Consider the following 72,089-nt stretch of genomic DNA (forward strand, 5'->3'; position numbering starts at 1 on the left):
CTAAGATTTTCAATCATTACTATCATTAGTCTAAATTTCTTTTTCAGGCAGGTTGCCTATTTCCTCTTCATGCATTTAGTCTTACAGATTTTTACCTTGGTCTTTCGTCTGTAACATAATTTTTTGTCATGTCATTGTTTTTTTTTTTTGATAGGTTCCTGTCTTCTGGTTGCTTGGCCTGAAGTTTCTCGCACTGGAAATTCCAGGCAATTGGGTAGAGCGGGGTCTCAGTGTTGAGCCGTGGCCCTCCAGGAGACCTTACTTTGATTAATATCCCCTGGGTTCTGATGTTCTCTGTTAGTCCAGTAGTTTGGACTTGGCACTCCCAGTACAAGAACTCAGGCCTGACCTCTGACCTGTGAACCAAGATCCTGCAAGCTGTGCAGTGTGGCAAAAAAAATAAAATAACAACAGTAACAAAGAATACCAAATAAATTGAGAAGATTAACATATATTAGAGAATATATATATGAAACAACTGGAAGGTGAAACAGAACCCAATAACAAAAACAAAAAAGCGCCTCTCTCCGTGGAGTATCAAACTTGGGGCCTCCACAGGCTGCCCCGGGCTGGATGCTTGGGGGACTGCCAGTGACTTCTGATATCTGTTCCCCAAGGGTCCCACCCCATTCAGCTTGTCTCTTCCTCCTCGCCCCCCTCCTATGCCCCCCAGGACCCCTGTGAGCAGAGGGAGCCTTGGAAGGTGGAGGACCAGGCGCAGGGCCTCAGCAGGCCCCCCAGGCTGAGTCGGTGGGGGGATGTGAGCCACGTTCCCCTCTGATCCTCCGAACCCCAGGTCCCTTCCTGCCCCCGCTGGCCCCTCAAGGTCAGTGTGCCTCTTCCGGTGTATGGATACCCCCCCTCCTCCAGCTGCCCCCGGGGCGCTGACCACCTTTGGCTTCCGCTTCTTCCCCCTCCCTCCCCGCAAAGCCCTGCCCTATTGCCCAGGGGTTCAACCCATCTGCCTGGGTGTTGAGGTCCGCACAAGCATCTGGCAGGGTCTTGGTGGTGCAGAAATGTGGACTCCACGTGCTCCCTCTCCTCCACCTGGACTCTGCCCCTTCAACCCCTTCATTTTATAAACAGAACTGAAGCTCAAGGAAGTTAGGACTTTACCAAGGTCATATGATTAAGTTAAGCTTATGTTTCCTGCTCAGTTGGACCAGGTTCTTGGGATCATCATTTAAACCAGGAGACAACAGTAAGGTCTTTATGAGATACAGTTCTATTAGAAAAGCCTTGAAAAGAAAAAGGCCCATTAACTTTTCAGGGCGGGGATGGGTTCTTGATCAATTTTATTTTGTTGTAACTGAACATAAAAATGTTTTTTGTATTTTCATAAATTCATTCACAGCCTCAATCCCTTTAGCTTCAACTTCCTTCCAAGGTCTTGCAGTTCTCAAGTGTACAGTAAAATAATCCTTGGGTCTGGAGACAGCAAACATGGTGCTTAATACAAAAATCTCAACTGCTTACGCTGGTAGAGGTGATCTTGCCTCCTCTATGTTATACACCCTCTCCCCTCACCCAGGCTCCCAGCAGCTTTCTTTCTATTCCTCAGAATTATTTGGCTTAGGGCCTTTGCACTAGCAGTTTATTCATCCTATGAATGTGCTTTCCCTTATCTTTATACAGCTGGCTTTTTCAGGGAGGCTTTGGACACCATTAATTTTTCAAAAATAATTTTAAGTGACCTATGATTCCCTGGTGGCTCAGATGGTAAAAAACCTGCCTGCAGTGCAGGAGACCTGGGTTCAATCCCTGGGTTGGGAAGATGCCCTGGAGAAGGGAAAGGCTACCCACTCCAATATTCTGGCCTGGAGAATTCCATGGACTGTATAGTCCATGGGGTCACAAACAGTCAGACACGGCTGAGTGACTTTCACTTCACTTCACTATGATTGCTAAAAATACTCAAATCATGAATTTTCACAAAGAGAATTTGGTTGTATAACCACTAAGCAGGTAAGAAACAAAATATCACCAGGAGTTTAGAAGCCTTGCTTACGTTCCCCACTGCGACTCCATTTTCCTCCCTAAAACTGACCGGTATTTCAACTTCTAACACCTAAGTTAGGCTGCTTTTGAAGTTGTTATTTAGAATTATAGAACAGGTGTTCTTATATTTTTGGATTTTCTCTATATGGAAATTGCTTTGTCATGTTCAGTTGCTAAAGTTATGCCCAACTCTCTGCGACCCCATCAACTACAGCACGCCAGGCTCCCCTGTCCTTCACCAGCTCCCTGAGTTTGCTCAAACTCATGTCCATTGAGTCGGTGATGCCATCCAACCATCTCATCCTCTGTCACTCTTTTCTCCTCTTGCCCTCTGTCTTTCCCAGCATCAGGGTCTTTTCCAATGAGTCAGCTCTTCCTATCAGGTGGCCAAAGTATTGGAGTTTCAGCTTCAGCATCAGTCCTTCCAATGAACACCCAGGACTGATCTCCTTTAGGATGGACTGGTTGGATCTCCTTGTGGTCCAAAAGACTCTCAACAGTCTTCTCCAACACCACAGTTCAAAAACATCAATTCTTCAGTGCTCAGCTTTCTTTATGGTCCAACTCTCACATCCATACATGACCACTGGAAAAACCACAGCCTTGACTAGATGGATTCTGTTCGCAAAGGAATGTCTCTGCTTTTTAGTAGGCTCTCTAGGTTTCTCATAACTTTTCTTCCAAGGAGCAAGTGACTTTTAATTTCATGGCTGAAGTCACCATCTGAAGTGAATTTGGAGCCCCCCAAAATAAAGTCTGACACTGTTGCCACTGTTTCCTATTTCCCATGAAGTGATGGGACCAGATGCCATGATCTTCATTTTTTGAATGTTGAGTTAAAACTTTTCACTCTCCTCTTTCACCTTCATCAAGAGGCTCTTTAGTTCTTCTTCACCTTCTGCCATAAGGGTGGTGTCATCTGCATATCTATGTTATTGATATGTCTCCAGGTAATCTTGATCCTGCTTGGGCTTCCTCCAGCCCAGCATTTCCCATGATGTACTCTGCATATAAGTTAAACAAGCAGGGTGACAATATACAGCCTTGACGTTCCTTTCCCAGTTTAGAACCAGTCAGTTGTTCCATGTCCAGTTCTAACTGTTGCCTCCTGACCTGCATACAGATTTCTCATGAGGCAGGTAAGGTGGTCTGATATTCCCATCTCTTTTAAGAATTTTCCACAGCTTGTTGTGATTCACACAGTCAAAAGCTTTGGCATAGCCAATGAAGCAGAAGTAGATGTTTTTCTGGAACTCTCTTGCTTTTTCTGTAATCCAGTGGATGTTAACAATTTGATCTCTGGTTCCTCTGCCTTTCCTAAATCCAGCTTGAATATCTGGAGGTTCTCGGTTCATGTACTGTTGAAGCTTCACTTGGAGAATTTTAAGCATTACTTTACTAGGGTGTGAGATGAGTGCAATTGTGCAGTAGTTTGAACACTCTTTGGCATTGCCCTTCTTTGGGAAGGAAACTGACTTTTCCATCCCGTGTCCACTGCTGAGTTTTCCAAATTTGCTGACATATTGAGTGCAGCACTTCAACAGTATCATCTTTTAGGATTCGAAATACCTCAGCTAGAATTCCATAACCTCCACCAGCTTTGTTCGTAGTGATGCTTCCTAAGGCCCACTTGACTTCACACCCCTGGATGTCTGACTCTAGGTGAGTGATTGAACCATCATGGTTATCTGGGTCATTAAGATCTTTTTTGTATAGATCTTCTGTGTATTCTTGCCACCTTTTCTTAATACCTTTTACTTCTGTTAAGTCCATACCATTTCTGTCCTTTATTGAGCCCATCTTTGCATGAAATGTTCCCTTGGTATCTCTAATTTTCTTGAAGAGATCTCTAGTCTTTCCCATTCTATTGTTTTCCTCTATTTCTTTGTACTGATCACTGAGAAAGGCTTTTTTATCTCTCCTTGCTATTCTCCGGAACACTGCATTCATATGGGTGTATCCTTCCTTTTCTTCTTTGCCTTTCATTTCTCATCTTTTCTCAGCTATTTGTAAGACCTCCTCAGACAACCACTTTGGCTTCTTATATTTCTTTTTCTTGAGAATGGTTTTGGACACCACCTCCTGTATAATGTTGTGAACCCCTGTCCATAGTTCTTCAGGCACTCTGTCAGATCTAATCCCTTGAATCTATTTCTCACTTCCACTGTATGGTCATGAGGGATTTGATTTAGGTCATACCTGGATGGCTTAGTGTTTTTCTCTACTTTCTTCAATTTGAGCCTGAATTTTGCAATAATGAGCTCATGGTGGGAGCCACAGTCAGTTCTCGGTCTTGTTTTTGCTGACTCTATAGAGCTTCTCCATCTTTGGCTGCAAAGAATGTAATCAGTTTGATTTCAGTGTTGACTATCTGGTGATGTCCATGTATAGGCTTGTCCCCTGTGCTCATTCTCATTGGTCTCTAACATTTCACCATAGGAATATACCAGTTTATTTGTTCTGCTGTTGGTAGACATTGGATTGTTTCTAGTTTGGGTTGTGTCAAATATGATGCTGCTTGCTTTAAGCATCCTTTTTTTTTTTTTTTTTTTTTGAAGACACACACACCTTTCTCTGTTAGGTTGCTGAGCCTAAAAGTGACATTTCTGGATTGTGAAGTGTGTGTGTACTTTGTCACTCGGTCGTGTCTCTGCAACCCAATAAAGTGTAACCCGCCAGGCTCTGTTCGTGAAATTCTCCAGGCAAGAATACTGGAGCTAGAGCAGGTTGCCATGCCCTCCTCCAGGGGATCTTCCTGACCCAGGGATCAAACCTGCATCTCTTGTGTCTCTTGCATCATCAGGCAGATTCTTTACCACTGAGCCACCTGGGAAGCCCATGAAGTATAAGTGCATTCAAATTTAGTAGATACTGCCAAATGGCTTTTCAAGGTCTTCACAACTTAACTTCCCCCCAAGCAGTGTGTAAACATGTTCACTGTGCCACAACCTCACCAATACTTGGCATTCAAAAACCTCTTTAACTTTAGCCTCTCTGGTGAGTGCATGGTATTCCACTTATTTTAATTTGATTTTTCCTGACAACTAATAAAGCTGATTATTTTATGTTTATTTTGGATAGTTAGATATCTTTTTATTTGTGAAATGCCTGTTCGGCTTTCTTACACATTTTTATGTTGTGTTAAATATAAACATTATCTTTTGGAAACAATGTTTATATATTTGTACCTTTGTCAGTGTTACAAATTGTTGAAGGAAGTCATCAGGTGGACTTGACTGCAGGTTGACCCAGGAGCTGAGTCCAGGCTCCTCACTCCCTCCTTCCTGGAATGTCCAGTTGACATTCCTGCACCAGAGCTATTTCAGCCACGACTAAGGTACTGTGAGACCACCGGGCTTGAATGCATGACCGAACCCAGGGTCAAGGCTCTATGGAAACTCTCAGATTCGGGTGGGTGAGTGTGGAGGTCTACTCACTTAATATCCCAGCCAAGACTTGTATGTCAATTTCCTTCCTTACTAAACTGCCACCTACCAGCCTGGAGTGGTCTGCCTCTTTCTGAGGTTCCTTCATGCCCTCTGAGTATTGGAGCCAGTTTGGGGTTTCACCTGGGAAACTCTCAAGACTGTGAGCCAACATGAATACCTTTTCACACGCTGGTGTTTGGTTTTTCAAGCTACAAACAACTTTGCTCTCTTAATAGTATATTTTTGGGAACAGAGTTCTTAATTTTAATAGAGTTCAATTTTTCAGTCTGCTTTTTCATAATTGGTTAAGGAATTTTTCCATGCTTAAAGTATTAGAGATATTCTCTTGCTGTCTGCATACACTTCCCATTTAGACTGGTAACATACTTGGAATGGATTTCGTGATATGAGGAAGGTGTTATACAAGCTATCTTACATTTGTTCTTTCAGATTCATTTTCCATTCTTGGTTCTGTTCTCTGTTCCGGGAGGCTGGCCTGTCACCTATATGTAATTGTGACTAATTTAGCCGAGTTGTAAGAATTTTCCCTGGGAGTGCAAAGGAGTTAAAGTCCACCCTGATAGGCCTGGTGCTCAATTTGTGGCCCTTATTACTGTCAGCACTCTAAGACATTCCCTCAGACATACTCCCATCAGAATTTTTGTTGTTGCTTTTCTTTCTTTTTCCTTGTTATTATTGTAAGAGTACCAAACTTGGTCTAGTTATGATGTATACTTTACAATGAACAGCTGTTCACCCACAGATGAAATGTAGGGAAATTCTGCATACTCTTCCTACTCCTCTAGAGAACATCTTTCATGAAGAAATATTTGATTATGTTTGTTGAGATTCCTTTGTAAATCTTAATGTCAGAGACACCTATTAATTCAATGAGGCATCCCATAGTTCAATAATAATGAGTCAGGCAGGTGTACATTTATTTAAACGTCTTGTGCTGTGTTTAGTCGCTCAGTCATGTCCGACTCTTTGCACCCCCATGGACTGTATCCCACCAGGCTCTTCTGTTCGTGGGGATTCTCCAGGTAAGAATATTGGAGTGGGGTGCCATTCTTCTCCAGGGGATTTTCCCGACCCAGGGATCAAACCCAGGTCTCCCGCATTGCAGGCAAAAATTTTTACCATCTGAGCCACCACGGAAGCCCATTAGATGTCTTAGGATGTAATAATTTTGGTAACCTACATTTCCCATGGATTGATCATGGGTTACATGTTCACTGACTTTTTTGAGGAAGAAAACAAAAATACAAGAAATTATTAAAGTTATTTTCATTTTTATTTATTCTTAGTAGTTAAATTCAGCCTAAGTCCAGTGCTTCCATTTACACACTAAAAGCAAAGCCAGTCTACCACTGAAATCATATGATAAATTTTATTTTTTGGCAATCTCTTTTCTGTTCATTCTTGGGGGAAAGAAATACCTCACTTTTTGTTATTTATATGAATTGAGAAAATCAGTGATGAATTTATAGACTGGCAACATTCAAAGTGATCCAGAACCATTGACTCTTTGGTAGTGACTATAAATTTCAGAGACACATCTCTCATAGTTCCCTGCTTCACAATCAAAAAATGAGAAATCACCAAGCATGACATGTCAACTATAACCAGTATAGTATGTTCTAGCTACAAATATATGAAACTGTGGCTTGAATGTGTGTCAAGAGAATGTTTTAGAATTACCCTTGCTAAATAAGATAAATGATTGCATTAGCATTTCTTTCCAGATGTTCTTTTTAACTCATTTGAAACTATCTGCAGATAGAAATAGAACTAGTTTGAATGCTGATCAGTATGAAATATAGAATTCACAGAATAGACAAAATTGTTTGTGTAACATTCAATAATCAGGGTGCCATGAATTTTACCTTAAAATTCACTTATGTAGTAAAAATAGGACTGTCGTATTCAGAAAAAAATTATTTTCAGAGGCAACAGTTACCCTTGGTGGAGAAGAACAGTTCTACACAGAAAGAAAATCCAAGAAGTATGCAAAGTAAACACCAGGATACTTGATATATAATTTAATCAGATAGTACATAGACTATGACATAAAACAGCTGTTTCCTAGAATAATTATAGGCTGCAGGACATGAAACCAGTTAGAAAATGGGTTGAGGTCATACTCTTTGACAGCAGACTTATAAATACAAATACAAACGGAGAATTAGGTAGATCTATGCATTGTCTGCCTTTCCTTGTCATCAAATCAACTTGAACCAGTAGATTGATAAGAATTCAAGCAGTAGAAGTATTGCTGATTCACTAAATTCTTGCCCAGTGAAGTGAGACTATTAACCTCATAGAGCCGTGATTAACTCTTGATTGATAGTTTGGTATTTTAGATGCAAAAGCACATTTCTTCCAATTGGAAATACAGCTTAGAACCATTTTGTTGGGCAGACTTCAGATTGTCTGAAATAAGAATGCTTAGCTTGTTATGTATCATCCTTCTATTCAATAGACACACATCAGAGACTAGGATTTTAGAGACGAATCCTGGTGGATTTCTGAGGGAAGTCTTGTCCAACGACATGTACAGAAGGAAGAATTGTTAGGTTATTTTTTTTTCATTGGGTGTATCGACTGGCCTAAGCATAGACATCCTCCTTTTCAGTCATATGGTTACAAAAACTGTACATTACAAAGAGTATAGAAACAATCTGAAAAGAGTGTGCCACAGATCTTGGATAATTGTCTATATGCAGTTAAATTTACAGATACAAAAGAAAAGACAGCCTACATCCTTATGGTGCACAATTATCTTTTAGGGACAATGTGTCACTAATGAGTGGTAATGGCCTCAACCCTAGTTGTCACCAGCAGAGAGAATGAGAGCCAGATCCGTTCGGTACAGCTTCCCTCCATCCGATAAAGCCATTATACTTTTCTTGTATGTTGGAATATTATTAATATCCAGATCCTAAATAGGACATAGACGGTATTATAATCCAATTAAACGTGGAAGTGAATTAACCACTGTCAAGTAATAAAATACAAGACAGAACTGCTTGTTATACCAATCCATTAAGAAGAGTTAGATTAAACTCTTATACAAATGTGAATAAATCACAAGGTAGATTTTCAAATCTATTTATCACAGTTAAACACTGATTCAGACCAGTATGAAATCAAGTTAAGAACTGAAATCTACTTCTTCTCCTCTATAAAGTTTTAAAGTAGATTCTCCAAAGTAGATGTGTGGTTGCATCTGGATGGATCCATCAAGTTTGCTTAAGAAGGAAATGGCAAGGTAACTAGATTACCTGTTTATTTTTCTCACACAGATCCTTCAGTAAAGCATCCAGTTCATTTTCATCTATGTATCCATTGCCATCCTATGGGAGGGGTAATAAAATAATATGTAAGCAACCTCATCCATAAAAAAGGCAAAGGTAGTAAAATGGAAATAATTGAAATCCTCAGAAAATCTGCCTACTGCAAATTTGGCAGATATACTAACCTCGTAGGTCAGAGCCTCAAATTTTTAACTGCTCCAAAGTTCCAAAATGGATACGAATTTCCTCTCATTCAGCACCTTACATTTGTAAAATGCTTTGAAATTTTCAACGCGATTTTACATTTACTATTTCCCTGTATGTTAACAATATCACTACCTCTCGTTGAAGTAAGAAATTAATCACAAGTGTTTCGCTGGAGGGAGGACAGGCGAGGGGAAAGTATATTCCCAGCCAGTAATAGAGGCGGGCCATTATCACCTTATGCAGTGGGAGAGCTGTACTAGGGCCTCCAGGGGACTGGCCTGGTCCAGGAGGAGAGAAACTAGAAGGAACAAAGCGTGTTAACTACTGACGTCATGCACAACCTTTCCTCACACACGTGATCTCACTATACCCTACGTGGGAGAATCCCTGCAGGATATTTCCATCTAGCTCAACCCTCATTCTACCCTGCAGACTATTATTCTCTCTTGGTTACCAATGAGGAAATTAAGGATCAGAGGAGTTTGGTATCTTATTCACAGTTCACAGGAGATAAATTGTAGCATGGGATTTGAATCAAATTCGTCTAATTTGGGATATAACGTAATTCATTTCCTATGACAAGAATAAATTGGCTGAGTAATTTTAATAGTTCATGTTTCTTTAAATATAACCTTGAGTTTGAGGCTTTTTCCCTTTTTGAGCATGTTCCAAATTTTTCTAAAAAATAAAATTACAGATAAGAAACACTTTTTTTTTTTTACCTGATCGTATAACTCAAAAGCTTTATTGAACTCTTTCCCACACATTTTGACTCCCTAGATGATAGAGAAGAGGGCAAAGATTAAAATGCTACAATTATATTTCATTGTGCTTCCCTTGGCAGATATCCCACATTTTAACCTTTTGAGAAATGTTATGTATGGTAGAGAAAAAGAGAAATACCTGAAATTTAAGAAGAAAATTCTCCTGCACTGGTAGTAATCTTTTAAGAGAAAAACATTATATAACTACATTAGATTTTTAGCAAAGGTCAGCTTATAATGATAATATTTGCATAGTTCCTAAACTCACCTGGCCATCTCAGTTAATTCCAGCTTCCCATCATTATTTGAATCAAACAGTTTCAGCTGAAAGACAGAAGGCATTATTTTGTATTAAAAAAAATATTTGTTGCATAGAGAAGGCAATTCAAAATAAAGAAGTTTGAGTAATCAATTACCTATATAGGTGGCAAAATTCTAGAAACTAGCATTTATTAAACTTTCAGTGCAAAATTTCAATTCTATGACTTGTCAATTACCAAAGTTTATCACAGCAATATAAAATAGAGTAAAAGTGATCTTACGCTAGACTTCTGGAACATTATTGTTTATTTTTCTTGCAAATATGTGTTTGTATGTATCAAGATGTGGGAGATATGGTGTCTGGCACTACATAACACATCCCGAAACTTTCCAAATAATAATAGGAAAATGAATATTTACTTTGTTTTCCTCTTTTACAGCATCAAAGAGTATAAACAGAAAATATGAATCAATCCTTACAGAATAAATTTTTGAGTAAGTGATCTTTTGATAGATGAAAATTATGTAACTCCACAAGAAAGGAAACACTCATACAAGAAGCCTTGAAGCTAGCCTTACAAGGTAGAAGCTTCATAGGTATTTCACTTTTCAAGTGAAACGATACATGTATGCATATAATGCCCACACCATGGTTTATTTATTTCATCCTGTGTAGTCTTGGGAATTAGCCAGAACACCGTAATAGTTCATAGGCTCTTGGCTATAATCTTTTCAAGATCAGTCTTACCATTAGGTCTGTATACTCAGCCAGTTTTGTATCATCAACAGTCTTGTTTGCTTTTTCCAGCAAGTCCTTTAGAAAGTTCTGTTAAGACAAAAAACAGATAAAGTTCATCAATAATAATCTGCTTTCTTTACAGCCTGCCTTGGAATGGAACACCCCAAGAATACAAAGAAAGCCTCTTTTTGAGAATAGGACTGGATGAAAGGAGGACATTAGAAGAGAGGTCCTCTTGGCATCCAGCAGTGATGCTGCGTTTGACAGGCATGACATCCGCCTTTTACTGAGGGCTGATGGGTCAGACCATGCTATGGCATGCTATGTGTTTATGATTTCAATTTAAAGAGAAGTTAGATTGTGCACCATGTAGGACTCAGAGTAAAAACTTACAAAGCCAGCTAGCCCAATGGATGCATTTCTTCCTAATGGTATCTTCACAGATTCTCATGTGATTCTTCTCCAAGAAATAAGAAACACTATGCCTGGGTGCATGCCAAGTCATTTCAGTCATGTCCAACTCTTTGTGACCCTATGGACTGTAGCCCGCCCGGCTCCTCTGTCCACGGGGTTGATTCTCCAGGCAAGAGTACTGGAGTGGGTTGCCATGCCCTCCTGCAGGGATTGATCGATCCTGTGTCTCGTATGTCGCCTGCATTGGCAAGCAGGTTCTTTGCTTATGAGCTACTTGGGAAGCCCAAGAAACAGAATGGATCCCCTATACCTTTCTGAGGTATGTGAACGATTATTAGTATACAAGGTGGAGATCTACCCTTAATTTCAAGTGCATTTTCTGCCCTTACAATCTGTATTTCTGTATCAGTGTATAGCCAGTATGAAGCACATTTCACTAGAAGCTGGATTAGCTTTTAGGTTCGATGCAGTCCAAAGCACCTTGGTTAGAATGTTTCACCTGACTGTTCAAACTAAAATAGTTGGCTGCAGGCGTTACCTAATTCTTGAAGGATATGAATCACATCAAAGTAGAAATTAATATGGAAAGGATGGGGAAAAAAAGATGATTATTAATTTGACAGTTGGAGTTTAGGAGTGATTTTAATTTTTTTACCGGAGAAATAAATCAAATAATAGCTTTCAAAAGCTTGCCACATAAATGACAATGTAAGTACTTAAGAATATAATAGTTTTTCACTTTGTCTAGTGCTGTTCATTTGCAATTTCTTTATTTGTTCAGAAAATGAATTACTGCAATTATGGAAAACTGAGCTGATATGTTAAGACATTACTGAAGGATTGGGTTTCTTCAGCTTTGATATTTATCTCCCTCCCAAACTTTCTAGTTCTGCTGGGATGATCTAACTTCATTGTTTTCAAGGAAGGAGACTTTTTTCTTGGTTTCATAAATTTATTTTCACTTCAAACATTCCACTTAAAATTCAAAGTGAAGCATAGACAATTCAAAGTTATCTGTTGGGGATGAATTTTATTTTTGAACCATATGAGGCTTTTGTCAGAGACTAATTGGGTTAAAAATCCTCATCAGAGACTAAAATCGTGGTCACAAAAATAGCCTGGGAGAAACTTCAGGACGCTGAGATTCAAAGTCATGTCTGAGAGCAAGCAGTGTTTTACTCCATTATGAAATCTTAAAATTAGCTTTCTTGAAAGATCCATTAAAAAAGAATGCCGACTTATCTTCACAATTCCCCAGAGAGAAGTACTTCTATTTAGAATCTCTTCTGAGAATAAAATTTAGAACAAAGAAGGTCAGTATTGGAAATGAGCTAAAGTTTCATTAGAAACTTGAAATGATTTTCAAAAGAATTTTTTTGGTCCAGTAGAATAAAAACACAGTAATTTAACTGTCACCTTGTGGGTTGCTGAATTACAAATTTGTGAAAAATATAGTTTTTGGTGATTTCACGTGAAAAATGTTTGCATTTTTAAGTGTTGTTAGTCCTACATGCTTTAGCAATTTTGTGATTACACATGTGCGCTAAGTAGTTTCAGTCTGGGGGACCCCATGGACTGTAGCCCGCCAAGCTTCTCCGTCCACGGGATTCTCCAGGCAAGAACACTGGGGTGGGTTGCCGTGGCCTCCTCCAGGGGATCTTCCCGATCCAAGTATTGAACCCACATCTCTTGAGTCTCCTGCGTTGGCAGGCAGATTCCTTACCACTAGTGCTACCTGGGAAGCCCTCAATTATACAAACACGTGTAACTCAAACAATGTTAAACTATGATCAGGAAACCATGTTTGATTTTCATGTTTCCCTACATACATAACAGCACAAGAGGTAACTCTTGGTGACTAAAGCTGAAAACTTTTGATGTTGTGGGGAAAAAAATTATTACTATTATCAGATATTCTATGTCCAAGGTCAGGTTCTTTTCCCAAGCAGCTGAGTACTCTTGAAAAATTAGCTCATTTCTCTGAATTACAGTTTGTTTGTTTGTATAATGGGAATTATAATACCCCCCCTGCAAATTTTCGTTTGAGGATTAAATGTCAAAATACATTTTAAGCATCTAGTATTATGCCTGCCACATAGCGGGTGCTCAATATTTGTTTCTCTTTTAGTTATTCTATATCCTAAAGATAGAGAAAATAGAGTCTTTCAGACTGAGAAGTATTGAGGTCAATTTAGAGAAATGAGAGAAAGATGGTTTTGTATTTCTGAAAGGCTAGTAAATTATTGAGTTCATGGATAATATAATTTATATTACCTGTATTTCACAAAATCTTTCAGATGTAACATCTTACTTGAGCCTCACAGTAAATTGAGAGGTAGCTGTTACTACCCTCAAATAAAGGATGAAAAAATGAGGCAGAATGATAAAGAGATTTGTCCAGAGACAAGACTTGATTTCAGATCTCCTTACCTTTTCCTTCCTATCTCCCTCCTCTCCTACCAGCTCCTATGTACATTTCTGAGATATGAATTGCTGAATTCATTTTCAAAGTTACAGTTTTTCAGAAGTTTGATTATATGAAGACTTTGTTTTTCTTGTTGTTACTGAGATGCAGTAAGCCAGGGGCCTTGGAAGCAAACTAGTTCACAGATCACAGCTGTATGCCCTGTTCCGTGTAGGCTTCAGTTCATCGCTTAATTTCTCTTCCCTTTTTTCCTTACTGAGGTAACATTAATCCCACAGAACTCACATGAAGATTAAATAAGATATGTATAAAGTGCCTGGCATACAACTGGTGTCCAAGAGTTGTTTCTTTATCTTTAAAGAGACGTCTATATAGTTGTTTAACTTATGAAATAAAATGTCAAATTTTAACGAAAATAATCTGACTTATTTGGCTTAGTGTACCATCATATATTCTTTAAAAAAAAAAACAACTACAAAACTCATAGTTATATTTGAAAGGAAAAATGTGCACATTTTTGTTTGCTTACCTTAAGCTCCTCAGTTTCTATGAAGCCGCTGTGATCAGTATCATATTTTCTCCATGTCTGTAAATAATTTTGGATAAGGAAGAGCAAACACATTAGAAAAGGTCACAGTGTCCCTACTTTCAGATATCTGAAGATATCACTCGGGGGCAGAGGTTTCCCTACCTTCATGAACTCCTCGCAGGACTTCAGCTGCTGGCATCGGAAAAGCAGCAGGAAGTTCTCCTCTGTGGGTAACACGTGAGCCAGCTGGAAAAGATGGACGAAGCTGGTGAAAGGATCTTGAACGCAAGTCTCTCTCATTCCCTGCTCTTAGTTTTGCTTGACCGTAATTTTATTACCCAGAAAACTAGGAGAGGAGCTACATGGCCATCGATTTTCCCCTTCGGATACTTTGTCCCTACAAAGTGCCATGGTGTTTTGCAGCGCTTGCTGCCCTGGAGGGACCGGTTCTCGGGTCAGCGAGGAGGCTGCAGCAGGCATGCCCAGGGAGCTCAAGGAAGCGTGGCTGACACTTCTCATCGCTAGACACACGAGCGGACTCATCCCATGGCTCGACCCCTGCATCTTTCCCGTGCCACAGATCACGTCTTTTCCTGTGAGGACCCAGAGGATGATGTGGGGCCCTACATTTCATAAAAGAAGAAGCTGAGAGATATGAACGTAGCAGAGAGGACACAAGGCCAAAAATGAATTCTGAAGTCGGAGGAGAAAGCTTGTTAAGAGATGCAATGCAATATAAACTCAGGACAATTGTAAAACAATAGAGAGAGATGGGAAAAGACACTTAACAGTGAACAGTGGGAGCTGAATGGTAATAGGGAATATCAGTTCTCAAATGTTTGGCGTCTGCTAAAAGGACATCCGTTGCTTGAGTCCAGGGCTTAAATTTTATTTGATGATCTCCCTTGAGTGACCGGATGACATTTCTCCTAAGATCTCATTTTGTAACTTCAGTGCTCCTTTTTTTTTTTTTTTTTTTTTTTTTGAGACGGGAAGGACTCCAGATCCCATTTGAAGATGAGTACAATCTATCTATTGTGCGCAGGGGGGCTGGGAGCTGGACTGATGGCCTAATGAAGGTGTGTGCTCTATTCCTGGGCAGCTGCTAATTAGCTGTGGTCCCCAGCAACTCCCTCAGCCGTTTCTGGAACTTAGCATGCTCCTCACTTAAAATGAGGAGTTGAAATAGAAACCAGTGTCTCTTAAATGTATTGGGTTCAAAATGACTTTGAGAATCTGTTAGAATCACTGCATCTTCACCATTAAAGAATGAACCTACAACACTATATTTCATCTAATTTCCAGAAGTTGGTGAATCCCCTGAAGTACAGGCATGGACCCTCATCTGTGAATTTTAGACTAAAAAACCTGTGGACTAGATTAACCTTTAGGTCAGTATACATGCCAAAAGTCTACCAAATTATTTAAGACTCTCACACTTGAAAAAAAATTGTCCTTTTAGGTCCATTAAAAAATTTAAAATATAAAATGCATCATTCTATCTCGTATGCAAGTAACCTCAGCTTCTTTATGCTGTATATGTCCTTTAACTTATCTTGTTTTTAGATCTTTGAAATAATATCTCAAATTAGACTCATTCAGGCACTAATAATGGGATGAAAGGAAGGGGCAGAGTCAGATATCTTATTAGGATGTTTGCTATGACTGTCAGAAAACATTTTCTTATTTCCAAACAAAGGTCACTAGTGTGGTTATGTGTTAATGCAAGCATTAATTTAGGAAACAGGAAATAGCCAGTGCCAACTCTTTCCTTATTGGTATGTAAATTGTCAGATACCACTTTGTAAGCTTTTGGTAGACCTACCCATAGACCACCCATTTCAGGAGGGCAAAGACTATTCTTTGTCTGCATCCCCTGAATACTTGGTGTGGTGCTCAGCATGTTAGCTACTTGACATAAATGTTTGGAATTGGTTAATAATTTTACTTCATTAAAAATACCTACTTAACATGATTTGTAGTGAGCAGATTTTTTATCTTCATTGTGATTTTCTATATTGCCTGGATTTTCAAAATTACTGTACATTGTTTTGAACAAAATCATAATTTTTCTTAAAAAGTCTACTTATCAAAACCCATCAAATAGATAAAAAACAGAAAAACTAAAAGACAGAACTAGCAAGCAAGGACCACATGTAAAATTAGGGAAATTTTAACCTCTTTTGTTTCAAAAGTTAAACTTCACATAACTTGCATAAAGTCCAGAGGTCTCTAAGAATGTCAAATATAGAGAAGGTAAAATTGCTCTTCATGTTTAGTATAGATGTATATTTCTTCACCCCTGCTATTTTGGTCCTAGTTGGTTTAATTATAATAAAATAAATATTATATCTACATGCAACATAGTCAATCTTTTAATTTAATTGAGCTGTTAATGTTAAACTCAATACAGTGCCATCATATTTTTTCCTTTATTTTTTATCAGTGCCATCATATTTTATAGACATTAGCAATGAGTCTTAAACACATAAAACACTGTCAAAAGACAAACCAGCCACTAAGAAAGAAGCAATAAGTACGTGTGGATAAGATGTGGCTATGTGCTCAGTTGCTAAGTCATGTCTGATTCTCTGCAGCTACATGGACTGTAGCCCACCAGGCTCCTCTGTCCAAGGGATTCTCCAGGCAAGAATACTGGAGGAGGTTGCCATTTCCTTCTCCAGGGGATCTCCCAACCCAGGGATCGAACCCCATTCTCCCACATTGCAGGCAGACTCTTAACCGACTGAGCTATGAGGGAAGCTCCTTCACAACAAACAAATAACATAACAAATCATCTTTTTGTGTGTGTATTTTTTTTGCCACATCATGTGGTTTGTGGGATCTTAGTTCCTGGACCAGGGATTGAACCCAGACCCTTGGCAGTGAAAGCATCTAGTCCTAATCACTGGACCACTAGGGAAAGCATACGAATCAATATTCAAATTTCAGAGCTGGGGGCAGTAACTCTCCAGCTGTTGACTCTAGACCATGTCTACAAGGTGGCTGAGGTCTTTTATAGACGCTGTCAAGTAGGGCTGTTGTTGCCTCTATTTTGCTAAGTCACTGTTGCCAACAGTAGTATCCTGTATTATTTGTTCCAAGATTATTGAGGATTTCTTAATTTTCAATCTGCCTGCCTGCTTTTTTATAAACTCTCAAAACTTTATTATGGGTTGGAGAAGAGAGTTAAAAGAAGCAAGGAAATGAATGGAAGACATAACTGTGGCTACTAGGAGAATCTTTCAAAGCTTCATTTACAAAAATTGATTCCTTGTCACTGAGAGTGGGAAGGCAAAAATTTCTCTCTACTTGCCTGTCTTCTCTTTCAGTCTATGTACATCTTGAGGAAAGGGTCTGTGACTTAATTAATGTTTCTTTGCCTGGCGCCTGCAAGAATTTCCATAGATATTTTACTCAACCAACGAATGAAGGCAGTTGACCATCCAGGATCAGCAGAGGCTGCGAGAATTCAAATAGCTTGCTGCTAAGCTGTGGATGGGGTTGGGTGGCCACTGTGACCACCATCAGAGTCCTCTTAGGTGCTAGGAGTCTTGTTGTGGTCTCAGCTGGCAGGTCTCTTGGGGAGATTACCTGGGCTGCCGAGAGCTGTGACCCCAAGATGCACATGGGGATATAAAACCTAGCTCTCGCACTCAAAACTTGGGACATCTCTGAAGGGTTGTCCCAGTTCAGAGCTCACTGTGAGGTCAGCCAAAGTTGAGACTGTATCACAGCCCAACATCTCGCTCTGCCCAGCTTTGTTCTTTTATTTCCCTTGGACAGGCACTTCCTAATAAACTTCCTCATTGCTTCTCTTAACTCAGATACGGTCCCCAAAGGAGCCAACCTGTCCCAGAGCAGGGATCTTCACCACCTCTCTTCTATTCCCAGCCCTAATATGGAGCTCTCGACTGTGTTTTGGATTAGGTTGAAATCTCTTGCTGTGGCTCACGTCGCCACGATTCAGAACCTGCAAGGCTCTAGACCGCATGCTGGGGCTTCATAGTCACTGACAGTAAGAACTTTACAGGGAGGCAGATAATGAAAAATCTGGTTTCAGACAATTTCAAAGCAAGAGATAACTACAGTGGTAAAGCTACACGCTAGGTGCTGGGAGAGGGCATGTGAAGGACAACTTTACAAGAAATAGAAATGCCTGAGGTCTATCTTTTAAAGCACTCACAAGGCATAATTTCTGAAGACAATCTTGGTGCATGTTAGATTCTTTCAACACATATTAGTAAAACATTCACTTTCTTGGTTTGGAAGCCAAAGAAATATTTTTCTAGCCAATGAGAAGTGAGTCCAGGAAATTGGGAAATTTAAAAGGCAAATGATCTTTTCACACAAATTAAAGGCTAGTTGAATTTAATAATTTGAATTTGACAAGTTATAAGAGTGGGGAAAAGATTGACATTAAGAAAAATGGCATAAATTTTCTAATGAAATATTTTTATTTTTAATAATAATAGCAAGTATATTTGTTGAGTTTTTATAGTGTACCAGGGCTTATCTATTTTTGACAGGTGTTATCTGATGTTGATATTCATGTCATCCACGTTCACAGCCAAGGAAACAGAGGCTCAGAGAAGGTAAATGACCTGCTATCACAGAGCTTATAGTTGGAGCCAGATTTGAAATCAGTCTCACTTTTTGATTTTGAGAGTCTTGTCCTTTAACTATCACCCTCCATTAAAATCTTCAGTCTTAATAAGCTATTTTAAAAAATCTATCAAGAATGAAGTTCTAAATCAGATTCTATTGTCAGTCATTTCCCCGAACTCTGAGGTAGAAAACTGTGTATGCTTAGTCGCTCAGGCGTGTCCAATTCTTTACAACCTCATGGACTGTAGCCCGCCAGGCTCCTCTGTCCTTGGAATTTTCCAGGCAAGAATCCTGGTGTGGGTTGCCATTTCCTCCTCCAGGGTATACTCCTGACCCAGGGATTGAACCCTCATCTCCTGCAAGCCTCCTGCATTGCAGGTGAATTTTTTACTGCTGAATCACCAGGGAAGCCTGAGGTAGAAAACTAGCTTACTATTTAAAAAATTACATTTATTATGGTTAAACTTACATGCTTAAATCCCACTATCAAGAAAAGAAGGAAAGTCTAGAAAAATGCCTGCTTCCCTGGGAGGGTTATTACAATTTTACAACTGAAATAGCTTTCAGATCTATTTTTCCGGTGGATGCACTGACCTGGACAAATAGACACAGTAAAACTCGAGAGGATGCTATTTTCTCATACCATGCCCTAGCAATCAGGTGAAAAGTTTGCAGATTTGACATCCAGCTAAGGGAAACATCTATACTTAATGTGAGCACCAGAGAAGGAATTTCTATTATCTGCTAAATCATTCAGTCTCCCTCTTTGACTATTTTAATCAATCTTCTCTGCAATAGAGCTATTAGTCTGAATAAATTTAGAACATTTTGACTGTCATGGTATTTGTTAAATTATCTCAGAATTTCAGAGTTCCTGTTTTGAGTTTGTATCAACAATCTCTTTATTATCAAGCTGTATTTATGTGAATTTGAAAATCTATTTAAAAGACATGAAACTTAAAAGTTCATAAGAAAGCATATTCATACATTACCCTTCTTTTTACATGTCTAGGTAGTAAAAGCATGTTGTTGGAAAGTGTCAGTCAACTTCTTTAAAACACAAGTTTGAAAGTTACCCACTCTATTTTCTGATCTTTTGAACAACACATTCAATTAAAGCCAAGTCACTTTGACCTGGAAAGCAGACTACCACATAAATGCCATTTGGTTTACTTTGATTAGATTTTGATGAGCCCCTGAATACGCCTACTAAGCGGGCAATACATAAGCAAATCTAATCTCTTTTCCCTTTGAACATGAAAGTTATGGTGCACTTGATGTGAGCTGATGGGAATCTGTAAACTATTATAAATTTTGGAAAACCTGTTTTTTTTTTTATTCCTTCAAAGCTGGCTGAAATTCGTGTATTTATGTTCCATGTTATATATAGGATTTCTTAGCAAGTGATATGTGTCAGATCGGAAAACAGAAAGGATGAACTTGACTTAACACAACTTACTGGTGACACCAGAGGGCACATTATAAATTCAGGCATTCCCCATTCTCCGTTTCTCCATTTTGCACATGTAATCTGTAGCTCTCAATTCCTTTTCTCCAATGATTTTTCGGAATCTCTCCTTTCCTCTCATCCCTCCTCTGTAACCAGGTTAAGTACGATCAACCTGCATGTCAACTACAGCAGCAATCTCTTCCCTGTTCCCCCATTCTCTCCTTCTCGTTCCTCCAAGTACTGACCCTCCTCATTTCCTTCTGTGTCTTGGCTGATAACTCTGATTAATAAAAAGCATTCTGGAATCAGAGTCAGCTCTAGGCCTGTATAAATGTTCTGTCACCCCTTGCCAGTGGGATCTTAGACACATCATTCAACCTTTCTGAGCTTCGATTTCTTTACCCTTAAAGTGAGAAATCTTGGTTAACTTTTCCTCTGGGTCCCATGCAACAATAAGTTCCATGTCCTGGAATAATTAAACTTTCTAATTAAGTCTTATGTGGGTTCCCTTCTCTTCCTTTAAACTCTTTTTGCTTTCACTGATTGACAGTTCTTCCCAAATCATGTTTCAAGTGATTGGGTCAAATAACTTCTCTATACTTTGTGCATCCCCGTTCAACCTGGCTAAATTTAAGCCTTGCCATAAGTAATCAATGAACAGAAGCTTGAAAATATTTTCTTTTGATGCAGAAAATATGTGGATTATTAATTGCAAAAAAAAAAAAAAAAAGAAAGAAAAGGCTGAGTGGTTTAAAAGAAAGTGGCTGAAATTCTATTTAAGCTACAGTTTTCCTCAACTATAAGTATATTTTATTTTGTTATGAGGATCAAATGAGATCACATGTTTGAAAACACTCCATAATTGTGTGCGTCCTCAGGCCCTTCAGTCATGTCCGACTCTTTGCCCTGGACTATAGCCATCCAGGCTCCTGTATCCATGGGATTCGCCAGGCAAGAGTGCTGGAGTGGGTTCCATAATTGTGTAATGTCATACAAATAAATGAAAATTCTCTTTCTTACTGTTATTGCTATAAAAGTTCCTCAAGTCTTCATTTCAGTCTTCATTAACTTCTTCATTCTCTTCTGTTAACTATCTCTATCTTTCCTCACACAGAAATCCTTTTCTTTCATGTAGCAGTTTCTTTCCCAAGCTTCTATGGAAATTCCCTACATCAAATCTCTAGGAAAATGTATCTGGTAGTAACTCCTAGCTTCTCATTCAAATTAGACCTCAAATAATACTTCATAAATGGTTATTCCATATAACATGCAGTAAAATATAGATTCAAAATAGATTTATTCATCTTATCCTTTTAAAAATATAGAATCTATGTGAATAAGATCCATGCTTTTTGTGCTACTGTTGCAACCTAGGGTCACTGAAGAAATTAAAAATAGCTGAGTCCATTAGAGTCCTTAAAGTGAAATACATTAAATACAAGATGACAGTCTTTCCTGTACTAGAATTATAAAGTATGCCAAACTCTCAAATAGCCACATCTATAATCTCACTGATTTCAGAATTTCTGACTAGTTTTGAATAATTAGATTTATGTCATCTCATTTATGTTCATTTCAATGTTATTTTTTATCTGTGATGATTCATATCTTGATTAGTTGGCCTCTATGTCAATCTATAAGTCCCATTACTATTAATTTATCTATTTATATAGTAATGAGTTATGCATAGGCAAAAGGAAAAGTGTATACTCCAGGGAAATATTTTAATTACAAAGATAATAATAGTATGTCCTTCTTTAACTCTATTTGTAGTAACTGTTTAAAAATAAGTATATTTCACATTGACATCACTGGTGTCCTATAACATCAATTTTTGAAAACCAGGTTAGTTCTCTGAATCAAAGGTAAATTATGACTAAGAATACTTCCCAATCTAATACACTAGGAACATTATATAAAGAACATAATTATGTCTATTATTTGATATATTTTAAACTATGACCTTATTAATTTTTATGGACAAAGTTATCCACTCAATTTCTCTAATGAGTTGCAGAGATAAAGAAAGTAGCTGAGACATTAGATTTTATAAAAGTAAAAGTACTGTTTCACATATCTTCACATATTTGAAGAATGCAAAAGAGTTAATGTATAGTCAAAGTTTTGCTTCCTTGATTCATAGACAAAAAAGTTGTCCTCACTAGGAAAAGATAAGATTTGACACCCAAGTTTCAACTTTTAAAGACTCAAAAGAAAACTATACCTACACATCATAAAATATTCACTCACTTTAAGTTCTTGTATTTTTACACGGCCAACTGGCAATTTAAAATGGAACTTCAGAAAACAAGATGCAATTTTTTGCCATATCATCTTTAGGGACTGCAAATAGTTCATTTTATATTCTAACAGAAAAGTCTGCACTGTTAATAAGAAATACCAGCGAACCATGGTTCTTGGTTAGCGTTTTATTGAACTGAGGCTGGTAACGTAATAGGACGAGTACTCATCCAGAAGTTGGAGACCTGAATCTCTAACTGCACCAGGGCCAGCAGACAATTGCATAGCTAGAGACAAATCATTTGACTTCTTTAGGTCTTAGTTTCGTAATATGTTAAATTTCAGCTTGGATTATGAAAATTCTTAGGTCTGTTTCATTTCTGAGCAGTTTTTGATTTTATATCTCTGAACAAAAGATAGCATGTTACTTAAGTAAAATAAGCCTCTTAGAACAGGTTTTGCCTATCATGTTTGAGCTGAATGCAACTCCAAAAAGCTCCCTTATTAAAACTATATGAGAACAATGCATAAGTTCCTTACCTCTACAATTCCTATTTTTCCATCATCTCTTTGTCCATACTGATCCACAAAAGTTTTCATCTCAGGTGATAACTCCTAAAATTATAACAAGCCAGGTAAGAAGAAGGTTTTTTTAAAAAAGCAAACAGTATACTTGTTATCATGCTAATAACTTGTTACAAAGAAAAACTGGAATTAGGACCACTTAGAATTATGCATATTGATTAACCTTTTCATGAATACTAGGATATAACTAATGCACCAGTTTTACTGGTTTGAAATGAGAGACATAATTTCTGAATCAGTCATTATGATTTATCTTCTATTATTAGTTTTGAGAATACGTTATCTTTTAATAATGTAGTCAGAATTATTCTGTTCATAGCCTTTAGTGAATTTAAATATAGTGATCCTTGTGAATGTACCTTAACACTACTTGCTTCCGGGAAGATTATTTTATATTGCTGTACTAATTATCCTATAACATATTCCTTATTATAACATGCTTTATCCATGGAAGTTAATATTGTGTTTTCAATTTGGACAAGCAAATGTGAATGTTAAAAAGCAACGCATTTGTAAACAAAGATAGTTTCCAGTGTGGAAGAAATGCTTTTACAAATTAAAAATCAGAATTTGTGTCAGATTAACGAAAATGACTCAACCAATCTGTACTTTCATTAGAAACAGGCGACACTGATGACCTTAGTTTGGATTACTGACTGTATGCTGAAGATCTTTGCCTCCAAGGGTAATTTAGGGAGCAGTTCTCCAGTGTTTCCTTGTTTCCATTTTCTACCGAGAGGATGTTCTTGCTCCCATTTAGTTAGTACAGAAGATATATTCAAGAGGGACAAAGTGAAAGCTTTCATCTCGTTTGACTTATCTTTTTCAATCTATTCTATTGCTTACATAACCTCTTCACATATTGACAGAACAGATAGCTCTGAACAGTAAACTAATGACCTGAACATAGATAGAACTAGTATTCAGGAAGTTGGATTTATACCCTTGGGTCCTCAACATAGCCCATTTAAAATAGCCCTATTGCATTAACTGAAGCCGATGCAAAATAGGTCAGCCTTTATGAATGTCCTATTCTGTGTCCTTGGAAAAGTAAATTAAGGTCTTAGTTTTTATCATAACTAACAAGATGGTGATAGCATCTATCACACACATTTGCTCTAGGGATAAATATCTTAATAGAGTGTGAGGACTAAACTGAGGCTGAGTATTATTATTATCAGTGTTACAAAATCCTACTTTGGTTAAAGTAAATATCTTTAATAGAAGGTAACAAATAGTAGCTAAGCAGCTTAAAATAGGCTTAAAAAACCCCTTTCAATATGGATTAATTTCAACTTGCCTTTATTACCTTAAACAGTGCAAAACATAATTACAATGATAATGATAATAAGTTAAAGCTTTATAAAAAAAAATGCAAATTTTAAAAATGCTAGTTCTGAAAGTATATTGAGTTATTATATTTCATTAATGTTATATTCACCTACAGCTAATATTAGTGAAATTTTGAAATTTCACATTATTAATATGCTAAGCCAAATAATTTTTCCATTAATACAGTAAAACCTGTTATCCTATTGCTAGAAATGCAAAGAAACCTGGTTTATAAGTTCAACATTTAAGTTCTAAAAAAAAAGAGAAGAAAAAATAGATAAAAGTTGATTTAATACAGTGAGGCCAGTAGTGAAATATTTGTCTAGTACATGAATGTTTTAACTCATATCTTAATTTAGATTTTAGCTATTCAAACCTATATTATAATAATCAAGCTATTAAGCAACTTGATATAATCCTGAACCTGTGCTCAGACTTGGTATTATTGGATTATAATTCAACAATAACATCTTCCAATATTCTAAGATTGGAAACTTAGCAGTAAAAAAAAATAATTAAGATCTAAAATTTAAAAAACTCTAACAAGTCATTGTTTACAAAAAGTATATGTATTAAAATGGGAAGAGGAAAAGAAATATCTGAAAACATGTATAGAGTTTCTAAATTCCTGAATTTCTAAGCTGAAAATACATATTAAAATTGCTTCTAGGAAAATTAAAATATAATCATTTAGCTGCTGGAAACATCTTTAAAGGTTTTAATTAGAAGTTTTATGGTAAGAAAGATTTCCCAACCAGATATTTTAGATATATGTATTTTAACTGTAGAAGAAAATGTTTTGTATCATTAGTCAAAGATACATAGATCTATAATGATAATATTGCATGAATTTATTTACATGGTAATGTTTAAGATGGTATGGAGAGAGTATATAAAACATTTTCAATTTTATTTGATCTCATCCTATTACACTTTGAAATTTATGTAACATCAAACCTGGTAAAACAATTCCCAGAGTGTCATGTGCGTGCTCAGTTGTGTCCGACTCTTTGTGACCCCGTGGACTGTAGCCCGCCAGGCTCCTCTGTCCCTGGGGTTCTCAGGCAAGAATACTGGAGTGGGTTGCCATTTCCTTCTCCAGGGGATCTTCCTGACCCAGGGTCCCAGAGTGTTCTCTGGTTTTAAATCAATTTGATTTAAATCACTGGATTTTAGCAACTGATAGCTTTTAATGCATTATAAATCATTTCAGTGTTCTCTGGCATTCTTTTGGAGCTTCCCTGATAGCTCAGCTGGTAAAGAATCCGCCTGCAGCAATGCAGAAGACCCCTGTTCAATTCCTGGGTTGGGAAGATCCCCTGGAGAAGGGATAGGCTATTCTTGGGCTTCCCTGGTGGCTCAGAAGGTAAAGAATCCGACTGCAATGCGGGAAACCTGGGTTCAATCCCTGGGCCGGGAAGATCCCCTGGAGGAGGGCATGGCAACCCACTCCAGTATTCTTGCCTGGAGATTCCCATGGACAGAGGAGCCTGGAGGGGTAGGCGTTCTTTTGACATGTTGTACAGAGATGTGTGCCACACAATTTTCAATTTAGATAGAACAAAAAGGTGACTATTAGTGAATGATATGTATAGATATATGTATGTATCACCATACTTCACAGTCTGTCCAACTCTTTGTGATCCCTCGGACCACAGCCCGCCAGGCTCCTCTGTCCAAGGGTTTCTCCAGGCAAGAATACTGGAGTGGGTTGCTACCCGCTTCTCCAGGGGATTTTTCTGACCCAGGGATCGAACCCAGGTCTCCTGCATTGCAGGCAGATTCTTTACCATCTGAGCCACCAGGGAAGCCCATATTTGTGTATACTATTATGTATATAACTCAGTGTTGGAGGTGGTGATTTGCTAAAAGCTCACGCAATTATATTTTCCTCTAAAGATATATCTTTGTATCTTCATATATATTTGTTTATATATAATGTAAAATCTCTATGCTGACAATATCATTTCTTAACAGGCTAATTTATGCCTAAAGGAAGTTATTCATAATTAGTAAAAATTAACTGATAGTTTAAATTACAAATATAGCTTATTTTCAAAATGCCACTAATTGCTTCCCGTTAGAGAATCACTTTGCATGTTTAAAATGTGTGAAGTTCTTAAAATTACTTTTTACATCTCTAACTTTTGATTTTCTTCCTCACAACAGAAATGAATCCCCTTTTTGCTAAATTTCTTGCTCATTATTATGTTGCAAAGTTGTACAAATTAACCCCCAGTGAGGAAGGACATTTTCTCCTCACTCCAACCACATCAACATTACAAGAATAATAATTGGCAATAGAATAAGAGACCATAATCTGCAGATTGGTTTCCTGACCTCCAAGGGGCAGAAATGTATTTCTACTCCTTTACTTTTCAGGCTATTAAAGAGAGGTTAAAAATTACCTAACTGAACTCAATAGAAGAGGTGGTGATATGCTAACAGGTCTCACCCACACTTTCCTTTTAAGTACGATTAAAATACAAGTACACAATCTTTTAAAAGCTCTGATTTCATATTGTAGGGCTTTTTCCCTTTAAGGAATTTCTCTCTCTCTCCCTTGTCTCTGCGTCTCCCCCTCCTCCCTCTCTTTCTCCCTACACAATTTCAAAAGGCACTCTTTCTCCCCTTTTCAGTAAATAAATGTTTACGTTCCCGGAAACCGTTTGATTTCGCTAGTTCTTTATGAGAATGCTAGGATATTTATTCAAGGGCAAAGGTCTCTTTCCTCCCTTGCAAACTTCAACCTACCAAACCAGCCTTCTTCCGCGCCTGCTGGAGCTCGTGAATCAGGTTCTGAAGCTCCTTTCCTTCCAGGTAACCACTTCCTGTAAAGACAAAGAAGCCCCCAATTGTCAGACATTGCAAGCTAAGTTTCTTCCCCGTTCAATTTCCACAACAGCTATTCTCCGGCCACCGGAGAGGTCCTATCTTGGCCTCAATATTGATTAACCCGCAAAAGATACACGACAGGGCAGCGGTCCCCTCCTGGGAGAGACCCACTAGGGCAAAGGAGGATGGTTGGGGTGATGAGTGTAGCCGCAGAAATTTTGCAGGGTAGGGTCTCCCACTCTCGCTCCCCTCCACCCCAGCCCCCCACCTTCTATTAGTATCATCCTTGGAGAGGGAAAGAAAAAAACTTTCAAGGTTTTGGGATAACATAGAAACATCACATAAACTTGAAAGTTCATGGTTGGCAGCCAACTGGAGACAGATTAGGGAGATGGGGGAAGAAGCAAAGAAAAGAAATGAAGGATAATCGGATCAGGAGGCTCAAGGAAAGGAAAAGGGTGGGACAAGGTTCTTCGAACAGTTAAAAAGATGAAAGATAATCACCGTCAGCGTCGAAATGAAGCCAGATCTCAAAAAACTGTGAGGCTGTGATCAGAGATGACTGCAGGTGGGATTCTGCCATCGTAGAGCGGAGTGGGTGGTCTGCGTGGAGTATGTGTGTGTCCGCGCTGAAGTGGGGTGGGAGCCTCAGGGTATAGGTGCGTGTGTGTCTGTGCACGTGCGCGAGCGTGAAAGTGTGTGTGTCTGTGTGTAAGAAGAAATCCCGGGCTGCAGGAGAAGGGAAGGCAGGGCGCCGGCGCCGCCAGTCGCTGTCCTCGGTGCTGCTCGGCTCAGGCGTCCCCGGGAGTCCTCTGTGCGCCCCGGCTCCCGCTCTCGTATTTATCCCGCACTCGGGCCGGGCCACGCCTGCCCCGGCCTCCCATCCCTCAATCCCGCCTCTTGCACGCAGCAACCTTCCACCCCTCCCTTCCCGTCTCCTCCTCTCCTCCCAGGAAAGCGAGCTGGAGCTCTGGTTGTGAAGTGCAGAAAGCAGCAGGTGGTGGGAAATCCTTAGCTTAGAGCCAGGTTGCTGAAAACACTCATTTCCCTCCACATTCTCGGGACCGAAAGGGATCTTTTTCCTGAAGAATATAGTGAAATATCGTGTGTGAAGAGGTTTTGATTTGCAGATGGAAGAGGAAAGCTAATGAAGGGTAGAACCACATAAAGGATGCTTATATTGTGTCTGTGCCTCTGTGTGTGTGTGATTTCTCCAAGACATTTTGATATTTGTTTGAACAGAGTCAGGTGAAAATTTAGCAAATATTAGATTAAGTTGATGAACATATGCAATGAATCTATTGGTATCAATAGCTACTCTATTTTGTGCTTGTTGAAGACCATCACGTGAGTATTTGTTAAGATTGTTTATATAAACAAGACTTGCCAATATGAGAAACCAGGATGATGTTTCTTTCAACTTGAAGCAGAATTATAATTGAAAAGTGACAGAATTTAAACTATAAAATCATAAAATGTAAGGAGAAGGAAATGATCTTTAGAGATACTGTGGTTTACTTCTTTTGGGTGTAGAAAGACTTAGCAAATTAAAGAAAGAGAAACCATACCTAGGTGAGCTAATGAGGCAAGGCCCTGCTCAGTGGCTGGAACACACATATCTCTCCTTTTTGCTATGCCAAGCAAGTTCTGTTAGGGAGATATTCAGAAGTTTTTGGAAGTTACCATGAGAATTGGGGAAAGAAACGTCTAACTGAACATGTTATGTATTTTAATATAATGGTGATTTATTATTTACTTACAGACTGTATGCAGGTCAAAAGCAACCGTTAGAACTGGACATGGAACAACAGACTGGTTCCAAATTGGGAAAGGAGTACGTCAAAGCTGTATATTGTCACCCTGCTTATTTAACTTATATGCAGAGTACATCATGCGAAATGCCGAGCTGGATGATTCACAAGCTGGAATCAAGATTGCTGGGAGAAATATCAATAACCTTCGATATGCAGGTGACACCACCCTTATGGCAGAAAGTGAAGAGGAACTAAAGAGCCTCTTGATAAAAGTGAAAGAGGATAGTGAAAAAGCTGGCTTAAAACTCAACATTCAGAAAACTATGATCATGGCATCTGGTCCCATCACTTCATGACAAATAGATGGGAAACAATGGAAACAGTGACAGACTTTATTTTGGGGGGGGTCCAAAATCACTGCAGATAGTGATTGCAGTCATGAAATTAAAAAACACTTGCTCCTTGGAAGAAAAGTAATGACTAACCTAGACAGCTTATTAAAAAGCAGACATTACTTTGCCAAAAAAGGCCTGTCTAGTCAAAGCTATGGTTTTTCCAGTGGTCATGTATGGATGTGAGAGTTGGACTATAAAGAAAGCTGAGCACTGAAGAATTGATGCTTTTGAACTGTGGTGTTGGAGAAGGCTCTTGAGAGTCCCTTGGACTGCAAGGAGATCCAACCAGTCCATCCTAAAGGAGATCAGTCCTGGGTGTTCATTGGAAGGACTGATACAGAAGCTGAAACTCTGATACTTTGGCCACCTGATGAGAATAACTGACTCTTTTGAAAAGACCCTGATGCTGGGAAAGATTGAAGGTGGGAGGAGAAGGGGACGACAGAGGATGAGAAGGTTGGATGGCATCACCAACTTAATGGACATGAGTTTGGGTGAACTCTGGGAGTTGGTGATGGACAGGGAAGCCTGGCGTGCTGCAGTCCATGGGGTTGCAAAGAGACGGACACAGCTGAGCGACTGAACTGAACTGAACTGAAAGACTTCTAAAGTATTTGGTTTTGAATATTTTAAAAACTGAGGTCCACTGAAGATGTATCTTAAGTGTCTGATTCAGTTCAGTTCAGTTCAGTTCAGTCACTCAGTCATGTCTGACTCTTTGCAACCCCATGGACTACACAGTCCATGGAATTCTCCAGGCCACAATACTGGAGGGGGTAGCCTTTCCTTTCTCCAGGGGATCTTCCCAACCTAGGAATAGAACCCAGGTCTCCTGCACTGCAGGTGGATTCTTTACCAGCTGAGCCACAAGGGAAGTCCAAGAATACTGGAGTGGGTAGCCTATCCCTTCTCCAACAGATCTGCCCAACTGAGGAGTCTAACCGGGGTCTCCTGCATTGCAGGCAGATTCTTTACCAACTGAGCTATCAGGGAAGCCCAAATAGCTGTATTCTTGGAATAAGTAGGCATTCATTAAATGTTCATTTGTTTATACTTTTATGTATCCAGTGAACATTTAATAGTACTTACATCAAGCACTCTGCTAGACACTGGAAAATGATGAAATAAAAGACGTGATGCCTGCCTTATTGAAGCTTACATTTGTGGGGATACAGTCACACGTGCACACACACATGATATAATAGATATGTTGAAATTATTCACAAGATACTTGTATGCATAAACTTCCCGATTTGCTTGCATGAGAGTTAAAGCTTAAATTATGTAACTTTTCTTAGATAATAGGCACAGAGAAAACTTTGTTCCATGGTGGGCACTTTGATTGTAAGGAGAAATGGTCATGGGAATGAAAGACCAATAGCTTGGGCAAATTCATAATTTCTGGAAGACTAATCCTAAATCTAGCTTGCCACTATATTAGTAACAGGTACTTTATAAGAAAAAATATAGTATGTGAATTTGGAAACAAATGCTGGAAGATAAACTTCAAAGAGAAAGTGAAAAAGAATTGACTATAGAATGGTCTAAGGAAGAACTTTGACTGTTTCTCGTCCTAACAGCTAAGAATGTCTAGACTTTGGGTACAGTTCAGAGAGAAGGGAAAAAAATGCTCGGGAAAACAATGAAGGAACATGAACAAACCAATTAAAAGACAACTAACATTTCTATTACTTTTGGTAGTTACAACTGAACACTCCTCCTGAACACTGAACAGTTTCTGCAGAACACTCCTTCCCCGTTTCCCCTGTTCAACACACAGCGGTATAAGTTCCTAATTAGTTCCACCACAACTTTTTTGGAGTATTATTTTAAGTTTTGAAAATATTGCATGGTAACTTAATTTTTTTTTTTTTTTAAAAAAAGATGTATGTGAAAAAGCTGTCTCTTATCCATTTCACTTTGTTGAAGCTAAGAAGACTTCAGAATTTCCATGCAGCATTGTTTAGGTGTAGTGATTTGATTAGGTTCAGAAATTGCAGAGCAAACGGACTGATTTTCTTCAAGTCACACAGATTTGGAGAAGGCAATGGCACCCCACCCCAGTACTCCTGCCTGGAAAATCCCATGGACGGAGGAGCCTGGTGGGCTGCAGTCCGTGGGGTCGCTAAGAGTCGGACACGACTGAGCGACTTCACTTTCACTTTTCACTTTCATGCACTGGAGAAGGGAATGGCAACCCACTCCAGTGTTCTTGCCTGGAGAATCCCATGGGGGGAGCCTGGTGGGCTGCCGTCTATGGGGTCACACAGAGTCGGACTGGACTGAAGCGACTTAGCAGCAGCAGAGAGGAACAGGTGACTTTTCTTGGAGCTGTGTGCAAATAGCAGGAACACTCTTTTCAGTTCTTTTTCTTTTTAATTTTTTTTTTAAATTTTTAATTCTTGACCGCGCTGGGTCTTCATTGCTTCACTGGCTGCCCTCCCGTTGCTGTGCTTGGGGTTCTCGTTGTGGAGGCTTCTCTGTTGAAGAGCATGGGCTCCAGGGCGCCGGGCTTCAGTAGTTGCGGCCTCAGAGCTGCGGCTCTGCAGTCGCGGTGCACAGGCTTAGCTGCTCCGCAGCACGCGGGATCTTCCTGAGTCAGGGCTGGAACCCGTGTCTCTTGCACTGGCAGGCAGATTATTTACCATTGAGCTAACAGGGAAGCACTTTCCTTCTTTTTATGTATATGTAGAGTGGCTTTTGAGGAAGTAATGTAGATTATGGAGCTCTAAAGCTCCCTTTTAAATCACCTCTTAGTACTGCCACTACCTTGGGCAATCAATATTAAAAGCTCCATGCTTTTATAAACACACAAATATGCACATATGATTTTTATTTAAAAATTGATTTCACAGAAAAGAGACTGTATTCTTCATACTACTCCATAACTTTTTATTATTAAATCAAAGGTTTCCTCCAGTATTAAGATCATAACTTAATTTTTTATAGTCAAATAATATTTTTTGATTAACTATAATTATAGACATTCTATTTATTTCTAGTTTTTTTTTCTTTTTTCTTTTCTTTTGCAGCATCAAACAATGCTATAACAATGCAACATATACCTTTATCCATTTATCTTAGGTACATGTATTTTTAATTGTTGTTTTATTTGTATTTTGGCCCTCAGCTTGCAGGTGGCTCAAATGGTAAAAAAAAAAAAAATCTGCCTGCAGTGTGGGATACCTGGGTTCAATTCTTGGGTCAGGAAGATCCCCTGGAGAAGGGAATGGCTACCCATTCCAGTACTCTTGCCTGGAAGATTCCATGGACTGAGGAGCTTGGTAGGCTACAGTCCATGGGGTTGCAAAGAGTCAGACATGACTGAGTGACTACATATATATATATATTTAATGGAAGAAATATCATTCAATAGAAAATATTTTTCCTTGAAACTATTATTGGTCTATTGTCTCAGACTATTACCTCATTGTACATACAGTGTCTTTTTTCAGACTATTTTCAGCCATTTCCTATGGTACCAGCAAAAAAATGTATAGTTTATATAGATTTTAAGTAGATTTAGAAATAATTCTTACCACTGTCTTCAAATACTTTGATTCCTTAATTGAGATAAGAAGGATGTTCTTAAGTTCATGGGAATCCTTTCATTTCCAGGATTCTTAAATAACTAAAAAGCTTTCAATAATGAGAAAGATTTTTCCATAAGATAGGAGTTTCTAAAAACAGCACTGCAAACAAAGCATTTTTATGACTAGCTTTATAGGCCTTATTACCCACCATTAAGGTGAATGGGTTCATGATCCCATATTGTCATAACAACAGAAGCAATTTGTTTGCAAAAAGAAAATGCCTGGGGTAATTAAAATGCATTTCCCAGTTCATGGTACTGAATTACCATATCTCCATTCATATTCAGGATATGCAAATGGGAATGGGAAGACTCTGAACTTCCCACTTTTAATGAAAGCTTGCATGCTTGCTAAATTGCTTCAGTAGTGTCCACCTCTTTGAGATCCTAAGGAGTATAGCCCACCAGGTTCCCCTGTCCATGAGATTCTCCAGGCAAAAATGCTATAGTGGGTTGCCATTCCCTTCTCCAGGGGTTCTTCCCAACCCAGGGATCAAACTCATGTCTCTTATGTCTCCTGCATTGCCAGGCAGATTCTTTTCCACTAGCGCCGCTACTGGATATAGCTGGCACAATTTTTCCCACAAGAACACCCATTTACTTGCTCAAAAATATTTACTGATCACATAAAATTCAGGGGGCTATGATGGTGAAAAAGACAGTCTCGGTCCTCATGGAGGTTACAGTTTAGCAGGAAAGAATGTAGACGTCCAATGGCAGGCTGTGAGAACTGGGGGCATTTTGATTTTATAATTTCTGTGACCCTTCCCAACTCTTCGATTCTGTAATTTTGTGACTCTGCTTGGTCTGGTGTTTTTGTCATAGATAGTATACATTGCTAAATAGACATCTAGTGTATGAGTACAGACTGTGGCCTTGAGCAAATATGATTTTCTTGTTGACTATCTGACCTACTTCAGATAATTCTGAAGTCCCTGACCTCACTAGACGCACCATCTAACCTCCTGAGTTACAAACACCTGTAAATGCTGCAACAAATAATTTGCATTAACTGTGATTTCATTTTTTCAAAGACATAGCATCCCTTTATTAGGTAGTTAGAAAAGAGAAAGGAGTCCAAAATGGCAGTAGCTAAAAGACAAAGGAAGGGAAAAGCCCACAAAAAGGGAATAAAGGATAAATCTGAGGACCAAAGCAAGCACCTCAGGTGAAACAAACATGCCCCCTTCCTGGCTAGCCCCAATTTGCATAGGGCAGGCTCAGGGTAGGAGGGTTGGGGGCAGAGACAAATGTATAAAAAGAAGGATGCAAGATGGGTTGAGCCATCTCCTTTGGGGTCGGCCTCCTGTCATGCCTTGAGGGTGTACTGTCCTCTCTTTACCAAATAAAACTCTGAGCTGTAACCAAGCTATAACACTGGTCCACCATTTCAAATCTTTGCTGCAGAGAGACAGAACCGAGGAAATTACACACTCTCCCAACATACCTGGTGCTGTGACTCAGATCTAACTTGGCCGAAGCTACCCCAGCTTGGCCCCAGCGAGGCAGAGGCCAAGCACAGCAGAGGCCAACTCAGTGAAAGCTGTCAAGGTGGAAGCTGAACGCGACAGAAACCCAGTGCATGGAAGTGACAAGAAGCCCAGCCTGCTAGAAACCGGCACAGCAAAAACAAATGAGACAGAAAAAGCTTACAGGGCTCAGTCTCGGAATCCAGAAAACTTCCATTTAAGGTAGGGGATCCTCGCCCCTGTGGCTGAAAGGACATATGACTAACAAAATGTTAATTCCTTTACAATCTCTCTTTTCTTATTTCCTTGAACACCCTTCAAGCAGGCATGTTGTGGGTGAGGGGCCTGGTGCCATTCTCTGAATTCTGAGACATTTCCTTTCTCTAATTAGCAGACTGCTAGTAGCCATATAGCATCTGGCTAAAGGCTAGCAGGGGGATACTCTTTCTGCCCCCTTCTAATGTCTATGTCAGAAGCTTTCTCTATCTCTTCTATACTTTAATAAAATTTTATTACACAAAAGTTCTGAGCAGCCTCACCACTGGCCCCAGATTGAATTCTTCTCCGAAGGCCAAGAATCCTGGCATCTTTCATGGCTCAGCAACAACCTTCCAGGGAATTGAACCCACGTGGCTGGGACTCAAGCCCAGCCAAAGCCCTTGGTACCCAGTTTCAGGATCTAGTGAAACTCAGGTTCTTGTTGTTTCGTTGCCAAGAGAACTCAGTGAGAGACAAAGTGACAGGTAAGAAGTGGATTTATTCAGATTCAGAGAGACGCACCCTCCACAGAGTGTGGGCTATTGCAGAGGGTGAGTGCAGCGGCTGTGAAATGTGGCATGGTTAGTTTTTATGGGCTGGATAATTTCATACGCTAATGAGTGGGAGGATCATTCCAACTATTTTGGGGGAGGGGTAGAAATTTCCTGAAATTGGGCCACTGCCCACTCCTTGGTCTTTCGACAGTGCTTTGAAACTGTCGTGGAGCCTCTGGGTATGTCATTTAGCTTGCTGATCGCAGATCAAGATCTAGCCAAAGTTGACTTGTCTGCCATCTTCAACACATTTAATTCTAACTGGTTTGTGTTGTGTCCTTGGGCTATGTCACTCTTTCAAGAGTTGTGCCCTGCCCCTTTCCCTCCTGTTACACCACTAACCACTGTGCCCCAGTAGCCGTTGTCCAAGTGGGTGCGGGATCTGTCCTCAATCTCCCTTGTGCCAAGGATCAGGCCAATGAAAACTGTGGGCACAGGTCAGGCATTTATGAAGCAGATTCCTCAGCACGTTCTTCCCGCTGCTTTTCCTCCCGTCCTTCAGCTCCTCCCTCCATCTATGCCTTTGTTTGCAAAGTTTTGGGTAGGTCATCAGCTTTCTATTTCTAGAAAGGATGCTCTTTTCGCAAGCCCCGTCTGGGCGAACAATGTTGCCTCTACAATTTTCTGGTGGGAAAACTAGAAAATGGCTTGCCCTTGGGAAGGAAATACTGTGTAATTTCCAATCCTCTAGAGATTCAGGCCTTCATCTTCTATGTTTCCTACAACATATGTGACAACAGCGCCTCTCAGTTTACCCACTAGGGTGGGTGCCAGGCGCACAACACCTGCTACAAGTCCATCGGTTGGTGGCAAACTTTCAAGGGTGATTGGGCTTCCAGGTATGATGTTTGTTTGCCACTTTGGGGGTTAGCCCTGCAGACCATTTGAGCTCAAACCCTTACCATCCTTCTTCTAAAGCTACAAACATATCCCCTGGGTCAAATCTCCACTCCACTTTATGGAACATCTGGTCTGTTGTCTCATCATTTTGTCCCTAAGCCACTTTGCCTCAACTCCTACAACCAAGAGCCTACCCCCTCTGTAGGCAACATCATTCCACTCAGCCCATTATTTAAATATTCTTATCAGGACCAGATAACCTACTCCTTTATCATTACTTCTGTTATTACCTAGGATGGGTCTATGACAATGAAATGTTTACCCCTGGAGGCACCCTATAATGCTCTTACAGAGGACTAAGGAAGGAAATCAATGACTTAACATTCCCTCAGAGCAATAAGAGGATTAGGCTTGTGACTATTTTACCAGGTTTACGGTTTCAGGGCATAGGCTCGAATTGGTTTACATCATGGTATCAATTTCCTTCCGGTGTGGGCAAACCAGCAATGAGTTATGATTACAACCCCTTAATCCTACCCAGCACTAGTCATGCTGGAGACCTTGGGGACACCCACCTCCAGCCTGGGGATTCCTGGAGGTTGACTTGCCTCGACCTGTCCAGTTATCTGGTCCTTGGGAGGTTGACATGCCTCAGCCTGCTTGGAGATCTGCCAGTCTGGGAATCCTAGGAGGTCAACATGCCTCAACCTGCCCAAGAACCCAATTCCAAGGAGGTAACCAGCCTCGACCTGCCTGGGGATTCAATCTCCAGGTTGACCTGCCTCAACCTGCCTGGAGATCTGCACCCTGACCTAGGGACACCTGGCTCTCAGGTTGCAGTAGTACTGGGTAGGATAAGCTTCCGAGAGGCTCACCCTTAAGGAAGTCCACCCATGGAGATAGGAGGAAGCCGACTAGTCGTGGTGCTGTGCCCAGTCTCAGCAGTAACTCAGGAGTCCAACAAGAATCCCATTGCCTTTCTCAAAAGGCTAAAAAGAGGCCCTCCAAAAGCTTACCAATCTGGACTTAGACTCTTACAAGAGACAGGTGATTTTAAAGGACTAATTCCTGTCCCAGTGTACATCAGACATAATGATAAAGTTACAATAGCTACAGCAGCAGGACCCTGCTGCCTGTAGATAAGATGGTCCAGACAGCCACCAATACCTTTTATAACAGAGAACAGGAGAGGGAGGCCAAGGCCCAGGAGAGGGAGAGAACGAAAGAGACAAGGCATGCCCAGATGCTGGCCGCCCTCCAGGGAAGCCCTGTGGCAAACCTTGAGTCCGTGAAGGACAAGGCACAAGACAAATGCCTAATCTGTAGACAGAAGGGCCATTGCACCAAAGAGTGTCCAAATCACGGGAAGTCTCCTAAAATGGCTTAGTACAAAGGTCATCATTTGGGACATGGGCGGTTCTCTGTCCTCAGGACCCAAGAGCCTCAAGGTCAAGTGCCAAGCCCTCCCTCTTGATGGTTCAACAGGACTGAAGCGGCCCGCTCCATCCAGTCCACCTGTCACAGATAACCATCACGGGGCTGGCAACAAGGGTGCAACTGGATGTGGCGGGGAGGTCTGAGAATCTCATGGTTGACCCAGGGACTACCTACTCTGTCCTGAACTCCTACTCCAGAAACTTCTCCCCTCAGACCTGTAGCATTTGGGGTGCTACAGGAAAAGCAATTATAAAAAGTGCATCTGAACACGTCTTTGTTGCTGGGATGGACAGATATTTTCCCACCAGTTTCTGGTGGTCCCTGAGTGTCCTACTCCCTTATTGGGAAGAGATATACTCACTAAGCTGGGGACCACCCTTGTGATGGGAAGCTTCTCAGCCCCTAGAGCCCTACAGCTCCTGGTTACTACTGAAAAGCCCATTATGACCTCTCCAATAGGAAGGGACCAAAACCTATGGGAGGGTCCAGGAGAAAAACACCAACAAATGACTTGGACAGTATTACCTGAGGGGTTCATAGATAGCCCCCACCTGTTTGGACAGGCTCTTAGTCGGGATCTCCTAGATCTGGACCTGGGACCTAATGGGAAAATATTGCAATATATAAATGACCTACTAATCTGCTCTCCAGATGAGAAAAATGCTCATCAACACGCAATTCAGGTTCTAAACTTTTTTGGCTGAGAGGAGATATAAAGTCTCCTTGCTAAGGAACAGATGGTCCAATCAAAGGTCACTTACCTGGGAGTTCAGATTACACACAGGTCCAGGAGGCTGTCCTCCGGCCAAGTACAAGGAACCCTCCAGTTGCCCTCCCTCACTACTTGAAAACAATTGTAAGTATTCCCGGTGCTAACCAGGTATTATAGAATCTGGATACCCAACTATGGCCCAAACGTCCAACCCTTATATTGCTTAAAGGGACAAGATGATTCCTCAAAAAGAGGCAGAGACTACACTAAAACAGGCCTTAATCCGGGCACCCGCCTTGATGTTGCCAGACTCAGTGAAAGCAATCCATCTACATGTCCACGAAAAAGAAATAGCCTTGGAATGTCAACTCAAAGGTTGGGACATGAGCCCCAACCAGAAGCTTCCTTATCCAAGAGGTTCGACTCAACCTCCTGAGGCTGGCCTCCCTGTCTTTGAAACATTGCAGCTATTGCAGACCTGATAGAAGATGCTGTAAAACTTTCTCTTGGAGGTAAACTAACTATTTTTACTAGCCACCAAGTGAAACAATTTCTGAACAGGAGAGGCCATTTATAGATGTCTGATCAAAGGATCCTCAGATATCAAGTAGCGCTGATGGAAAATCCAGGCCTCACTACACCCCCTTGTGAGGTGCTTAAACCAGCCACCCTCCTGCCTACCCCTGGAGGGCTCTCTCCCCTTTCACTCTTGCCTAGAGACCTTGGACCCCTGGACAAAACCCTGAGAGGGATTGTCGGAAGATCTTCTGAACAATCCTGAGGAAACATGGCTCACTGATGGAAGCAGCTTTGTCTTGGATGGAAAAAGGAGAGGAGGATATGCAGTCGTCTTCAATTTTGAGGCCATAGAGGCTAAACTTTTACCACCAGCTATTTCAGCCCAGTTGGCTGAGCTCGTGGCTCTGACTCAAGCTTTAGATCTGGGAAAAGGAAAAAGAGTAGCCATTTACACTGACTCCAAGCATGCCTTTCTGGTGCTACATGCACATGCTGCTGTTTGGAAAGAAACAGGCCACTTGACCACCCGAGGGTCCCCAATCAAGAATGGTGATCAAGTCCTTAGACTCTTGGAGGCAGTCCATCTCCTCCCTGAGGTTCCCCCATGGTGAAGGACACCAAAAAGGGAGCATGGAAGTGTCACGAGGAAACCAAGCAGCTGATCAGGCAGCTAAGAGAGCAGCATTATAGAACCATGACCTAATAGGGGTTGCCACCTTAGTTCCACAGACTGATTTGCCAGAAACTCCTTCACGTACTGAAGGTGAGACTCGTAAAGCTAAGAGTGAGGGCTTTCAAGAAGATCATATGGGGTGGTTCCAAAAGGAGGGGTTCCTTTTTCTGCTTGGGAACATCCAGTGGAAGTTCATTTACTCCTTATATGCCACCACTCTAAAGATTACTAGAAAGGTCCTTCAGAGGATCAGGCCTCCAAAAGACTATAAGGCAAGTATTCTTTTCATGTCCCACTTGCCAATTAGACAATCCCCAAGAAACTCAAAGATCCCAGCTGGCCTAGCCCATCCAACAATAGTGAAGAACCTACCCAGGACTGGCAGATAGACTTTACCCAGATGCCAGTTTCTTAAGGATATAAATACCTACTAGGCTTGATAGATATGTTCACAGGATGGATTGAAGGTGGACTGAGAAGGCTGAGGAGGTTGTAAAAAAATCTGCTCCATAAATTATTCCAAGATTTGGCCTGCCCAGGTCACTACAAAGTGACAATGGGACATCATTTACTTCTGAAGATCACCCAAGGGGTCTCTACAGCATTGGGCATTACTTATTACCTCCATTGTGCCTGAAGATCTCAGTCTTCAGGAAAAGTAGAAAGAGCTAACTAATTCTTAAAATCAGTGATAAAAACCCATATTGCCCCTAAGAAACAGGTCAGTCTTAGCCCTTATGAGATGCTGTATGGGAGAACTTTTCTTTAGACTCTTCCTAGACCCAGAGGCTCAGACCCTCTGGTTTTATACCATGGCTGTTGGGCAATTCCAGCAATAAATATGCTTATGGGGTGTCAAACAGGACCCAAAGATTCTGAAAGGCCACCACTATATGTTCCAGGAACTCGGGTCCTAGTTAAAGTCTGGAAAGGTGGGCTTCTAAAGGCTCAACTCCAGCCCACGTGGAAGAGCCCCTACCTTTAATACTTTCTACCCCCACAGCAGTGAAGGTACCAGGACATGAGTCCTGGATTCACTACTCATGAGTCAAGCCATGGAGGAAAGCTGAATAGGACACGTGATAGACCTGCCAGTCCCTGGGAGACCTCTGATACCTACTCGGGACTACAAATAAGTGCCATTCTAAAGAACACCCCAAAATTAAGTCTCAGAGGATAGGCTTTCTTAGGATAACTTTTGCGTTTGGTCTGGACTATGCTATTATTCCTCTTTCGTTTGTCTTAGCCAAGAAAACTCACTTGCCCTTAGATGGACACTGCTTTAAGGACTCTGAGGCATGAGACTAGCAAGAGGGGAAGGCCCAACGTCCCTTGCCATCCCAGCTCAGCAAGAGGTAGCCAGAGAGACCTTGACACCCCATTTCCCCAAGATTGGGCCTTTTATCTCTTGAGGAGGGAATGTCAGGTAGTTAGAATAGAGAAAGGAGTCCAAAATGGCGGTGGCTAGAAAGAAAGACAAAGAAAGGGCAAAGCCTATGAAAAGGGAACAGAGGAAAAATTTGAGGACCAAAGTGAGAAACTCAGGTGATAAAAGAACACCCCCTTTCCTGGCTAGCCCTAATTTGCATAGGGCAGGCTCAGGGGGAAGAGAAAAATGTATAAAAGGAGGGAGGCAAGATGTGTTGAGGCCTCTCCTTTGGGGCTGGCCTGTCCTCACACCTTGAGGGTGTACTATCCTTTGTTTACTGAATAAAGCTCTGAGCTGTAACCAAGCTGTAACACTGGTCTGTCATTTCAAATCTTTGCTGTGAAGAACTGAGGAAATTATACGCACTTCCAACACCTTGATTTATGGAGAGAAATGGATCTAAAACATGAAAGGCAGATTTTACCAAGTGTTTTTTTTTTTTTTTTTAGAGTAGACATCTAAAGTTATCAGGCTTCTTCAATTGCTAACAATTTTAATCAGTCCCAAACTCCCCCACACACACACCTTTTTTTTTTTTTTTTTTTTTTTTTTGCCATACTTTATCATCTCTGAAATTTCAGTCAGGACTTCACTCCATTTTTTTTCATATTTTACAGTCTCTGATACTGTGATGTATCCTACAACTAGTGTTCTACAGTTGGCAAGTTGATGCATGATAATCTTATGCCTTAAATCAATGATATATCGAACCTGAAGTTTGTTAATTACCTTAAAAAATTTCAGTGGCTATCCAATTTCATGAAGACTAGAATTTATTTACTTATTTTTACGTTAATTAATTTATTTTAATTGGAGGATGATTACTTTACAATATTGTGGTGATTTTTGCCATACATCGACATGAATCAGCTGCAGATGCACACGTGTCCCCCCATCCTGAACGCCCCTCTCACCTCCCTCCCCACCCTATCCCTCTGAGTTGTCCCAGAGCACTGGCTTTGAGTGCCCTGCATCAGGCATTGAACTTGCACTGGTCATCTATTTTACATATGGTAATATACATGTTTCAATGCTATTCCCTCAAATCATCCCACCCCCGCCTTCTCCCACAGAGTCCAAAATTCTGTTCTTTACACCTGTGTCTCTTCTGCTGCCTTGCATATAGGATCATCATTACAGTCTTTCTAAATTCCATACATGTGTGTTAATATCCTGTACTGGTGTTTCTCTTTCTGACTTACTTCACTCTCCATAATAGACTCCAGTTTCACCCACCTCATTAGAACTGACTCAAACGTGTTCTTTTTTAAAACTGAGTAATATTCCATGGTGTATATGTACCACAACTTCCTCATCCATTTGTCTGCCAATGGGCATCTAGGATGCTTCCAGGTCCTGGCTATTGTAAACAGTGCTGCAGTGAACATTGGGCACATGTGTCTCTTTCAGTTCTGGTCTCCTCAGTGCGTAAGCAGTGGGATTCCTGGGTTTATGACAGTTCTATTTCCAGTTTTTAAAAGAATCTCCACACTGTTCTCCATAGTGACTGTACTAGTTTGCATTCCCACCAACAGTGTAAGAGGGTTCCCTTTTCTCCACACCCTTGCCAGCATTTACTGTTTGTAGACATTTTGTTGGTGGCCATTCTGACCAGCATGAGATGATACCTCATTGTGATTTTGATTTGCATTTCTCTAATAATGAGTGATGTTGAGCATCTTTTTATGTATTTATTAGCCATCTGTATGTCTTCTTTGGGGAAATGTGTGGTTAGTTCTTTTGCCCACTTTTTGATTGAGTTGTTTGCTTTTCTGGTATTGAACTGCATGAGCTGCTTGTATATTTTGGAGATTAATTCTTTGTCAGTTGTTTCACTTGCTATTATTTCCTCCCATTCTGAAGGCTGCCTTTTCACCTTGCTTATAATTTCCTTCATTGTGTAAAAGCTTTTAAGTTTAATTAGGTCCTGTTTGTTTATTTTTATTTCCATTATTCTGGGAGATGGGTCATAGAGGGTCTTTCTGTGATTTATGTCAGAGAGTGTTCTATGTTTTCCTCTAGGAGTTTTATAGTCTGTGGTCTTACATTTAGATCTTTAGTCCATTTTGAAATTTTTGTGTATGCTGTTAGAAAGTGTTTAGTTTCATTCTTTTATGTGTGGTTGACCAGTTTTCCCAGCATTACTTGTTAAAGAGATTGTCTTTTCTCCATTGTATATTTTTGTCTCCTTTGTCAAAGATAAGGTGTCCATAGGTGTGTGGATTTATCTCTGGACTTTCTATTTTTGTTCCATTGATCTATATTTCTGTCTTTGTGTCAGCACCATACTGTCTTGATGACTGTGGCTTTGTAGCACAGTCTGAAGTCAGGAAGGTTGATTCCTCCACTTCCCTTCCTCTTACTCAAGATTTCTTTGGCTTTTCAAGGTTTTTTGTGTTTCCATACAAATTGTGAAATTATTTGTTCTAGATCTGTGAGAAATTTACTATTGGTAGCTTAGATTGCATTGATTGCATTGAATCTATAGAATCTAATCTATTGAATCTAATCTAATCTATAGAATCTAATCTATTGAATCTAATCTAATCTATTGAATCTATTGAATCTATAGAATGCATTGAATCTATAGACTGTGAAGACTAGAATTTAAATCTCTCAGACTAGAATCCGGAGACCTGTGACCCAAGCAATATGTTTTCTGTCTTACATTGACATTGCTACACATTCCCATAATTTCCAACTTTCCAGCCTCACACACATACATACACCCCACCTGCATATGTGCAGTAACTCTTTGCTCATGTTAGTCTCCTTTTTCTAGGAAACTTGCCTTTTTCTTCTTCAATATTTCCTTGTTGTGAATACTACCCAATCAGCAGCTTCCTATAGATTTAGATATTGCCAGTTTTTTCTCTTTTAGTCTCTCACCAACAGATTAATTCTTTCTGTTGAGTAACTTTGAGTAGATTACTGTGTTGTATTTTCTCTGTCTGGTCTCTCAGCTGGATTATATAGCTATTTATAAAGTAGCTTTAAAGGCCCAGATAAAGGGAACTATTTTGGCTAACAACAGGGCAGGAAATTTGTCACATTTGATTTTAATCTGAATTAACACTTGACTAGAAGAAACCCATTATAATATCTTTGGATTTATAATTGTGCTTTTTTCTCCCATAGATTTTTGTAACACTTAGAAGTATGGAAAATTCTCATCAATACACACAATGAATTAAAAAATCAGTCATTAAAAATGGAATAGGGTATTGAAACTGGATAGCTAGTCAATCAGTGAAACAGGTATGTATTGTTCAAGAATTTTGAAGTTATTAATAAAGCCTGATGCCTGAGTTTTTAGAATCATCTCTTTCCAGCACACTTGCCTTATTGTGGATTGAGCTTACCTGGTGGCTCAGGTGGTAAAGAATCTGCCTGCAGTACAGGAAACCTGGGTTTGATCCCTGGGTTGGGAATATCCCAGGAGAAGGGCATGGCAACCCATGCCAGTATTCTTGCCTGGAGAATTCCAAGGACAGAGGAGTCTGGTGGGCTACAGTCCATGGGGTCACAAAGAGTTGGGCACGACTGGGTGACTTTCACTTTCTGCCTTATTGTATTCTGCATGAATCTTTTAGCTCTTTAAAATTTTCTTTTTTCTCCAGGGCTTTTGAACATTTACTTCCTGCTTCCTGGAGCATTTTCATGCACTCTCTTTGTGCATGAATCAAGATTGCCAGGAGAAATATCAATAACCTCAGATATGCAGATGACATCACTCTTATGGCAGAAAGTGAAGAGGAACTAAAGAGCCTCTTGATGAAGGTAAAAGAGGAGAGTGACAAAACTGACTTAAAACAGCATTCAAAAAACAAAGATCATGGCAACCGGTCCCATCACTTCATGGCAAATAGGTGGGGAAACAGTGAAAAGAGTGAGAGACTTTTTTCTGGGCGGGGGGGCTCCAAAATCACTGCAGATGATGACTGCAGCCATGAATTTAAAAGATGCTTGCTCCTGGGAAGAAAAGCTATGACAAACCTAGACAGAATATTAAAAAGTTGAGACTTACTTTTGTCAAAGCTATGATTTTTCCAGTAGTCATGTATGGATGTGAGAGTTGGACCACTAAAATGACTGAGTGCCAAAGAATTGATATTTTGAATTGTGATGTTGGAGAAGACTCTTGAGAGCCCATTGGACTGCAAGGAGATCAAATCAGTCAATCCTAGAGGAAGTCAACCCTGAATATTTATTAGAAGCTGAAGCTCCAATACTTTGGCCACTTGATGCAAGGAACTGACTCATTGGAAAAGACCCTGATGCTGGAAAGGATTAAAGGCAGGAGGAGAAGGAGATTACAGAGGATGAGATGGTTGGATGGCATCACCGACTCAATAGACATGAATTTGAGAAAACTCCAGGAGTTGGTGATGAACATGGAAGCCTGGCGGCGTGCTGTAGTCCATGGGGTCACAAAGAGTCGGACACGACTGAGTGACTGAACAACAATAACAAATGCATGTACTGGTCAGTACTCAGCAGGAATCCTAAGAGGACTCTCTGCAGATTTCCAGAGTTCTCTCTGTGTGCAGCTTTCTTCTTTCTAGTGCTCATGCCTGTAAACTTGATCTACATCATTCTCGTCAGACTCTTGGCATTGTGTCCTCAACTGAGAAGTCTTCTGGACTCTACTTGGATTCCTTGTCCCTACGCCATGAACTAGAACTTTTTCAAGGCAGTAAGCTGAAGCAATGATTGAGTTCACTTCATTTGTTTCAGGGATGCCTGTTTTTCGTTGCCTGATCGCCAATTGTCCTGAAGTCTATAGTTTCACATATTTTGCACAGTTTTGATTTTTTTACAGGGATGTGTGTGTGTGTGTGTGTGTGTGTGCCTTATTGCTCCACCTTGACCAGAAGTGAAAATCTTCTAATTCATTACTTATGCTGCTGATAGAGTGCTCTTTCTGAAGGCCTTTCACTTAATGGCTTCCCATTGTATAGTTTGATGTGCTCTGTAATTTTGCTGTGCCCTCCTTTATAGGTTCTCTCAATATATTTTTTCTTTCCCCAGTTTTTCACTATACTGAATTACTTGTTTTTCCTTTAATACTCTATGCTTTGTATATTTTTGTTTGACCTTTTCTTTCATTATTTAGGTTTGATTATTCTTTTCTTTGCACTTCCACTAACATTGTACTTACTGTTGTTATAAAATTTATCATACTGTTAAAATGAATGGATTGTACCTCTTTCTTATTCATTAGTTCATGGAGACAGAGATGACATCTTCTTTATTTTCTGTCTCCTCAGTGTCAAACACTGCCTGAGATGTAATGAATGCTTTATAAATTGTTGAATAGATTAGTAGAGAGTTGGAATACCATATATTAAGGCTTCAAGGAAGAACACATCTTTATTGTAGTTGTTCTCAACCATTGAACATTTAAATAACTGGAAAAACTTAAAAAAATTAATTACACCCTGATCCCAAGAATATTAAATCATAATAAGAGGTCTCGGACTTGCAAGAAGATCAAACCAGTCAATCCTAAAGGAAATCAATCCTGAATATTCATTGGAAGGACTGATCCTAAAGCTGAAGCTCCGATACTTTGGTCACCTGATGCAAAGAACTGACTCATTGGAAAAGACCCTGATGCTGGGAAGGATTGAGGGCAAGAGGAGATGGGGATGACAGAGGATGAGATGGTTGGATGGCATCACCAACTCAACGGCCATGAATTTGAGCAAAGTCCGGCAGATAATGGAGGACAGAGGAGCCTGGCATGCCACAGTCAGACACAACTTAGTGACGATAAGAGCAACAGCAAGGGCTCCAGGCATGACTATGTCTTAAAACGACCCCAATGATTCAAATGTGCAGCCAAGGTGGAAGAACCTTGCTCATTTAATATTTATCATAATTTTATTGGGGCTTCCCTGGTGATTCAGACAGTAAGGAATCTGCCTGTAGTGCAGGAGACCCAGTTCAATGCCTGGGTCAGGAAGATCCCCTGGAGAAGACAATGGCAACCCACTCCAGTGTTCTTGCCTAGAGAATTCCACGGACAGAGAAGTCTGGCGAGCTACAGTCCACAGGGTCACAGAGAGTTGGACACGACTGAGCAACTAACAGTTTCACTTTCAGATTCATGGCTTTATTGAAATATACCATAAAGTTCACCAACTGTTAGTGTACAAACCAGTGATTTTTAATGAATTTATAGAGTGTAAAGCTACCACCTCAATACTTAAACTTTCCCCCAACCTCCTGAATTTATCTTAAGTAAAAGTGTGGGTCGCTCAGTTGTGTCCAACTCTCTGTGACCCCATGGACTAGCCTGCCAGGCTCCTCTGTCCATGTAATTCTTCAGGCAAGAGTACTGGAGTGGGTTGCCATTCCCTTTCCTGGGGATCTTCCCCACCCGGGGATTGAACCCTGGTCTCCTCCTCTGCAGGCAGATTCTTTGCAGTTAGGGCTAACAGGGAAGTCTGAATGTATCTTAAGTCTATTGTAAATCTCTGCTTTCACTCTACCAGCCCCAGGCAATTAGTGATATGCTTTTTTCTGTAAATTTCTCTTTCTTGGTATTTTATACAAACGAAATCATACAGTGTGTAGTGTTTTGCAGCTGGCTTCTAATATTTTTGAGGTTCAACCATGTCGTAGCAGGTCAGTATGTCTTCCTTTTTAATTGCCAAATAGTATTCCATTGTATGAATAAAGTACATTTTGTTTGTTCATTTACTAGTTAGTGAACATTTGGATTCTTTCAAGCTATTGGTTATTATGAATAATGCATCTATGAACATTGATATACAGAACTCTTTACAGGCATATGTTCTAACTTCCCTTGGGTGGATTTTTAGAAAAGAATTGAAAAACATATGATAGATTTAACTTTTTAAGAAACTTCCAAACTGTTTTCAAAAATGGCTATATTAGTATCACTTATATTTATCTTCCCATTAGCAATACATGAAGATCCTAGTTTTCCACATACTCACCAGCAGTTTTTATTGTCTATCTTTTTGATTATAGACATTTTAGTTAGTGTGTAGTGGTATCTCATGTAGTTTTAATTTGCATTTCCCTTATGATTACTGATTTTGTGTATCTTTCATGTTCTTATTAGTTAGGCATGCATCTACTGAGGTGAAATGTCTACTGAAGCCTTTTTTCTTTTGTGACTTTGGTTGTTTTCCTGTTAAGTATACACTGTATACAGGTCTGTTGCGAGTTATACTGTGGGAAGCATTTCACTCGGTCTTGTCTTTTTATTTTGTTACTGGTGTCTTTTGAAGTGCAAAAGTTTGTTTTAATGATTCTTTCTCTTTCATTGCTTATGTTTCGGGGTAGTGTTTAAGAGATATTTGAGATATCTAAGAAAAATGTCATAACATTTTTCTCCAAAGTTACCTGTTAGCTCTGAAATTATAGTTCTTACATTTAGGTCTATACTTTTTTCAAATTGATTTTTAATATATTAATTACATTAATTTTCAAGTTAATTTTTTCAAACTGAAGTATGATTGACAAATAAAAATATGTTAGTTGCAAGTGTACAACATAATAATTTGATATTTGCACATATTGTGAAATGATTACTACAATAACTCTAGCTAACAGTCATTACCACACATAGTTAAAAATTTTTTTCTTGTGGTAAGAACTTTTCAGATCTGCTCTTAGCAATGTTCAAATACGAAGTACCTATAGACACCATGCTGTACATTGCACCCCATCCCCAGGACTTATTTTACAACTGGAAGTTTCCAACTTTTGGCCTCCTTCACCCATTTCAAACTCACCCCTACATCTGTCAACCACCAATCTGTTCTCCACATTTATGACCTTGGTGCTTTGTTTATTTTTTGTTTTAGATAACACATATAATTAAGACCATACAGGATTTGTCTTTCTTTGTCTCACTATTTCTTTTAGGAAATGTCCTCAATCTCCATCTATGTTATCTCAAAGGGCAAGATTTCCTTCTTCTTTGTGCCTGAAAAATGTTTCATTTTATTTATATATGTGTGTGTGTGTGTGTGTGTATACACCTCATCTTCTTTATTCATTCTTTCATTCATGGACATTCATTTGAGTTAATTTTTGTGTATGGTATAAAGCAAAGCTCTAAGTTTATTTACTTACATGTGGATTTCCCCAGCATCATGGGAAAAGACTTTTCCTATTTAACTACCTTGACAACTTTGTTGAAAGTTAATCAATTATAAATACAAGGATTTATTTCCAAATACTCATTTCTGTTCCACTGCTGTTAATGCCAATGTATATATTGATTTCCTGATTATTGTTAACTGTATTGTTAGTTTTGATATTGGGCAGTTTAAATTTTCCAATTTTTCTTCTTTTTCAAAATTGCTTTGGCACTTATAGATCCTTTGCATTTTTATGAAATTTTAGATCAACTTGGCAATTTCTAGGTAAAAACCTGCTGTAATTTGACAGAGATTAACTTGTATTTATAGATCAACATAGGAAAGAATTGCCATTTAATCATATTGAATTTACTACTACACTGACATGGAATAATTCTTCATTTATTTTGGTCTTATTTAATTTCTCTCATGAACGGTTTGCAGTTTTCAAAGAATCTTGCCCTTTTTGGTTAAATTTATTCCTATATATTTTGTTCCTCTTGATGCTGTTGCAAATGTAATTTTTTCCTAAATTTCACTTTCAGATTGTTCGTTGATAGTATGTAGAAATACAGTTGATTTTTGTACTTTGATCTTATATTCTGTGACCTTACAAAGCTCATTCATTAGTTCTAGTATTAGTTTTGAGTATTCCTTGGGGTTTTACATAATTAACCTGCCAATAAAGATATTTTTATTTCTTTTTCCAATCTGAATTTGAAATTTCATTCTTCTCCCCTCTCTCTTCTTCCCCACCCCCTGTCCTTCTCCTCTTCTATGTAGATGCTATCTCAATTATTGACAGTGAGTTATTGAAATGGTCAGCTGTTTTTTTTCAGTTATCTACTTCTTTCAGTTTTTTCAGTTTTTGCTTCATGTATTTAGATAATCTGTTCTTAATACATGTACATTTATGATGGTGATATATCCCTGACTTTTATCATTATAAAATATCTTGAAATATTTTAAATAATTTCTTGTAATATTTATTATTTTAAAATATATTTATCAGATGTTAATATAGCCACCACAGTTCTCTTATTGTTGAACTGTTTGCATTTTATATGCTTTTCTATCATTTCACTTTCAACCTATTTGTAGATTTGGAATCTAAGGTATATCTTTTTTGGACAGCATATTATTGGGTTTTGCTTTTTTAATTCAATCTGACGAGCTTTTTTTGTGTGTTTATGGGGAGTTTTTCAGAATATCAGCATCTTATACTGGTACTCAGTATTCATTAAATGAAAACAGGTATCACTGATTAAGAACCACAGGATGATAGGAAAAGCACAGACTTTACAGCTAGGAAGACCTGTTTAAAATCACGATTTTAATATTTATTAATTTTATGACCTTGGTTAAGAGAAGTTCTGAAATGGTAAAATGGTGATATCTGTCTCATGGTATTGTAAAATTAAAAAAGAAACCAAAGGCAAAGTGCCTGGTAGGGTACTAGCCGGGTCAAGTAGCTAGTGATTAATATAGTAATATTAGAGTACTCAATTAGATTCAAGATTCTTATCTTAAAACTCTCTAATCCTGATTCATTACAATTGACTGGAGAAACTATTCCCATGCCCTTTACATAGCAAAATTCCAAGTTAATCTTTGTTGCTGTGTAATTATTGGATGGTTATTGTTAATTTTCATTCAGAGATCACAGTTCATTAACTAGACACGATATTTTGAATGACCTTTTGACCTATTCATTGCAAGCAATGCCACATGAATTAAGATATAAAGATGAGGTCTATTTGGCTCCCCAGATGGTGCAGTGGTATAGAATCTGCCTGCCAATACAGGAGATTCAGGAGGTATCTGTTCGATCTCTGGGTCAGGAAGATCCCTGCGGGGTAGGAAATGGCAACCCACTCCAGTATTCTTGCCTGGAAAATTCCATGGACAGAGGAGCCTGGCAGGTTACAGCCCATGGGATTACAAAGAGTCGGACACAACTGAGTGACTTTCACTTTCTGTCTTACTGTATTCTGTATGAATCTTTTTTAGTTCTCCAAAATTCTCTTTAGAACATCAAAGTCTCACCTGAGCTAGTTGGGAGTCACTGGCTGAACGAAGCTGCAAGGTCGGGCTCTCTTTGTCACATCCAAACTGGAACAAGGACACGGGGCTTAGTGCTCAGAGGTGGCACACACCTCCACATCTATGGAGGAAGAAGACATCAAGTTGGACATGATGTGAGCAGCTGAGCTTGCGTACACGCACGAGGTCTGCTTATCACAGTGGTTTAGAAATATTTCGCGACAACGAAAGCTGAGCACAGTCTCAGTAAATGAGTCTTAGGATATCCATTTCCAATCTGCCAAGACATGAAGTAAAAATCTCTCACGGAGTCTGGTGGGCTGCAGTCCATGGGGTCGCTAAGAGTCGGACACAAATGAGCGACTTCACTTTCCCTTTCCCCTTTCAAGCGTTGGAGAAGGGAATGGCAACCCACTCCAGTGTTCTTGCCTGGAGAACCCCAGGGACGGGGGAGCCTGGTGGGCTGCCGTCTATGGGGGTGCACAGAGCTGGACGCGACTGAAGCGACTTAGCAGCAGCATCCTGGGAAAAATGCTTTCATGAAAGATAAAAAACGAGATTCCCTGGTGGCTCAGCAGTAAAGAATCCACTCGTGAAGCAGGAGATGTGGGTCCGCTCCCTGGGTCAGGACAGTCCCCTGGAGAAGGACATGGCAACTCAATCCAGTATTCTTGCCGGGGAAATCCCATGGACAGATGCGCCTGGCGCGCTACAGTCCATGGCCTCGTAAAGAGTCACACATTACTTAGCAAGTAACAGCAGCAGCAAGACCACCACAAAAAATGGGGGTAAAAGAAGGTAATCAGTAACACAACAAAAAGAAACCAAACAAAGAGAACTAGCTCACACAAACCAGATTTTATTGCAGCACATTTGTGAGTGTCTTTTGCAAACAAAGCGTGAAGAATGTTCTCAGGGTTCTTCCCTGGTGGCTCAGTGATGAAGAGTCCATCTGCTGATGCAAGAAACATGGGTTTGATCCCTGATGCAGGAAGATCCCGCAGGCTGCGAAGCAACTAAGCACCATAACTTGAGCCTGTGCTCTAGGGCACAATACTGAGCAAATCCTGAGCCCACTTGTGACAACTACCGAAGCCCATGCCCCCCAGAGCCCTGCTCTGCAACAAGAGATGCTGCTGTAATGAGAAGCCCATGCCCCACAACCAGAGAGGAGCCCCTGCTTGCCACGACGAGAGAAAAGACACAAAGATCCTGCACAGCCAAAAATAAATCATAAAATAAAAGGAATACTCTTGGGCATCAGGGAGAATCCAAAAGTTGATTTCTTTTATAATTTTGTTTCTTAGAATAATAGCACTTTGGAATGATTAGGAGCAAATCAGACTGAACGCTTTTACTTTATACTTTTAATTCCCTCTAAGAAAATGCTAGTAACATATTTTTATCTTAAAAATCATGTATGTGCTCAGGAAAAGCAATGATGAGCAGTAAAGAAGTATTTTAGCAGATAGATGGGCAACAATTAGAATATGCTCAGAGGTACTGCATCCAGCACTGTGGTGTTTGGTGCCAGGGAAATGCGAAATAACTAAAGTGCTAATAATCACAATGTTAATTGTGATGAACATTATTTAAAATGTATTTGAAGATGAGTAGGCAGAGCTTTATCTATAAATATGCATTAAGGACATGACTGAAGAGACTTTAGCACGCACGCATGCAAGGATACATATATATATCTCTAAGCATATGTAATGTCAACTAAAGATATTTACAACCTAAAAGTTGACAGTTATGTATTATTTTGTGGGAATTTTTAGGACATTAAACCTGGGAGGCAGCATCTCAAACAAACCCAAGGTAACTACTCCAAGGATGTGAAGGGTGAGCTAGGATATATAGGAGTTCTGCAACAAAGGACAAGTAGTCCAGAACTTCAAAAGATTATGGTTAAAGAAAACCAGACATCCCAAGTGAAGGAATTTAGCACTTTTCTATCTATGGGAAGATGCAGGAGTCTGGGCTCACAGAAACCTTTCCTTTGATATGCCCCTCAGCTCTCTGGGGCCACACTATCCCCGTCACATAATGAGTTTCTTTTCCTCAGGGCGCACTGCAGGGAGTGACTGCAGTCAGATGGCTGCTGAAAGTGAAAGTCGCTCAGTTGTGTCCGACTGTTTGCGACCCCGCGGACTATGCAGCCCATGGAATTCTCCAGGCCTGGGCACTGGAGTGGGTAGCCTATCCCCTCTCCAGGGGATCGTCCCGATCCAGGAATCAAACCGGGGTCTCCTGCATTGCCGGCGGATTCTTTACCGGCTGAGCTCTGAGGGAAGCTATGATGGCTGCTGGATGGCAGGTAATCTTTTCTTCCAGAGATCCCTCAGAGCTCACCAGCTCTCTGTGGGGTGGCAGCTGCAATCACTGATGACCATGACAATCTTTGTTTATTGATACGCCAAGCACATTTCATTTATTAGCAGTTGATGAGCCATATTTCACCTTATGAAATGGATTTGTGCTAATGAAATTGAATTTAAAGTGAGTTTCCATATAGCAAATCCTATTTTCTAACCTATTCCAGTCATATAATTGAAAACATTTATCATGGGATATGATGGAACTGTGGAGAAGGTAATAGCACCCCACTCCAGTACTCTTGCCTGGAAAATCCCATGGATGGAGGAGCCTGGTGGGCTGCAGTCCATGGGGTCGCTAAGAGTCGGACACAACTGAGCGACTTCACTTTCACTTTTCCCTTTCATGCATTGGAGAAGGAAACGGCAACCTACTCCAGTGTTGTTGCCTGGAGAATCCCAGGGACGGGGGAGCCTGGTGGGCTGCCGTCTATGGGGTCGCACAGAGTCGGACACAACTGAAGCGATTTAGCAGCAGCAGCAGCATGATGGAACTGAGAAGCAAATACCGGTCTGAAATGTGTCAGTAAAGTTTTAACTCAAAAACAAGTTTTCAACAATCCCTATGTGCCTTCTACTGCAAACAAGCTGAGGATGCAGTGTTAAATCACAAGCTCTGTGTCTCTAATTCCAAGGAACGTATCCTTTAGTTAGAGGTGCAGAGAAGTAAACAAGGAATGTCAACACAATGTAAAATGGTATAAAAAGATGATGCTGAGTAGTGTGGGAGAAAACAGACCATACTTAACACAATCAGCCGAGGCTGGGTAAGTCTCCTGGAGTAGGTAAAATCTAATCACAAGAAATTATTATCTAGGGAAAATGGAGTGGAGTGTGGTTATAGCGGGCCCAGTGATGATGGTAGGTGCTCAGTTAGGATGGTTGTATCCGTGATGGTAGAGGGCGTTCTAGGCAGAGAAGAGGGAGGGAGCATGGAGTGTCTGCAGGTCTGTGTATCTTAAGCATTGTGGAAGAGTTTAACACAGGGGAATGGAGAGAAGTCGATGGTGAGAGACGAGGCTGGCAGTACATGAATACATTTCTAGCCTGTGCAAGGAGAATTGCTGTTCTGTGGTGTGCCAGTAAACAGTTCTCTGAATAAAATCCTCTGTTGTTTTAACGTTTGCCCACTTCTGTGCTGTAAATCCTCCCGCCACGGTCACTTTTTGCTGACAATGGTTTAACGATTGTCGTGCAAAATTCGTTGGTATTTAACAATTGACTCAAAAAAAATTTTTTTTAAACTGGAGGAAAATTGCTTTACAATGTTATATTGATTTCTGCCCATACAATAATGCAAATCAGTCATAATTGTACACATATCACCTCCCTCATGAACCTCCTTCCCCTCTCCCCATTTCACCCATCTAAGACATCACAGAGAACCAGGCTGGGCTTCCTATGTTACATGGCAACGTTGCACCAGCTACCTGTTCTACACGTGATGGTGGATCTATGTTGATGCTACTTTCTCCATTCATCTCATTCTCTTCTTCTTCTTCTTCACTGTGCCCGCAAGTCTATTCTCTACATCTGCATCTCCGTTCCTTCCCTGCAAATAGTTTCATCAGTACCATTTTATAGATTCCATATATATATACATTAATATATATTTGCTTTTCTCTTTCTGACTTACTTCACTCTGTGTAACAGGCTCTAGGTTTATCTATCTCACTAGAACTGACTTAAATTTGTTCTTTTAGTGGCTGTGCAATATTCCATTATATGTATGTATATATGTGTGTGTGTGTGTGTGTGTGTGTGTGTGTGTGTGTATACCACCTTTTCATCCATTCATCTGTAGATGGACATCTACATTGTTTCCGTGTCCTGGCTATTACAAATAGTGCTGCAATGAACACTGGGGTATGTGTGTCTTTTAGAATTATGCTTTGTCAGGATATGTGCCCAGTAGTGGGATTGCTGGATCATACGGTAGATTCATTCCTAGTTGTTTTTTTTTTTTAAACAAATCTCCATACTGTTCTCCATAGTGGCTCTATCAGTTTTCATTCCCACCAACAGCATAGGAGGGCTCCCATTTCTCTACACCCCCTCCAGCATTTAAACAACTGACTCTTGAGAGCCAGTTCATCTAGCACACTACTGCTAGAGACTAGATCATGACTGATAAATTAATATTAGGAAAGAACATGTGGAGATGGAAGGAAGCAGATACATTCATTATCGTGATTCATCACTAGTTTAAATCAGTCAGTTCAGTTCAGTCACTCAAGTCATGTCTGACTCTTTGTGACCCCATGGACTGCAGCACACCAGGCTTCCCTGCCCTTCACCAACTCCCAGAGCTTCCTCAAACCCATGTCCATTGAGTCAGTGATGCCATCCAACCATCTCATCCTCTTTCGTCCCCTTCTCCTCCCACCTTCAGTCTTTCCCAGCATCGGGGTCTTTTCCAGTGAGTCAGTTCTTTACATCATGTAGCCAAAGCATTGGAGCTTCAGCTTCAGCATCAGTCCTTCCAATGAATGTTCAAGGTTGATTTCCTTTAGGATTGACTGGTTTGAATTCCTTGCAGTCCAAGGGACTCTCAAGAGTCTTCTCCAAAACCAAATTTCAAAAACATCAATTTTTTAGCACTTAGGTTTATTTATGGTCCAACTCTCACATCTGTACATGACTACTGGAAAAACCATAGCTTTGACTAGATGGATTTTGTTGGCAAAGTAATGTCTCTGCTTTTTAATATGCTGTATAGGTTGGTCATAGCTTTTCTTCCAAGGAGCAAGTGTCTTTTAATTTCATGACTGCAGTCACTGTCTAAATTGGTTATGGAACCCAAGAAAATAAAGTCTGCCACTGTTTCCATTGTTTCCCCATCTCTTTGCCATGAAGTGATGGGACCGAATGTCATGATCTTTGTTTTTTGAATGTTGAGTTTTAAGCCAGCTTTTTCCACTCTCTTATTTCTTCACCTTCATCAAGAGGCTCTATAGTTCCTCTTCACTTTCTGCCATAAGGGTGGTGTCATCTGCATATCTAAGGTTATTGATACTTCTCCCGGCAATCTTGATTCCAGCTTGTGCTTCAACCAGGCCAGTGTTTCTCATGATGTATTTGCATGTAAGTTAAATAAGCAGGGTGACAATATACAAACTTGATGTACTCCTTTCCCGATTTGGAACCAGTTCATCGTTCCATGTCCGGCTCTAACTGTTGCTTCTTGACCTGCACACAGATTTCTCAGGATGTTTAAATAGTTTAAATAACCTTTTCTTTTTCAGGTTGTAACTGAACCTACCTTCTCAACCACTGTGCATAGCTATATACTCAGAAAATCAGCAGTTCATTTTACTACGTGATGCTTTCCATTCTCTGGGGGACAAAACTTACAATCTTAGAATTTTAAAGGGTCTTTGAAATGGTTCACCACAGCTGTTTTAGAGTTCAGGGAACTGAATCTCAGGTTACAGCTAATAGTTGCAAGTATATAGCTTGTATGTCTTTTTCAGCCCTTTTCAGATCAGTCATTAGTCCGCTTCAGCATTTTGTAAACACTACAATTTCTTTACACTATTAGCCACTAAATTTTAACTCTTTACTCCTTTTCTAAATATTTATACTTCAGCTGAACTGCAATACTATGATTCATGGCTCTCAGATTTGGAGTTCTCTTACTTCAACATTTTAGTTCTTTGAATTTTTTTTAAAACATTGGATTTTTGTATTGCAGATTTTCAATAAATACGCAGGTTCAGTTCAATTAGTAATTATTAATGTTAAATGTCTTGAATTGTCAAACACAATTTAGAAAACTCAAAAGGAGAAAAGTCTACATACCCCAAATTTTAATTTTGCCATTGTTCTGTCTTTCTGATATTCCAAGATTCCTTCATCATTTCCCTTCTGTTTGAAAAATTTCATTTAGTTATCCATTGTAGTAGGTATTTAGGTGAAAAATTCTCTAAGTTTCCATTCATTTGGGAATGTTATGATTTTGCCTTCATTTCTTAAGAATACTTTCATTAAACACAGAATTTGGGATTGATAGTTCTTTTCTTTCAGGGCTGGTATCTGGTGAGAAATGACCTGTCATTCCAATAGCTTTTCCAATAAAGGTAGGTGTTCTCTCTGTTTTATAGTTTCGGGTTTTTTTTTTTTTTTTTTTTTTTTTTTATCCTTAGCTATAAGAAATTTGAGTAGGTTGCGTCTTGGCACAGATTACTTTATCTTGTTTGTGGTTTCTTTAGTTTATTGAGTCTGTCAGCTTATGTTTTTTGCCAAATTTGGGCCTCATTATTTTCTTTCATTATTTTTCTAGGCCTTCCCTCTTCTTCCTCTACTTCTGAGACTCCCATGATGTAAATATTAGATATTTTGTTATAATCTCACAGGACTTTAAAGCTCTGTTTAACCCAGTTTAATGCTGATCAGTCTATTTTCTACCCATTACTCAATTCAGGTAATTTTTATTATTCTGTTTTCAAGTTCACAGATTCTTTCCTCTGTCATCTACATTCTGATGTTAAAGTCATCATTGAATAAAAACGTTTCTTAATATTCATTTTCAACTTTAAAAGTTCCTGTGGTTTTAATTTTATACCTCCTTTTTCTTTGCTAAAACTCTATGTTTTCGCCTAAGAAGTGTGTTATGGCTATTTAAACATATTTATGATGGCTGCTTTAAAACACTTGTCAGATCATCCCACCATCTGTGTCATCTCAGTGTTGATGTCTGTTGAGTGTCTTTTCTTGTTCATGTTGGCATTTCTCTGGCTCTTGGTAGGATGAGAGATTTTAAATTGTTCCCTGGACATCTTGGGTATCATGCAGTGAGACTACGGATCTTTAAAAAATCGTATGATGCAGTCGGTCTCCTCTGACACGTCTGTGGACAAAGAAGGATGAGGTCCTGTTGTCCTGTGGAGGTGGAAAAGCAGATTCTCTGGTCAGCCCCCGCTGACAGCCCGGACTAGGGAGAGAACTCCTCGTTGCTGCCGGACATGCGCAGTAATTCAAGCCCCCTGGTAAACCTGCAGGGACGCCTCACTGACCGGAAAGAGGAAGACTGGTGCTGCTCCGCGTAAGGCCTGCGCCGACACCGCGAGGGCCGCTGGATCCTTCCGCGCGGGGCTGAAAGTCCTCCACGCTGCGCCTTCTCTGACACCGCGTGACGAGGGGAGCTTGCGGCAGTCCGGAGGGGCGGAAGGCAGCATCGTCACCCGGCTTTGCTGACAGGGAAGCCATAGCCATGCTTTCCTCTGTGATACTTGGGCGGAGTGGAGAGGTTATTGTCTACTACCACTGCTTACTGTTCTTGCTAGACAGCCCTTTTTTATCCTTTGACTAGAGAGAGCTGGCCTCGGGGCTTTTTCTGTTCTCATCGACATTTCTGGGTTGTCGGACGTAGCACTTAAAATTTCCTACACCATCTGCCTTTTTCTTGCCTTTTATTAAAAGGTTTCCTCAGAAGATCAATGGATAAGAAATGTAGGGATTTTAATTTCAAAATTTGAGAAACTATCCAGAAATGAAATCTTGGTATAGGTGAGATATTCTCTATCATGGGCTGTTGAAGATGGAAATCAAAAACCAGGAAGGAATCAGACGAACTGACATATAAGATCTCCTCCAACTCTGAAGTTCTATGATAGTCTAAGAAAGCGACTTTAGAAAAGCTTCGCCAGTGAAGAGGACTGTGACACTGAGGTACGCCGGCTTGAACATTTATTCCATGATTCTCCTATATGGAGATTTCTTGTCTGCAGAGTCCCTATAAGACTAGCAGAGCGAGGATGGAGAGGTAGGAGGAGAATGGGAAGACAACATTCATCATAGACAAAAAATGAATATTTTAAGTTGCTTTTAAAAGCTGAAAGACTAACATATGTTTTTATAATGTTTATGTTTTTATCAGCACATTGAAAACACCACCAGCTATAAATAAAAATGCTAATACTTAGCCAAAATAAATGTTTTATATACCAGATAATTCTCAGGAAAAAAGACATTGGGTTTTATGTGAAATAAGTGTTTATTAATTTAAACCAAAAGTATTTAGAGTTAAGAACATTTGGATCTCAATTAATGAAATACAGTGCTTTGCTTACCGATTTAATAAATTCCATTATGGGCCTGTTGGTATCTGAGAGGTCATAATTATCTCTTGAGAAAATGTTGGGGCTAGGGTGATCCTTTATAGGTAGAGATAGCCCTGAGATAAACACTAAAACTTCTGAATTGTGTAATTTCCAGTCTTACTATGGAGATATGTCAATGGAATGTGATTCAAAAGCAAATATGTTACATGAATGGCATCTCAATAAACTGTTCTATGGAAAAAAAAAACAGTAAAGTACACAACCCGAAAAGGTTAACAACTAGTTCACCTGGCTCCCATGATCTTGAAATAGGTCTGTATTGCCATAGGGGATGATAAGGAAACTAGTTAGTATAATTAGAATTTCCTGGTGCAAGTCAGTTACTCAGCTGTGGAATTATCCCAGTGAGATTTATTTACTGTTTCATCATCTATGCATATTTTCAGCTAGCCACTTTGAGGGCTCCAGCATCACTGTAGGCAATTTTGGCGTTTGTTTCCTGAGTGCCATTTTCAATAACATTAGTGGATGTGACGTGTGAATAGAGAAGGAATAATCATTTCCCTTTGTGGATATCAAAAATTGTAAAATGAGAGACATTGCAAAACATCTGAAAGATGCTTCTGTCCTTTTTCTGCTGAGCAATAACCCTAGAGGTTGTGTGTGTGTGTGTGTGTGTGTGTGTGTGTGTGTTAAGTGACCAGAGTCATATTCTGATTAGAAACTTTGCTGGTTAATAAGCATGTCCTAAAGAAAGTTAAGATTCAATGAGAGAGAATTGACACAAGAATTATACTGAACAATTTATCTACCCAGGAAATCAGTCCTGAATATTCATTGGAAGGACTGATGCTGAAGCTGAAACTCCAATACTTTGGCCACCTGATGCGAAGAGGTGATTCATTTGAAAAGATCTTGATGTTGGGAAAGATTCAGGGTGGAAGGAGAAGGGGACGACAGAGGATGAGATGGTTGGATGGCATCACTGACTCAATGGACATGGGTTTGGGTGGACTCTGGGAGTTGGTTATGGATAGGGAGGCCTGGCGTGCTGCAGTTCATTTCAATTCAGTTCAGTTGCTCAGTCGTGTCCGACTCTTTGCGACCCCATGGACTGCAGCCCGCCAGGCCTCCCTGTCTATCACCAACTCCCGGAGTCCACCCAAACCCATGTCCATCGAGTCGGTGATGTCATCCAACCATCTCATCCTCTGTCGTCCCCTTCTCCTTCCGCCCTCAATCTTTCCAGAATCAGGGTCTTTTCCAATGAGTCAACTCTTCGCATCAGGTGGCCAAAGTATTGGAGTTTCAGCTTCAGCATCAGTCCTTCCAATGAACACCCAGGACTGATCTCCTTTAGGATGGACTGGTTGGATCTTGCAGTCCAAGGGACTCTCAAGAGTCTTCTCCAACACCACAGTTCAAAAGCATCAATTCTTCGACACTCAGCTTTCTTTATAGTCCAACTCTCACATCCATACATGACCACTGGAAAAACCATAGCCTTGACTAAACAGAGCTTTGTTGGCAAAGTAATGTCTCTGCTTTTTAATATGTTGTCTAAGTTGGTCATAACTTTCCTTCCAAGGAGTATGTGTCTTTTAATTTCATGGCTGCAATCACCATCTGCAATGATTTTGGAGCCCAGAAAAATTAAGTTAGCCACTGTTTCCACTGTTTCCCCATCTATTTGCCATGAAGGGATGGGACTGGATGCCATGATTTTAGTTTTCTGAATGTTGAGCTTTTAGCCAACATTTTCACTCTCCTCTTTCACTTTCATCAAGAGGCTCTTTAGTTCTTCTTCATTTTCTGCCATAAAGGTGGTGTCATCTGCATATCTGAGTTTATTGATATTTCTCCTGGCAATCTGGATTCCAGCTTGTGCTTCATCCAGCCCAACGTTTCTCATGACGTACTCTGCATATAAGTTAAATAAGCAGGGTGACAATATACAGCCTTGACATACTCTTTTTCCTATTTGGAACCAGTCTGTTGTTCCATGTCCAATTCTAACTGTTGCTTCCTGACCTTCATACACATTTCTCAGGAGGGAGGTCGGGTGGTCTGGTATTCCCATCTCTTTAAGAATTTTCCACAGCTTATTGTGATCCACACAGTCAAAGGCTTTGGCATAGCCAATAAAGCAGAAATAGATGTTTTTCTGGACCTCTCTTGCTTTTTTAATGATCCAGCAGATGTTGGCAATTTGATCTCTGGTTCCTCTGCCTTTTCTAAAACCAGCTTGAACATCTGGAAGTTCATGGTTCACGTATTCCTGAAGCCTGACTTGGAAAATTTTAAGCATCACTTTACTAGCGTGTGAGATGAGTGCAATTGTGCGGTAGTCTGAGCGTTCTTTGGGATTGCCTTTCTTTGGGATTGGAATGAAAACTGACCTTTTCCAGTCCTGTGGCCACTGCTGAGTTTTCCAAATTTGCTGACATATTGAGTGCAGCACTTTCACAGCATCATCTTTCAGGATTTGAAATAGCTCAACTGGAATTCCATCACCTCCACTAGCTTTGTTCATAGTGATGCTTCCTAAGGCCCACTTGACTTCACATTCCAGGATGTCTGGCTCTAGGTGAGTGATCACACCATCATGAGTATCTGGGTCATGAAGATCTTTTTCGTACAGTTCTTCTGTATATTCATGCCACCTCTTCTTAATATCTTTTGCTTCTATTAGGTCCCTACCATTTCTGTCCTTTATTCAGCCCATCTTTGCATGAAATCTTCCTTTGGTATCTCTAATTTTCTTGAAGAGATCTCTAGCCTTTCTCATTCTATTGTTTTCCTCTATTTCTTTGCATTGATCACTGAGGAAGGCTTTCTCATCTCTTTTTGCTATTCTTTGGAACTCTGCATTCAAATGGGTATATCTTTCCTATTCTCCTTTGCTTTCCACTTCTCTTCTTTTCACAGCTATTCGTAAGGCCTCCTCAGACAGCCACAGCCATTTCGCTTTTTTGCATTTCTTTTTCTTGGGGATGGTCTTGATTCCTGTCTCCTGTACAATGTCATGAAGCTCCATCCATAGTTCATCAGGCATTCTGTCCATCAGTGCTGCGGTTCATGGGGTCGCAAAGAGTCAGACACAACTGAGCGACTGAACTGAACTGAATCTGTACACACACACACACACAAACACACACACACACACACACACACACAAACTATATGTATTCATGTATACATATTGTTGACTTAAAAAATAGTCACAACCTAAAAGTTTAGAATTATATATTTTAAATTATGAAAGTATGATAACACATTTACAGGAGACTTGGAAAATAGAGAACAAAGTTAAATATAGTTCCACTGTATATTACAATTACTTTTTAATAGATAAATTAAGATATTCAGTTGGAGTTTCAATATCAAACTCTCAAAAATAAATAGAACCAGGCTGGTTCAAGATGGCAGAGTAGAAGAACGCACACATACCTCCTCCTTCGATAGCACCAAATCACAACTAGTTGTTGAACAACCACCAACAGGAGGACCCTGGAACCCACCAAAAAAAGACACCCCACGTTCAAAGACAAAGAAGGAGCCACAGTGAGGCAGCATGAGGGGCAAAATCACAAGAATCAAATCCCATGTCCACCTGGTGGGTGACTCACAAATTGAAGAACAATAATACCGAAGAAGTTCTCCCACTCTTGTGAAGGTTCTGAACCCCACACCGGGCTTCCCAGCCTGGGGACCTGACAAAGGTGTCTGGGAATCCCCAGGGAATCTGACCTTGAAGACCAGAGGGATTTGACTACAAGACTTCCACTGGGGGAAACAGGGACTCCAGTCTTGGAGGGCACACACAAAACCTTGCATGCACCAAAACTCAGAGGAAAGGAGCAGTGACTCCACAGGAAACTGAACCAAAACTACCTGCTAGTGTTGGAGGGTCTCCTGTTGGAGGCGTGGGTCAGCAGGGGCTTGCCACAGGGACGGGGGTACCGGAAGCAGCTTTGGAAAGTTCCCTTTGGTGTAAACCCTCTTGGAGATCACCATTAACCAGACCATGAACTCCCACCAGGCTATCAGATTTCTCAACAGAAACTCTACAAGCCACAAGAGAATGGCATGATATATTGAAAGTGATGAAAGCGAAGAACCTACAACCAGGAATACTCTACCCAGCAAGACTCTCATTCAGATATGATAGAAATCAAAAGCTTTCCAGACAAGCAAAAGTTAAGAGAATTCAGCACCACCGAACCAGCTATACAACAAATGCTAAAGGAACTCCTCTAGGCAGAAAACAAGAGAAGCAAAAGCCCTACCTAAAGAAAATAAACCCAGAACAATTAAGATAATTGTTAAAGGATCATACATATCAATAATTACCTTAAATGTGGTGGTGGTTCTTTAGTCTCTAAGTTGTGTCCAATGCTTGTGACCCCATGGACTGTAGTCCACCAGGCTCCTCTGTCCGTGGGATTCTCCAGGCAAGAATACTAGAGTGGGTTGCCATTTCCTTCTCCATGTATTAAATGCACCAACAGATAAAAACACGTGCACATATGCACTTCCACTTACCACATCACTCTGCTTGATCCCCAAAATTGCATGTAATTATTTTATCTTGTTAAGTTACTCATGTTCCCATTATGGCTTGCAATAGTAATTATCTTTTTATTTTTGGTCTGGCTATTGATTTTGAAAACTGATCAACATCATTTACTATTGTGATTATGTAACTATTACTCCCTTAATACCATTGTATCATGATTGGTCAACAGAAAATAGAAATCTACATCACCAAAACTAGCATTTAATAGAAATATAGTTATGTTTATCTTTTTGCTAGCTTTTCTAAATGTCCTATGGACATCTAATGGATCCCCAAATAGCTCAAACAGTGAAGTCTGCTGCACTGCAGGAGACCTGGGTTCTATCCCTGGGTCTGGAAGATCTCTGGAGAAGGGCATGGCAACCCACTCCAGTATTCTTGTCTGGAGAATTCTATGGACAGAAGAGACTGGCGTGCTACAGTCTATGGGGTTGCAAAGAGTCGGACTTGGCTGAGCAACTTTCACTTTCATCTTTTCTGCCAGTTTTTCTAAATGTCCTATGGACATCTAATAACAACATATGAGATACAAAATTTTAAATACATTTGTGTAGGATATGATTAATATAAATTAAATATAAGCCTATTATATTTAAATTATTAATGACATCATTCAAGATGCTCCTATTCTTATTTTTTCTGCACTTGATAAAATATTCTCAAAAATGTTAATATGTCTAACTATGATTATTTTTTTTTCCTTTTCTCATATCTTTCTTCTGAATTTTGCTTTGTATCTTTGCAATGTATCTTTGTTTCTTTGTTGTTAAGGTGTCTAATGGTTTATGATGTCTATCTTCTTTGTGAATTGTACCTTTTATCATGAAAAAAATTCATCTTTGTTTCATTAAAAAATAAACTTAGCAAACAAAAAAATTAATAGAATGAATAGACGGAAAAGTAGAAGGCATGTAGTGGACATCAAAAGCACTGTGAATCAACTTAACATAATTAAGATTTATACCATTTTCACAGAGCAGCACAGTACAAATTCTATTCAAGATCCCACAGACTATAAACCAGGAAACACTGGAATATATCCAGGGACATACAACAAGGTGCAAAAATTTCATGGTCTAAAATTTTGAAATCATATGGAGTCTGTTCTCTTATAACTGGGGAATTTTGTTGAAATCAATATCAAGAAATATTTGAAGATAACCCACATATTTTCAAGTGCAACATGACTTTTACCAAGAGAGATCTTTGACTTAGACACTGAAAGCTTCAAAACAGTTACAAGATTGGAAAAACACAGAGGGTGATTTCAGAGAAGAAAGCATTTAAATGTGAAACTAATCTCAAAGTGAGAAATACATATCAAGGATACTTTAAAAATCCCATGGATTTGAAAATTTAATATCCACTTTTAAATGATGGGTGTATCTACGAAGCCATAGCAAGGAAAGTTAGAAAATATTTGTAAATATGAATAAAAATGAATAAAATAATGAAAAGAGAATTTATCAGAACTTGTTGCATTCAGCTGAAGCTGCTCAATGCAACTAAATACAATGTGAAATCTTTAGTAAGATATATAAACAAATAATGGATACTAGCATTAAATTTTGTGAAATTTGAACAAAACCTGTACTTTTGTTAATACTACATCATAAAACATAGTATTTCTTTTTATTTTTAGAATTGTGTTAGAAGTTGAAGCCTTATTCAAAATTTTTTTAAGTCACTAAGGTAATAAACTTTATAAACTTTTAGCAATAATGCTAGATGCCAGAATAAATGGAAATATATCAGTTTTGAGTGAATATAGGTTAGAAATCTAGCATTCTAGTCATCCTTAGTCAAACAAATGGAACCAAAATTTCCAAAAATTTTAGCTAAAGTTTAGCAAAAACTTAGCAAAAATTCACGTTTTCTAAAATATATATACTTACTACGTATATACTATATATATATGTATACAAAAGCTTTTCTACTATACTTGATAAAGTCTTGAGAAAGAGCAACAACAACAAAAGAGACAGAGAAATTGGAAAATAAAAACTAAATGAAATGTGAGCGCTGAATATGAAATAGAAAAAGCAACAAACTAGTTAAAATAAAAGATCATCATATAGTCCAGTTGTTTTTAAACACTGCTGCTCATTAGAATTACATCTAGAGTTCTGGGCAAAAAAACAATACCTTGGCATTTATTTTTCAGAAATTCCAAGATAATTCTGATATGTTTCTGGACTTTAAAAAATGATTACAGTTTTTCTACTAAATAGTAAACTACTATTTAGTAGATATATACTTCTATTATGTTCTGTTGACCAATCATGATATGATGATATTAGGTGAATAATAGTTACATAATTACAATAGTAAGTGATGTGTATCAGTTCTCACAATTAATAGCCAGACAAGAAATAAAAGGTAATTACAACTGCAAGTCATAATGGAAACACAGTTAACCTAACAATATAAAATAACTACATACAATATGGGGTGTTAAGTAGTGATGTGGTAAGTGGAAGTGTATACATGCATATGTTTTCATCTGCTCAGTCAGTCCATGTCTTTTGGTTGGTACATTTAATTCAGTTACATTTTAAGAAATTATCAATATATATGATCCTATTGCCATTTTCTTAATCGTTTTGGGTTTATTTTCTTTAGGTAGCATTCTTGCTTCTCTTGTTTCCTGCCTAAAGTTCCTTTAGCACTTGTTGTAAACCTGGTTTGGTGGTACTGAACTCTCTTAACTTCTGCTTGTCTGGAAAGCTGTGGATTTCTCTGTCAAATCTGAATGAGAGTCTTGCTGAATAGAGTATTCTTTGTTGTAGATATTCTTGGTTGTAGTTTCTTCCATTTTCTCACTTTAAATATATCAAGCCATTCCCTTCTGGCTTGTAGAGTTTCTATTGATAAATCAGTTGATAACCTTATGGGAGTTCCCTTATAAGTGGCATCTTCCCTTGCTGATTTTAACATTTTGTCTTTGTCTTTAATTTTTGTCAGTTTGATTACTATGAGTCTCTTTGTCTTCCTCCTGGGGTTTATCCTGCCTGGGACTGTCTGTGCTGCCAGGACTTGACTGACTCTTTCCTTTCCCATGTTAAGGAGTTTTCAGCTATTATCTCTTCAAATATTTTCTCAGGTTCTTTATCTCTCTCTTCTCCTTTAGGGACCCCTATAATGTGAATGTTGGTACATTCACTTTGGTTCCAGAGGTCTCTAGGGCTGTCTTCATTTTTTTTTTCTTTTCCATTCTTTTTTCTATATTCTGTTTTGCACCATTTCCACCATTTTGTCTTCCAGGTCACTTATCCATTTTTCTACTTCAGTTATTCTACTACTGATCATTCATCTCCGTTGCTTTTTTTTTTTTTTTTTTTTTTTTTTTTTTTTGCTCTTTAGTTCTCCTAGGTCTCTGGTAAACATTTCTTGCATCGTCTCCATTCTTTTTCCAAGAGCCTGGATCATCTTCACTATTCTTATTCTGAACTGTTTTTCGGGAAGGTTGCCTGTCTCCATTTAGTTGTTTTCCTGGGGGTTTCTTGTTCTTTCATCTGGGAGCTAGTCCTCCGCCTTTCCCTTTCACTTAACTCTCTGTGGCTCGGGGTTTTGTTCTGGAAGCTGTGGGGCTGTGGTTCTCATTGCTTCTTCTGTGTGCCCTGCGGTGGGTGAGGCTGACAGGAGGGACTGGCAGTTGGGAAAACTGCGTCCTGCTCTGGTGTGCAGTGCTCGGTAAAACTTTAATCCAGTCCTCTGATGAGTGGGGCTGCCTCCCTCCCTCTCAGTCGTTTGGCCCGAACTGATCCAGCCTTGGAGCCTGCGGGCTCTGTGGTAGTGTTAATGGTGACTTCCAAGAGGGCTCGCTTGCCAACGGACACCTCCCAGGCCTGCTGCCGCCTTTGCTTCTCACCCCATCGTGAGCAGCTGCAGACCCTCCGACCCTAGCAGGTAAGTCGGGCTCGGTGTCCTGTGGGGTTATCACTCGTTCCCCTTGCGTCCTGCTGCACTCAAGATTTTCTCTGGGCCCTCCAAGAGTGGAGTCTCTGTGTCCCCTAGTCCTCGGGAAGTCCTAATCAAATCCCGCTGGCCTTCAAAGTCAGATTCCCTGGGGGTTCCGAGTGCCTTTGCCAGATCCCCAAGCTGGGAAGCCTGGTGTAGGGCTCCAAGCCTGCACAACAGTGGGAGAACCTCTTTGGTATTACTTGTGGGTTGCCCACCCAGCAGGTATGGGATCTGATTTTATCATGATTGCACCCCGCCCACCACCTTGTTGCGGCTTTTCCTTTGTCTTTGGATGTGGGATGTCTTTTAGTTTGGTGGGTTCCAGTGTCTGCCTGATAATGGCTGTTCAATAAGTAGTTGTGATTTCGGTGCTGTTGCAGGAGGAGATGAATGCGTGTCCTTTGACTCCACCATCTTGATTTGATCAAGAGTTATGTTTTATTCAGTGGGGATTTTTAAGACTTCAAGCCCAGGAGACAGCATCCCAAGTAACCATGAGACAACTGCTCTGAGGGGACAAAGGGAGGAGCCAGGTTATATAGAAGTTTTGTAAGAGAAGTCAGGTAGCCTGGACACCAAAAATTTATTGGTAATTAAAGAAAACCAGATAACTCAATTTAAGGAAGTCAGAGCTTTTTTATGGTTCCTGGTGGGAACTGTGGACAGTGACTGTAGCCACAAAATTAAAAGCCACCTGCTCCTTGGAAGAAAAGCAATGACAAACCTAGACAGCATATTAAAAAGCAGAGACATTACTTTGCCTACAAAGCTCCAAATAGTCAAAGCTATGGTTTTTCCAGTAGTCATGTATGAATGTGAGAGCTAGACAATAAAAAAGGCTGAGCACTGAAGAATTGATGCCTTTGAATTGTGGTGTTGGAGAAGACTCTTCAGGGTGCCTTGGACTGCAAGGAGATCAAACCAGTGAATCCTAAAGGAAATCAACACTGAATATTCATTGGAAGGACTGATGCTGAAGCTCCAATACTTTGGCCACCTGATGCAAAGAGCCTACTCCTTGGAAAAGACCCTGATGTTAGGAAAAACTGAAGGCAGGAGGAGAAGGCGACGACAGAGGATGAGATGGTTGGATGGCATCACCGACTCAATGGATGTGAGTTTGAGGAAACTCCAGAAAGGACAGGGAAGCCTGGCGTGCTGCAGTCCATGGAGTCACAAAGAGTCAGACACAGCTGAGTGACTGAACAACAATCGCTGGTTGAGTTACTGTTACTGTGGTTTTGCTTTCATTTAGTATGGAGTGTTTACTCTGTTTAACTGTCAATCACCACAACAACCTCTCCTTTGCTCTCCCCATTTTCCTAGGGTTTCCACCTCTTAGCATCCCAATCAGGCTTTGTCACAAGCACTTGGACAGTAATTCACAGCAGGTTTTTTCCTACTTAGCCTTGCAAAATGGCGTGCTAGTGTCCTCAATTTATTATCCCAGTCTCCCACATTGTCTGCCAGCCCTGAATCTAGCAGAGACACGTGCACATCCTTCTCTAACCTAAAGTCTTTTTCCAACTTTCTAACTTGAGAGTCAGCCTCTTATGAAGCATCAGTGGCCACCACAGACCCGCTTATAGTGGGAACCACTCACTGTGTAACCATTCATTCCCCCACTTTGCAGAAGTTCCTCAAGCAAACACATCAAACCAGCTGGGTTTTGGGGGTTGTCCCACACTCATTCAGTGGTCCACAAGCATCTGATATATGGGTCACCCCTCCCCACACAGGGATTGATGACCAATTTGGGATTCCTTCCCACCCCATTTGGTCTCCTGGCTGGATTACGAATTGTTGGTTTGAAACCTTTGGATCTTCCTGGGTGAAATCTGAAACTGACCTCCCTACATGGAAGGCAGGGACAGACTGAAGAAAGAGGCAGATGGTTTCTGATAGGTAGAATAATAAGCAAGGAAATTTACATAGAAAGGTGTTTTTGGTGTCTGTAAGGTAAGTAAATCTTTGCCTTCACCCACTGGAAGCTTAAAAGTTTACATAGAGGCCCTAACTGGGTTCAGTTAAGAAAACTGCCCAGATGATCTCAACAACATATTATCTCTCAAGATCACATCCTTGAAAAAAAATACATTCTAAGGACAAAGAAAGAGATGAGGAATCTTCCATGGCCCAGGTCAATCTCTGGGGTCTTCAGACGTCATCTTTTCTTGATGGTTTCCTCTGACAGCCTGTAAACCTGAATTTGGAAAGAAAGGGACAAAGTGAAATCTTCCTTTCTTGACCAAACACCTGTTGACTGAAAAAGACGCCAAACATGAGAGTTGTGAGTTAAATTTCATTTGGGGCCATATGAGGACTGCAGCCCAGGAGACAGCACCTCTGATAGCTCTGAGAAACTGTTCCAAGAGGCAGGGGGAAAGGAGCAAATATATGTGATTTTGGTAAAGGGGAGTACCTGCAATCAAAAGCATATTATTATTATTATTATTATTATTATTATTATTGGAGACAGTTTCTGCTGATCTCGTGAAGCCTCTGCAATTGTCACCATGAAGGATTTTAGTGCTTTTCAAGATAGGAGGAGATATAAGAATTGGCTCATAAAACCAGCTCCTGAAAATATCTAGCTCTCTGAAGACCTGTCCTGCTGGTTTCCCAGAGCACAGAATACCTCATTTCTGCTCTCCACCTTGAACTCATTCAGGCAGTGTTGAAGGTCAGCAGCTAAAGCAGCACATGATTTAATCCTTGCAGAAATAGACAGCAAGCACTCACGGCAAGTGCCGATTTGTGGTCAACACACCACAGAGAGAAACCTGGGAAGCGCTGGTAAGAATTCTCACTCTTTGCCAGCTTCTGCCAGTTTTCCCACCATAGTAGCTCTGGTATTATTGGGGTGTCCCAGTGTCATCTTTGTCACCATAAACCATAGAGAAAAAATAATTTTCCCTCCATACTTTGTGGTGAGTGCTTCACTGAGACCCCATTTTCTCTAGTGGTGATGGTTCAGTTGCTAAGTCATGTCCAGCTCTTTGCAACCCCGTGGACTGTAGCCCACCAGGCTCCTCTGTCCATGGGATTTTCCAGGCAAGCATACTGGAGTGGATTGAACTCCTATCTCGTGGATTGCCCATGGATTCTTTATTTTCTCTAGGGCACCTCATAAATGGGTAAGCTTATCTAGGTTAAAATTTCTCCACAGTGGCTATTGTAATTCAAGATTATCTTTGGTAATTATCTTAAGGTTAATTTGCTTGCTCAGCCTTAAAACAAATTTTTATTTGCCCAAGGCCGTACACCGAATCTGGCTCAACTTAAGCTGTACCTAGTCTGATTTCTAAGTCAAACACAGTTCAACTCTGGCTGATTTCTGGATCCAGTGCAGGGAAAGAAACACTCAAAGTTTTAAGCTCCTAATGTAAAATCTATGGACCTAGCATCTGAGAGGGACTTATCACCTCCAGAAAGAAGTAAACTCAAGGGGCTCAACAAGTACCTGCATCTGGTTACTCATTGCTCCTGGGGACTGTCAGGGTCGTCTGTGGTTCTCTCTTCTGACATCAGAGCTGTTACAAGATAAACTGAAGCATAGTAAAGCTTCTGAGTTTATCTGAGCAAATATTCATTAGAATCTGGCAGCATGCAGTCTAGCAGATAGAAAGGAGCTCTGAGGAGCTGTCCAGAATGAAAGAATTTTACAGGCGGAAAGGAGCAGAAACAAGGACCTTGCACTAGGCGAAAAGGCAGGTTGGTTATTGGAAGGTTAGTTTCCTTCATGGCATGGTGGGAGTCCATCAGGCAGACCACCTAACTAGCGCTGACCAGGCCATCCCTGATCAACTGCTTTAAGATATCATCTCTGGAAAGCTCGAGCCTGTAATTAAGTCTTAGTTTGGTGATATAGGGGTTAGCACAAGATGCTCCATTTGAGGCCTGTTTTCTTGCTTTTAACAGTAAATATGCATAACTTTATGTATATTAAAACTTTGACCCAAATATTTCTTCCTGTCACTTCCTCACTGTTGTAGTGAAAACACCATTTTCTTACCTTGTTGTTATTATTATTACTTTAATCTTACATGTTAAAAAAACTTATATTTCTTTTTGTACAGTTTTGCCATAAAACACATGCATGTGTTTTGGTTTTTTATGCATATATTCCCATTTTCATTGCTGTGAACTTTACTGAAGAAGCCCTTGTTAAATGTACCTATGATAGCAGTCAGAATT

The 72,089-nt window shown here is 39.9% G+C and overlaps 1 protein-coding gene across 1 annotated transcript; it reads right to left on the reverse strand.

Annotated features, from left to right (window-relative positions):
- Positions 1-6,710: 6,710 nt before the first annotated feature.
- On the reverse strand, positions 6,711-27,932 carry CALB1 (calbindin 1). Its single transcript, XM_065903217.1, has 11 exons — positions 27,617-27,932; positions 27,032-27,108; positions 22,901-22,975; positions 14,224-14,307; positions 14,062-14,118; positions 10,703-10,780; positions 9,962-10,017; positions 9,833-9,872; positions 9,652-9,705; positions 8,711-8,782; positions 6,711-8,367 (listed from the first exon to the last, which is right to left on the reverse strand). The coding sequence occupies exons 1-11, from the start codon at positions 27,693-27,695 to the stop codon at positions 8,254-8,256; spliced, it is 786 nt and encodes a 261-aa protein (XP_065759289.1). The 5' UTR covers positions 27,696-27,932; the 3' UTR covers positions 6,711-8,253.
- Between the last annotated feature and the right edge of the window lie 44,157 nt (positions 27,933-72,089).

The sequence above is a fragment of the Muntiacus reevesi genome, chromosome 12 (assembly GCF_963930625.1).
Source record: "Muntiacus reevesi chromosome 12, mMunRee1.1, whole genome shotgun sequence".
Lineage (NCBI taxonomy): Eukaryota > Metazoa > Chordata > Mammalia > Artiodactyla > Cervidae > Muntiacus > Muntiacus reevesi.

What these genes read in the sequence shown, in the direction of transcription:
- CALB1 (XM_065903217.1), bottom strand. Translation starts at nt 27,695, where the DNA reads ATGGCAGAATCCCACCTGCAGTCATCTCTGATCACAGCCTCACAGTTT. An exon ending in GAATTAACTGAGATGGCCAG is followed by an intron (nt 9,873 to 9,961) that starts GTGAGTTTAGGA and finishes TTCTCTTAAAAG; the next exon opens with ATTACTACCAGTGCAGGAGA. An exon ending in CTTTTGAGTTATACGATCAG is followed by an intron (nt 8,783 to 9,651) that starts GTAAAAAAAAAA and finishes CCCCTCCCATAG; the next exon opens with GATGGCAATGGATACATAGA.